Genomic DNA, 72,089 nt, shown 5'->3' on the forward strand with positions numbered 1-72,089 from the left:
TCTCAGGGGAGGGTCTAATAGCTTTCCTCCTCCCCTATGAGGGAATTTGTTTCTCTTCTGTATAACATATCCCAAGGAGCTAATAGATAATTCTCAGTGTGGCTTTACCCACAGCCTTACAAACATGTTCTTAACTTGATGATAAAAAAAAAAATACTAAAATTTCCTGATTTAGAAGTTACAAATGTGATCTGGTTTTACAACAAAGAAGCTTGAGTTCTTAATTGAATCTCTGGTAAGTGTATAAAGTCATCAGATGGTCTCTGCAGTTACTGGCCCTCGTCTGTATGAGCTAACACCAAACTGGACCACACTCTAATAAACAGTGAAGGGAAATACAATGAAAATAGCAGACATACTCATAAATTGATGTGGTCACAAGTAGGCAAGCCCAGCTGAATCTTATGGTTTTATGCTTCCAGTCTCTGAATATTACTAAGATCAATACTGGCTGCACGCACACACACACACACACACACACACACACAAATTAAATGAAAGCCATGTATTTGAGGGCAAGGGTTAGAAATCAGGGCAGGTCTGAGTCACCAAGGTTCTAAAACTGAAGAGGGTAACGAGGGCATTTACCCTCTAGTGTTGTAATACAGATGTTTTCAGGTGATTATCTTAGGAAGCATTGGCAACTAAAATCAATAAATAAAGTCACATGGTCCTTGTGAGGCCTAAGATGGATCATCACTCAACAAAGAGTAAACAAACCTCAAAGGAAACCAGGTCACTGTAGGTAAACAAGCAAACTCTAGCAAGAAGTCACTGAGAAGGAGACGGGAAGATTATATGTTGTAAACTGGGAGGCCCTGACAGAAACCTAAAATGCAGAGGTCACATTAGCTGTGGTTACCAAAACAGCCCATACAGTCTGAGGTCAAGAAAACATAACAAGGTGTTCTCTGACAGACCAGCTGTTTGAATGTGCTGTTGTTTGGGTCCTTGGTACACAGCCATTAAAAGGGAATTCACACCACGGGGTTTGCAAAGTTTAGGCCTCTCATCTCTAACTGAACATAAACTCTTAGTTGGCCAAAAATAAGACATTATCCATGTGTGTGGGTGGTGTAGGTGTGTGCATACACATGCACATTGTATGGATGCCAGAGGTAAATGTAGAATATCTCTCTCAGTCAATTCTCACTGAACATGGAACTCACCTGCTGGCTTGATTGACAGGTCCGAAAAACCCAGGGATCCTTCTGTCTCCACCTCACTGGCACTGGGGTCATGGTCTCTATGCCTGGCATTTCACATGGGGTCTCTGGATCAGACTCAGGCTCCCATGCTCCACAGATTCACTTTATCGATTGAGCCATCTCCCTGACTGTCTTTATAAAAGACTGACAGAAGTGGGAGAGGATTTCCTTTTTTTTTCCAATTATACATGAATCTATATAAAGTTTTCACTTGATAGAAGACAGAGCACACATATGATCCAATAGTTAGACTGCTCCCAAGAATATATGCAGAAGCCAGACAATGTGATGGACATACACATCATAGCAACATAAAGACTTGGATTTAGATTTGTTCTGGGAGTTGAACTTGCCCCAAACAGAAATCTGTCCATTGAATAAAATAGAAAATACCAGAAAGTGATTTTGAATTGATCTCCCTCAGAATTTGAAAACCATCACCTGTTTGGGTTTTTTGTTTGTTTGTTTTGTTTTTTTGTTTTTTTGTGTTTTTTTAATTTTTATTTTAAAGAATAGAGATGTTTTGGAGAGAATTAAAAAAAAAAAAAAAAAAAAAAACCTCAGACTTTTTCAACACATATATTAGGTACTCTTAACCCCTGATCAATTGTTCCAGCCTCAAATTTAGACAACTCTTAAATTATTCCTACTGCATTTTCTCACTTCTGCTCTTTTTTTTTTGATATAGGCTAGAGTTTTTGATAAGGAGTGAATGCTTAAGTGGGGGTCTATAATTTCTTTAGTGAATTTCTTCATTATGAAACATATTCATAATCACCACCTCTTGAGAGCTTTGTGGCATGAAGTCCATCATTCAATATCCCAGTGGCCTTCTCATCTTTATTGTTGTCCTAGTTTCATTTCTGTTGCTGGGATAAACAACCTGATGAAATACAATATAGGGGAGAAAAGAGTATTCATCTTACAATCCCAGGTTTCAATCTGTTATTGCAAAGAAGTCAAGACAGGAACTTAAAAGTACCACATCCACAGGCAAGAGAATAAGTTCATGGATCCTTGCTGCCTACTGGTCAGTTCTCACCTAGTCTTCTCTCCTCTCACATAGCTCCAGGTCCAACCTTGGGAATAATGCTACCCACAGTGATGTGGGTCACTTAGCAATCAGAACAATTCCCCCACGAACATGTCTACAGGTCAACCTGATGCAAATACTTTCTTAATTAAGATTATTTTTCTAAGTGATTGTAGATTGGGGTAAGTTACTTACAACTGACCAGTGTGTGTTCCGCAACTGCATCGGCATGCCATAAGACTACCAAGACTTCGGAAACGTACTCCCAGGTCTTAAAAGATTTAGAAATGACAGCACCAAAACATGGAGCTCTAAGAGAATCTGCAGGCCTGCTTTTAGTAAAATAGAATGCAGTGTGCCAGAAAGAGCTCTTTGCTTACAGCTATTCCAACTATGCAACCAGATCTTATCATACCAGGCAGCATCATTAAAAACTGATGTGTTCATGCAGAAATCCAAACTAACAACTTTATCAATTCATGTGAAGGGTTTTATTGAAGACCAAAATAATAATAATAATAATAACAATCAATAATTTGGGCTAGAAAATGCTCCAGATACCAAGTTCATCTACCTAAAGTTTACAGGATTCACCCTTATGAGAATAAGACTTTGGGACCGTATCAGATTTGCCTAATTCTCAAAAGTCCTAAAATATTGTTGGCAATAATTGTATGTTAACCTAAAGTCTTTTTAGTGTCTAGAAAATACAACTCAGCTGGACATGAGATATATCCATTCTGCACAGCCAGTGCCATCTCACACATTGCTCATTCATCCGATGTTTACAAGATATTGTTAAGCTCTTGTTCCATATCTGGCAAGCTGAACTGGAGAGGACTCTGGGGATGAAGTCAGCTAAGCCATTTTGTTTCATTCCTCTTTCCATTTAACCTTGAAGTGGCTGAGACCATCAGTCTCCTTCACATTGGGGAAGGAATACAGCAGCAGCAGCAGCAGCAGCAGCAGAATAGATAAATTTGCCAGCAAGAGGGAGAACAAACAGGCAAAAAGCAAAGTTTCCTTACATGTACTTCTATTTGGGCTGTCACCAGAAGGTGTCACCTAGCTTTAGTGTGGGTCTTTCTGCTTCAAATTGTCTGATCAAGAAAGTCCTTCACAGGATTCCACTACAACTATTCCACATACAACTGCAAATCTGTGATACATTTTAGAATAAGTGGCAAAATCCCTGAGAAAAGCCTTTTAAATATGACAATATAAATTAATAGCGCTTAAACACTGCTGTTATTTCAGTGGATGTTAAATTACATGATTCTATATTCATTCATTAGAATAAATATATTTTAGAGTAAAAAAAAAAAGAGGAAAGAAAATGCAAATATCTTAACCAACATGTTCTCAACCAAATAAGACAGAAACACTCTTGTCAGTTATAATTCCCATTTCTTCAACTGGTCATATGACCTTAGCTGATGTCCATAATTACATTCCTCTGCTACAAGCTGATATTCATAGCTACCTTTCTCTGCCTCCCATTTTGAATTTCCTCCACCCTCAGCAAGTACCTCAGCAAGTCTTAATTCTTTTCTTCGAGGAGTGACCCTGTCCTTTGTCACCCTGCCTGAATTGGATTGCTGTAGTTTTCCATTGATTTTAATTATAGGATACGCTGATACCAAGAGACACCCTGTACTCCAAAAGAAGATACCAAAAGAATCTCTTGTACTCCAGACATAATCTTCTTTACCTCCAATGTAGAGAAGCAATCCACTTTACCCACAGTATAGCTAAATCAGTCCCTCCTAATGCTGCTCTTCCTTTCTTAGCCTGTTGACTTAAGGGCATCAGAGGTCAGGAGGAAGTCTGAGCACTCAGTTCAGTAGGCTACTTGTTTTGTCTTCTTCAAGGGATCCTACCATCAGCCCAAACTTCTAAGCCAGCAAAGCATAAGGTTGTGGGAACAGGAAGCAAAGTTTCCCTAGCGGATCAATAGGGTGATGCTGAGTAGAATCCTTTCCACTCCACACCCTCATTCCTGGTCTTGTGGTAGCCGGAGGAGAAATGGCAACATATAATGGATGCTTACTTAAAGCACATACTACCTTCTGGAGACCCCTGCCACAGCCCCTCGGGCTATTGTCTCCTAACAGGTGTTGAAGTGTTGTAATTGTGTCTTCATAATGTCATTTCTCATTCTACAAGGATGACTGGGGGAAAAGGCTGACTGTCCACAGAGGGGTCACCCTCTCTACTTGATTATTCAACTACTCTGCTGAAGTCTCTTTCTGAGGAGCATTTACATGGGACCCAAGTATCTTCACATTCTTTGCCCATTTGGAGAGATCTACCCATATACTTCTTCCCCCAAATAACTTTCCCACCAGTCTCCTAATCATGCTCTTTCCAAGCCCCTGACCATCTAGCCCAGGAATCAGTATAAATTATACATCTGGCTGTTTCTTCTTCTGGTCAAAATGTGTGTCTGTGTTCATTGTCCAAAATTTGGTCCACTGTTGAAGATTTCCCTTCACTGGTATGTCAGACAGGGCCTGTCTCGTTTCCATACAGTGAGAAGATAAGTCATTACATTCCTAGATTAGCTACCTTCATGTTAGGATAGCCTAACCCCTCCCCAACCCCCATATATGCTGTATCAAATGGTTCTGTGGGTGTGCACCTGTACTTTCAATTGTTAATTGCTGTGCTGACAGAGCCAAGTGCTGGCGGGATATTTGGTATTGCATTTCTATGGCCCATTACCTGCTTCCTATAAGTAAATGTGTGCCTTTCCTCACCTGCCCAAAAGATGGTTCTCTGCATGCTAAAAAGCAAGCATCCTTGGTGAAGGTCATGTAGCCCTCAGTGCCAAAAGGCAACATAGGGAGATGGAGCACATGTTGTCCTGCTGCTGATTGGCTCAGACCAGATGAACAAGGAATGTAGCATTTGGTAGAATAAAGAGCTGTGGCTGAGGCTGTGGCAGAATGACTGACCAGGCAGACAGATTGATCCACCCAGCAGACAGAGAGGACACAGAGAGAAGCAGACTAGAACAGAGCAGAGGTTGGTGGGGGGGGATGTGAAGAGACACAATGGTGGAGAAGTCTGGTTAAGTTAGGCTACCTGACTGACTGCCACAACAAACAGGTCAACAGCTTTATTCTATATCGAGGTCTCCATGTGTTCATTATTAATTCTTAAGCGGGACCCCTCCCCCAAAGCCTCACAACACCTTTGTGTTGCTTATATATGTGCTTCTGAACGCTCATGTCCTATAGACTGTTCCCAGTCTCATTTCATGGCTTCCTTTGCGCTTTCCCTTTTGCTTTGTTTTTCCCATGCTTTGGCCTGACCCTTTGGTTTCCAAAAGTAAATACCACACCTCAACAAATGAACTCTTACATTCAGTTACATACTCTGAGTCCTAAGTGCTCGCTGTATGATCCAGTTTGGCTGTGCACCTATCTAGCCAAGTAGCATCAGAATCACCCATAGCACATGCCACCCTTCAGCTGTACTCTGTCCCTCAGTGAATTCCAAGATCCACATCCTGGAGCCAACAACTGGACCAGAGACACAGCAATAGTAGGGAAAATATAAACTATTTATGAAGAAAGAAAAGGAGAATCCTGAGAATGGAAGCTGTCCTGAGAACCAGGAAAGGTCTGAGTCTTAAAGGGCCAGTGTAATGAGAGTCATTGAACGTGAAGTCCTGGCGTTTGGAGGGAACCTGTTTGCTGTTTTATTCTGTTTTGCTTTTCTGTTCTTGCTGTGTTGTCCCATTCAGCCCACCATCAGAGGGCTTTCTGGTGTCATTGGTCATTCTCCTGTTTCAGTCTTCATGCTTCTGGCATCTGTTCCTTCCTGCCCTGTCTTCCTATCTCGAAATCTTCGTCAGGGCCTAGACTTAAAGCGAAGAGTCGTGATACCTCATCCTTCAACAAGAGACACATCAGAAAAATTTGCAAACATGTTTGAAACAACCTTTAAGCGAGGCTGAGTAGCGAGGTGAGATACCACCAAGTGCTGGCATTTGTTACTAGTTGTCCTATAAGCGAGGCTGAGTAGCGAGGTGAGGTACCACCAAGTGCTGGCATTTGTTACTAGTTGTCCTATAAGCGAGGCTGAGTAGCAAGGTGAGACACCACCAAGTGCTGGCATTTCTTACTAGTTGTCCTTTGCTTTGCCTAAATTACCATTTTCATGCAGTATTACTTCATTCTGGACGCCAGCAGCAAATATTCTAGCAGGCTTACCTTGCCACTCTGTCCTGAAGTGTAATTGCTTGTCTATTTTCTGTTTGAGGTCATCCAAAAACATCTTCTGAATTTATATAGACATACCAGGTGCCAAAAATTGAACTTTGAACATACTTAATTCCTTAGTATCCTTATAAATGGAGTACTGTCAATTCTTTCTTCAGTCTACATTGCCTGCTTCACACACACACACACACACACACACACACACACACACACACACACACAAACAGCAAGTGGACCGTGCCACCAGACAGAAGAACTGGTAAGGTTGAAGTAGGTTCAGAAATCTGGGGAATCATAATTGAGAATGGCAGGCATTGGAACCAGCTCCTGGGCAGGCTCTACCTGTCCAGGAACAAGTAAGCACAACACCCCATTGAGAGGGCCATGACAACCAGTCATACGGGGACAACACCTGATGCCCTTCCCGTGCAAATAAAGCATCCCTAACATCACAGACTGAACCAAGGGGAAGCATCTATCCCTGGATCCCACCTTACTCCCAAAATGTTTACAAGGTCCCTATCCACATGGAATAAAGCACATGCATTATTTCATCGAGAATCATCTTTGGGTGGCTGTTTTATTGAGCCGTAACTCTTGGAAAGAGTCTTCTCTCCTGAAGCATTCATCACTGGACCTTGGGTCCACCCAGCAAGCAGGGCTCACACTCTCTCTGCTGTTCACTGTCCTGTCCATTGTAGCCACATCCTGCCACTCATTTATTGTCTCTGGCTACAGCTCATGGCCACTGGCTCATGGGTAGCAAAGAGGTCTGCCTGCCTGCCCTACCCAGGCTTCCTTCTCCCAGAGTTATAACACTGGCTGTTTGGGCTAGGCCAGAGCCCCACTGAACCTTTTATTCTCGCTAGGCTAGAGACCCTCAGATTGCATCCTGCATACCTGAGCAGGACTGCCAGTAGTGCTCCAGTGTCCCAAAAGTGAGGCAGACATGCAGCCCCTCCTCCACACACATGTGTGCACATATGTGTGCAATTGATTTACAACTTGTAAATACTTGCCATCTTTGATACATTGTGATGGAATAAAGGTCACACAGACATAAATTTTAGTTTCTGTTACCTTTAAGAATCCATGTACCTTGAGAAAGTTATTTTAATTCTTTGAGCCTCAATCTTGAGTGTGTGCTAAATGAAGATGATGACAGCAAACTAAATAAATGGATATACATAAAGAAGTTAGGGGTTGGAGGGATATTTCATTTGGTGAAGTGCTTGGCTTCTAAGCATGAGGACCTGATTTTCAACCATCTATATGAAAAGCTGGGTGGTAGCCCATTCTTGTAATTCCAGTACTGGGGAGATGAAGCTAGACAAATCCCTAGGGAGTACTACCCAGCTTGTCTAGACAACTTGGCGAGCCCTAGACCAATGAGAAACCCTGCCTCAAAACCAAGGTGAATGGTGCCTGAGGAATGTTCCTGAAGTTGTTTACTGACCTCCGTATGTACATGTACATGCCCCCATACACATAAGCACCTATACACCAGACCATGAACACAAGAGATTAACACATACTAGACATCCATTAAATGGTAATCTTTATCATCCCTGTCCTTTTAAGAATATTTTTATTTTTTCTTTGAGAAGTCCATATGCACATACAATGTATCTTTACATCTACACTGAATTTCCACTCCCACTCAGCACCCCACTCAGCACCAAGACCCTTTAGCACACCCCTCTCCCACTTGCATCCTGTCTCCCTTTTTAAAATAACCCACTGAGCCCAACTGTTGCTGCTGACATTCTCGTGGATATGGGATTGTAGTTAGGACATGGGAACTTACCGTACCCCAAAGGAAAATGACTCACCCAGCAAGCATCAACAACAGTGGCGCTTTAGGTGTAGAGGTGCCTCATGAGCCCATCTTCCATCCACTACTGGAGTTTTGACTGCTTGGATCTTGTGAGGATAACCCAGAAGCTGCATTCATGTATGCTGCTGACATGGCATGTCCAGAGGACAGCACTTCCTAGCTGCCGCCGCCCCCCCAATAGTGTCCTCCTGATATTACAGTTTTCCCCCCACCCCCACAGTATTCCAAGAGGCTTCCTGGGGTTGGCATGAGCATTTAACACTAACCTTTTCTCACCATTTAGAACAGTTATAACTTCATCTCTAATCATTTTTATCAGAAAACATGACAACCTCCTTCTGTCCTCTGGCTCTTCATAAAACATACCCAACAAGTGATCTCATAGTACTGCATGTTTTTTTGTGGCCATTGTTTTGTTGTGTCTGACTTTGATCGTATTTGCAGTGAAATCTGATGGATTATTCCCATCCATTCATTCGTTGTCTCCATTTGTAAGCTTTCCAAGGCTTTGCCAGGTAACCAAGCCCAGAGGTGCCATGCATGGATTGTACACTGTTCCTGCATTGAACGATCTGGTGTTGGAGCCAAGCTTGACTGTCCAGACGATTTCTCTCTGCCACGAGGTCTGAGCTGCCTTCCTAAGGGAGGCTAATGTAGAGGAATGCTGCTTGTCTTGAATGCTTACACTGCTTGCAGGTGTATAATTAGTCACTAGTCAGTGTGTAAATACTCCATAAATCGCTTTATTTGTTCATGTAAAACACTCTGCGGAAAGAGTAGGTATTATAGCAGCCAAGGCTGAACATGAGAGATAAGGCATTGTGGAGAGAAGACGCAAGAGAGGCAGCATTGCCGTGTATCCCTCTGCTGGGAGGAGGAAGCTTACCGGGCTCTCACTCCTCATTTCCTAACAACATTGACTCCCCTGGGTGAAGAACCTAAAGGACAAATTACCCCTCTTCTGAGTACCAAAGCTGGCCACAAGCTGAAATTAAATCATATCAGAAAGGCGTACAAGAAACCAGAGGAAGGTTCAGATATATAAAACTGAAAGAATACAGAGCTAAGTATGAAATATTACTTAGAGCCATGTCCTTGTCTCTTGGTGCTGATGAAGTGAAAAACTGAGCAGTGTCCCTTGCAGACTTAAAGGACCACTATCAAATAGCCATCGCCAGTATGCTGGCAGTGTCTATTGCAGCAAGTTTCAATTCCAGTGGGCTATTGGAGGGAGGCAGAAGGGAAAGTGAGGGGTCGGTTTCATGTCCTTACTCTGTGACCTTTGGTCAGGTACCTCCCAACCTGGGCCTTCATGCCTGAATCCTCAGCTTAAAATGAGATGAAACCTCAATTTGTGCTTTCAATTTCCCCCAATCAGCTCAGATGACCATATGCTAATAAAAATATGTCGTTTAAAGTGTAGAAAAGAAGAGCTGGCTCAGCAGGTAAGAACATGTGTTGTTCTTGCAAAGGACCTGAATTCAGTTGTGGGCAGCTTGCAAACAACTCTTATCCAACTCCAGGGGATCTTATACCCTCTTTTGACCTCTGAAAGACCCCCCTCTCTCTCACACACACACAAATATAAACACCAGATAAATACAATTTTTAAAAAATTAATATAAAATTTAGTCTAGAGGCATAGCTCAGTTAGTGGAGTGCTTGCTTAAGATGACTGAAGCCCTGAGTTCCATCTCCAACACCACATAAACATACCATAAGCCCAGTACTTAAGAGGTAGGGACAAGAGGATCAGAAGTTCAAGGTCACCCTCAGCTACACAGCCAAGCTACAAGGCTAGCTTGAACAACATGAGATCTTGCCTCAAAATAAAACATAGAAAGCCCAATATATTTAAAAAATTAATTAGTATCCGATCACCTGGCCAGGAGACAATCCCTCAAGAAGGCTAGTTCCACCCAAAGACATGACAAGGAGATGGGAGGAGAAATTATCCCTTTAATGAGACATCGTTCTTGTACTTCCCCTAAGCCTGTCCCCCTGAAGTTGCTTACAGATCTCCCCTACTAAGCCTGCCTACTCTCCTGGGTTCTATCTCAAAAAGAATAAATTTACTAAGTCTACTTTCAAATTATTTAACCAAGAAAACCAAGGAACCACAAAAAGGAGCCCAAATTTCCCCCCCATAACAGTATTAGGTGTCGTTATGACATTTCAAACATCTGCCCTTCTGCCTCCTTTTCCTCCTCCTTTGCCCTCTTTTGTTGAGCATCCCATCTGCAATGCCCTACTCCATATGCCATCTGGATCTTCTTTTCCTCTCCTATGGTGTCCTTTCAGCTTCATAACCTATGTCAGCATCCACTTATGTACATATACTTGAACATTCACCCAAAGCTAGGATACACACATGGGAGAGAACATAGGATTTTAAAAATATAATATTCTTACTTAAAAAAAATCATTCATACATGTATTAGTTAGGGCTTCATTACTGTTAAGGGACAACATGACCAAAACAACTCGTATAAAGGAAAACATTTAACTGGGGCTGGCTTACTGTTTCAGAGGTTCCGTCCATTATCATCATGGTGGGAAACATGGCAGCATGCAGGAAGACTTGGTGCTGGAGGAGCCCAGAATTCTACATCTTGATCCAAAGACAGGCAGGAGGGTGCTGTCTTCTAAAGACAGCCAGGAGGAAGATCTGATTCCATACTCCACAGAAGCTGAGCTTAGGAGACCCCAACACCTACATAGACAATGACACACTTCCTCCAAAGCCACACCTTCTCCAACAAGGCCACACCTCCTAACAGTACCACTCCCTATGACCTATTCAAACCAACACAGTGTATATAATGTATTTTAATTATATTAGTCCCCACTTTCCTCCCAAATACGCTTAGATTTTTCGACTCAACAAACCCCTCCTCCCAGCTTTATGTCCTGGTTTTTTTTTTTTCTTTATAACTCAGTCCAATCTGTGCAGCCCATTCAGCGAAGCATAGCCAGCCTACCAGTGATCAGACTCTTAATGAAAACGGATGCTCCCTTGCCCTTGAAGCCATCAACTGTCAATAGCTGCTCAACTAGGGATGGGGGTTCATGAGACCCTCTGCCTCCGTGTCACCTAGCTTGATGTTGTTTCAGGTTTCATCTTCTGTGAATGCATGAGTGCAGAGGTCCTATCATGTTCAGAAGACACTGATTCACTGTGGTCCTACCTGGCTCTTATGATCTTTCTGTCTCCTCTTCTACAATGGTGCCTGAGCACTGGGCTAGGAGAATATGCTACAGATGTCTCATCTGCAGGTAAATACTCACAGACCATCTGCTCTCCTTGCGTAGTGGACTGTTTGTCCACTGCACAAAGAGACCTTTTAAGTGAAGTCTGGATTCTGCACTGGGTATAGAGATGCAAATTTAGAGGACAGTTTGACAAAAGCTTATAGTAGTAGTAGATTCACCCTGGGGCCTATGGTCTCCCCAATAACCGGTCCTTGGACAGATTTACAGTATCAAGCATTGCTCCTTCCTGTGGAGAAGGGCTTAAATCCAATCATAAAGAGATTGTGTAACCCCATAAAATTCATGCCACTGTTGAGCCCGTGGGCATAATTTGCCACATCAGTTTTTATTGTAGCTTGTAGGGTTCATATCTGGATAAAACGTCTGATGATTTTTCTCCACCAACAACTATGTAGCTAGCATCTTTCCATACTATATGAAAACAAAAAACAAAAAAACAAAAAAAACCCAAAAAACAAAAAACAAAACAACCTAGCCAATGGGAGGAAGCTCCTTGGTTAGTACCAACTTGATTTCTCCAAACCCTGTGATCAAAGTTGGTGGGGTTTATTTTGTTTTGTTTTGCTTGTTGCTTGTTTAGCTAGTTAGTTGGTTGATTGGTTTTTAGCAATATGGTCTTACCATCAAATTCTAATCAACAACCAAAAGTATGGCAATGCCCTGTATTGTCATGGAGAAAGTATGTCTGGAACATCCCTGAGCAATAATTTAAGGGGAGGTATCCCACACCTGACTGGAATTTTTATTTGACAATTTATGGCATTTGTTAGGAGCCTGTGTAGGGTAACCCAGATTCAACTTCATGAGTATATGCACTTATGAAACGTATAAAAAGCTTCTATATGGCTTTTCCAGATGTTGTTACTGCTAGTTATTCCTTCCCCACCACTTCCTCTGCACTGCCCTCCCATTCCTCTCCCAATTTAAACTCATCTCCCCATTATTCTCCTGTTCCCCTTCATATAACCTGTATTTTACTATCCCTATCTCTTAAGATATTTTTTTTCTCCTTACCACCAGTATCCCCCTTTCTAGTTGCCTACATTCTACATATACTCCAAGTTAAGGATACAGATCTAAAAATTTAGTGCTAGGATCCACTTATGAGAAAATTTCGTAGTTATATTTTTTTCTTTAGAGCTGAATAAAAGCAAGCTGTATTTAAGTACACTTTTATTGCCCATTCATCAGTTGATACCCATTTATCTGTTTCCATAAAAACTATGTCCCTTTAGCAAAATTGTAGTAGTAGATTCACCCATGGGTTCTTGGCTGGATTTATAGTACTTGGCATGTGTTTCCTCCTTGGGCGTGGGTCTTATGTCCTATCAGAAAGAGGTTAGTTACCACCATAACATCATGACAGTATTGGCACCTATGGGTATAACTTGCCACACAAGTTGCTATTGTGATTAGAACATCAATGAACATGAACGAGAACCGGTCTCTGTTGTAGGATTTAAAGTCCTTGGTGTATAGTCCTAGGAGTGGAATAGCAGAGTGGTCAGTCCACTTCTTGCTTTCTAAGGAATGCCACACTGATCTGCACAGTGGCCACACCAGTCTGTAGCCAACAGTGCCCGAAGAGTCCCCTTTCCAAGCATCCTCACTAATACTTACTGTCTTTTGTTCTCTTAATCCCTAGGGGAAGATGAAGTTTCAAGTACTACTAATCCTCATTTTCCTAGTGGCTGATGGTGGTGAACTCCTTAAAATGCATCTTAACCACGTGTATTCCTTCTTTTGAGAACTTTCTATTCACTGAATTTTTTAATTGAGTTGTTTGCTGTCTTGGTGCTTAATTTTTTTCAGTTCTTGGTATGGTCTAGAAACTAACATTCTGTCAGATGTGTAGCTGGCAGATGTTTTTAGAACATATTTTTTCTTTCTTAGTCTTGGTCACCTCTCTTATACTGAGCACCAGCCTTTACTGCCTCAAAAAGGTTTCTTTAATACTCATTTATAAGAAGCCAGGAGATACGAAGGGCAACTTTAGAGACAGAAAAACCTTAACATTTTGTGCTACAATGCTGCTTTCCCACACTGTTCTGAGAGAGGAGAGTGTTTGGTGAGGGCTAGTACCACTCTGAGTCCAGAAGAAGCCAAAGTAGGACTTTAAATACCTAATATTGACCTCTGTAGAGGAAACTCACCCTGCCTGGGCTGAAGTCAAATTCCAGATACTTCATCATATTGCCCAGATAGAGGGAGGAAGGATTGTGAAACTGTTCCTATTTAACCACTGCCAAGGAAGGACATTGGTAAACAGCCTGGCAACTGTTCTTCTGCCTACGTGGCAGGTGTCTCTAAAGCAAAGGAAAAGTCTACAGAGCAGATGTTGTTCTGTTGGGTGCTAAGATTTGGATCTCTGGAAGATCCAAGGCATGTCTTGGTTGGAGCATATGAAGTTTAGCTATGTCATCATGAAGTAAGTGTTGTTAGCACTGCCTGTCATGACCGAGCAGAGGAACAGAGAACTGAAGCCCTGAAGTTCAGTGAAGATGTTGAACTCCTAACCTACTTGATAAAGGCTATAGCAAAGTCCACTGACCAGGAAGCTCAGCCAACTGAAATGTCCCAGGTGTTTGGATTTATTAACTAATAAGATTTCAAAGGGGTAAATTTAGAGACAAATAAAGACACAAGAGATAGATAGACAGATAGGTAAAGAGATAGAACCATATACATAAATGACAAATGTTCTATCATTAGTTCACAAAAGAAAAGCACCTCTTATGCACTCACTGCAGTATCACTTCTTATCTCTGTGTGTCTGTATGGAGATCAGAGGGCAACTTCTTTCTTGGGCACCATCCAAGCTCTCTTTCTTTCATTCTTCCTTTACCTCTGTACCTCTTTTTTCAGATAGTCTGTCTCTTAAGCTACAGGAAAGTAGGCTAAGATGGATGGCCAGAGAGCCTCAGGGACCTACCCATCTCTGCTTCATAAGTTCTAGGATTACAAGTGTGCACCACCATGCCTAGTTTGCCCACCTGAAGTCTTGGGATGGAACTAATGTTCTCATGCTTGCAAGGTAGGCACTTTACTGGCCACAGCCTCGTGCTATCTCTTTACATGGATACTTTTCCTCTAACACTCTTAGAATGCAGGACAATCTCTGCTTTAGGTTAAATTGTTAGTCAACATACTGTTCTTAGCTTTTCTTAGTGGTGAGAATTCAGTGAAAACTTCATGCTGGAATGGAAATACCCTTTGACCTGCTTCTGGACACCCCTCCTTTTGTTGAGATGCTTTTAGGACTAAAGGACTTTTTCAGTGACTATTCCAATCTGAAAGCTCCTTGAGGTCTGCTGCAAATCCCATCAAAACTACCTTGAAGTTTTTCTTGGTTGTCTTTGACCATGATCTGCTTCCTTCTCTGAAATATAGCCCCTGCAGTATTGGCATATCATCTAAGATTTAGTTTTGTCAAAAGGGTTTTTAGACTTTAGGGTGTTCAAGAGGTTACTGTTTCATTTGGAGTGTTTACGTGCTTGCTTTTGAGCTTGTGTATTCTAGGCTGGCCTTGAACTTATTATACAGCCAAGGAGTAGTATAGACTTCTGAGCCTCTTGTCTTCACTTCCCTGGTGCTGAGATGATTGGCCTGTACTACCACACCCTGCAAATGCAGAGCCTGGCTTGAACCCATAGCTTCTGGCATGCTGTCTCCAGCCTGGGCTGTTTCATTTTTTTTTTTAAGCTAAAACCTAAGTTTTGTTACTAAAGGAAGCACCACATTAGACATGTCTACAGCAAGTCCTAGTTTAGGCAAGCAAAGCATAAAGTTGAGAAACAAACTGAGATTGGATGAAGTCTTGAATTCGACAGCCTAGAACCCCTCCTGTTTTCATCGGATGACTAACACTTTGAAAACAACTGAGAGTTACTTCCCGAAAGGGACATTAGCCTTTGCACTTTAATATTATCCCTTGTGTTCCCCAAGCTAAGTAAACACCACCCCACTCCCCTTGCTCAGACGGCCTCTAGATCTGATTTGGATTGAAGAGCAGAATCTGAGATGATAGAAATTTTCCTTAGACACAGGCAATGCTTTTGTGGGCCATTAGCTCTGTAGTTTTGGAAATAATCCGAAGAATCCACGGAAAGAATCACGCATACCGCAGTAAAAAGTTTCTGTACAGCAAAGCAAACAGAAGGGTAAAGAGAGAAGAGACAGCAGTAAAGAATAAGTGAAAAATCATTGCTGGCTACTCATCTGGCAGGAGATTAATATCCAGAATTTATAAGGAACCCCAAAATATCAAATGTCAAATGGATAAATATGCCAACCAGGAAGTGGGCAGGTAAACTGGACAGATACTTCTCAGGAGAACAAACAGAGTGAGGTAACTCAGTCACAAAAGATCACACATGGTATGTACTCACTGATAAGTGGATATTAGGCAGAGCGTGGAATACCCACAGTACAACTCACAGACTACATAGATGCTCAGGAGGAAGGAAGACCAAGGATGCTTCAGTCCTACTTAGAAGGGGAAACAAAACAATCAAGGGAAGTAGAGGATAGGAGGTACTTGGGAGGAAGAGAAGAAGGGGAGTGGAAAAAGAGGGGCAAAATCAGTTATGGGAGGAGATGGAGGAGATGTACAGAGGGTCAGGAAATTGAACAGAGATGTGTAGCAGTGGGGGATGGAAAACCGGGAATAGCAATCAGAAAGTACCAGATGCCAGGGAAGCAAGAGCCTCCCAGGACCCCGCGGGGATGACATTAGCTGAAATACCCCACAGAGGGTAGGGGGAACCTGTTGAGACCATATCCAGAGGTTAGGCATGGTCCCCAAGTTGAGGGATGGGGCTACCCACCCATCTCCAAAATTTTAACCCAGAATCACTCCTGTCTAAAGGAAATACGGGGGCAAAGAGTGGAGCAGAAACTGAAGGAAAGGCCATCCAGAGACTGCCCCACATGCAGACACCAAACCAAGACACTATTGCGGATGACTGATATAGCTGTCTCCTTAGAGACTCTGCCAGATACTGACCAATACAGATGTGGAGGCTCACAGCCAACCATGTGGGAGTCAGCTCTCTCCTTTCACCATGTGGGTTCCAGGGTTCACACTCAAGACCATCAGGCCTGCCACTAAGCCCCTTTCCCTGCTGAGCCACCTCACAGGCCCCAGATCTTGCTTTCTTCACAGGGTGGTTTCCTTTGGGATCACCTAATCTTATCTGGGTCAGAGCCCTTATCCCCTCCACTGTAATGACCAGATGTCTATACTCTTGGAAACATTTACAAACATGGGGGGGGGGGGCGCGGTGAAGGAATAGGGAGTTTCCAAAGGGGAGACCTGGAAAGGGGAAAACATTTGAAATGTAAATAAAGAAAATCACACACACACACACACACACACACACACACACACACACAAAACCCACAATAGGTCCTTTCTTCTCTTCTACATGGATGATCTTTCTTTATTAAGTAAAACCAACGTCTTGACTTTAAAACTTGGTACACATTTGAAGTATACTTTTTAACATTAGCAGATGCCAATGTCCAAGTATCTCAGACACACCCCTGGAAAGAAAAACTGCCATCTCTTATGACCTCTTACAAACCTCTAAAGTCGTCCTGCTTAGGAGTTTGCCCATTTGTGAAACAAATATTCTTTATAATACAAACTGAGGCACTAGAAGGTGGGGATCACACGAGTGTGTGCACAAGTGTGTGTGTGTGTGTGTGTGTGTGTGTGTGTTTGTGTGTTCATGTACTGCTGTATGCAGGTTTACATGGATATATACCTGTGTAGAAATAAGAAACTGAGTTCTTCTGTTACTCTCCATTTTTTGTTTGTTTGAGACAGGGTCTCAGTATCTCACCCTGACTGGCCTGGAATATACTCATGAGGATCTGCCTGCTTCTGCCTCTAGAATGCTGGGATGCCCTTAAGACAGGATTCTAGCTGGCCTAGAACTCACCATTAAGCCCAGCTTGCTGGCCCAAGAGCCCCAGAAATCCACCTGTTTCCATCAACCAGTACTGGGATTGCAGGCACATGTAACCACACCTGGAGTTTTTATAATTTGTATGTATTCTTTTGAAAATGATATACATTTATACAATTTATCTGGATCTCTCTCCTCCAACTCCCCTCAACTTCCCATTATATCTCTCTCCCAAGTTTATTTACCCCCTTTAAAACATTTATTTCAAACTTTGTTACTAAATTAAAAAAAAAATTAGCCCACTGAGTCCAGTGAGTGCCATCCCACAGGCATGGGCATGGCATCAACCCCTCGGACATGAGCAAGCTCTTCAGCTGCAGCAGCAGGTGTCACATCAGGACCCCTTCTGTCTTCCATGCTGGAACTGTTAATTGGCTTGATCTTGCACAGGTCTTGTGCAAGTAACCATGGTAACCACAGCTGCTGTGTGTCCATAAGCAGAACAGCCAGGCCTATACAGGGCACAGCACTTCACAGCATTCTCCCTCATTATCCAGCTCATACATTCTTTTTATCCCCTCTTCCAAGATGTTCCCTGAGCCTTGGAAGGGGGCTTGACCCAGATGCCCTATCTATGGCTAAGCATTCACTGTTCCTTATTGTCGGCATTTTAAGCAGTAATGCATCTCTGCAGTACCCACAATGCACTGCAATAAGAAGGTTGGGAGCAGCACAAATACATCTACAGTTATAAACCTAAATATTTATAAGGTGATTTGACAACGTAACTACTTAGAAAAACAATGTCATAAGGTTCTTCCCTGGGGGGCCATGACTTCCCTAGCCATGTTTGTAGCTGTGTTTACAATACCAGCCATGAATTTTATCCTGCGGAGCAGGTCTCACATGCAAGGGGGCGTTCGTAAGCAGTTGTGCCACGATTGCAGCCGCAGGCACATCTTGCCTGGCAGGTCGCTATCGTTGGATATAAGACTCAGCCCCGGGTAAGCCCACTGCAGTCTCTTCTCCCCAGCAGCAGCTTGCATAGGGTTGTCTAGCACTGTGAATGGCATCCAGCAGGGAGAGTTTACTGATCAGTTTAGGATCGATTTCTCTGTGACCTGCAACAAAATCATGTGCTACCTTCAGCGATAGGGTCCTGTCATCCTGTGACAGTGGGCATCGAGAGCAATGGCAATAGCCTGTCTGGGGTTTGATGCCGCTGGGGCCCCTTTGACCAATAAATCATGGGGAAGCAATCCATGCCCAACACTGAGATTTTCATTTACTAACAATTATCTCCTGGGAGCAGGACTGTCACTAATATGGAGTACTCGAGTTCAAACTCCCTCTAAAAGTTACATTTGAAATTAGATTACAAGGCAGGGGGCTTCATAAAGCTTTGTCATATATCCTAGGTTTTGGTTAAATGGTCTCTTACCCATCCTGTCCCCAAATCTACTTAAAGCTTTATTCACAGTATTTCCCACCTGTTCGTTCATATTGAGTATGTTGTACAGTTCCTTCATTAAATTGTTTTTATTCAGATAGCAAAATCATGTAGGTTCTTCATGCACTGTTCATATGGTTAAGCCTTCCTCTGAGCCTGCATTCTCCAACCCCCCATCCCTCCACTGCCTGCTCCAACTACCTGTCCCCTGTCTTCCTGTTCTCTACTTTTATTTCACCTATATTCCACTAACACCAGCAGCAGCCCCACAGCCTGCACCAGGCCTGCCCACAGCTCCCAGGAATTTGGGGCCAGAAGCCTAGCTCCCACCTAGCTCCTGTACCAAGTTAGGAGCTCAGCTTCTCCTGCCTAGGCCTGCCTATGTCACCTAATTAAACCTGGGCTCCTTCTGCTTAGGCCTGTCCTCCCTGGAACTTCCCTTCAGGTCCCAGTTCTTCCCAAAGCTTTTGGGAATTGTGGGCCGCAGTCCAGCCCACATGGCCTCCTGCCCCTGGCTTTTTATTCGAGTCCTGGGAATCCAAGCTCAGGTCTTCACACTCGCACAGCAAGACAAGCACATTACTGACTGAGGTATCTCCATTGCTCTGGGACCACGTCCTTTTAATCTTCCGTATGTCACCATCTACAGACTTGTCTCTGGCTCTGCCCACGCAGATGCTCAGGAAATGCTTGCTAACTGAACGTTTTTACGATCATGGGTAGAAAGATGGGGATTTTTTCCCTCGCTTGAGTCAGCCAGGAGCGTCGTTCTCATTCAGAGATGACCACGGTTAAGAAAGAGAGTCTCATAAAACATACAATTTAATGAAGCCATCTGGGAAGACAGTCATCGTATAAATGCAAGATATTGATATTATCTGGCTACTTGGGGAAGGACCAGGTAAATTAAGGTGCAGCCCAGCTCCATAATTCAAATCCACTATTGATGTCCAAGGTCTTTGGATGATAGACTTTTCAGATTGATATTTCTCACAAGTCCAAGGCTACATCTCTTGGCAACTTTGCTAGCTATTTTTATAGAGAGACTTTTTCCCCCTTTTGGGGAAATAGATTAGTCATATTTTTAACAGGAGTTTATCAGTATCCTCTGAGAGTCTTGGAACAGTTTTTTTTTAATGTGTGTCTTTATTGTTTTTTTTTTTTTGATATCTTCTCTTCTTTACAAGGAAGAAATACTACAAATTAGTTAATCACATCGTTCCTGGTTGAGTAATTATGCACAGTGTCGTGCGGGTATTGAGCAGTCTAATCGATTCAGCTGCTTTCTTTTCCTCTGTATTCTTCTCCCACAAAAGTGTCTTCTACTTCTGAGGTTGTCCTAAAGGCTTCTCTGGAAGGAGCAACCCAGCACTATATGCTCCATGTTAACAAATTATTCTCTGGGAGATGTTGCCAACACTACTCTGTAGTGAGGTTCTCCAGAGGAAGAAAACAGAATAAATATATACTACAAAGGAGAGTTCATAGTTTGGCTTGCACCAGACAGGCCTGAGTAGTCCAGCATTGGCTGTCAGCATGCTGGAGAGACTGTGAACTGAGAGGATGTTCAGCCCATGAGATGGATACCCCAGCAGCCGCAGTCTGGAGCTGGAGGTCTAGAAGATGTTGGTAGTGTTGCTGGTCTTCCATCTACATTGGAAACCAATGAAGCTGAAGTCTGATGTCAGCAAAGATTAGCAGCAGCAACAGCAGCAGAATCGATATATTTATCTGCAAGAAAGCAGGCAGGCAAAAACAACCCTGAGTCTTCCATAGTATGCTCATGCACATGTGTGTGTGTGTGTGTGCATGTGTGTGTCTGTATATGATCTACATGCATGTAGTGTCCTCAGATGCCAAAAAAGGGGGCATTGGATACCCTGGAGCTGGTTACAGGTTGTGCAATGCCAGGAATCAGTGCTGGGAACCAACACCAGGTCATCTGCTCTTCCCTGCTAACTCATATTCTAGCCCACTTAGAACCATTTATACTGGGCCACCATTAGAAGGCGTTGTATACTCTGTCGGAGGTCTTCATCCATCAGTCAGTCCTTCCTGAACATGTTCCCCAGACACACCTCAAGTAACTTGAGACCCAAGTTGGCAGTCAAGACCAAGTCACACCAATGATAGCACCATGACATCTTACAGGCTCTGACACTCCTGATCCTTACTCTAGCCTGGGACAGAAATGCAATGTGCTCCCTGTACTTGACACAAGGCCTTGGGATCTCTACTGAAGAATTTTTCATCAGTCCTGAGGCTACAACTAGCAGTGTAATGTGAACTAAACTTTCTGTTGCACTGCCTACCCTCCCCCGACCCCTAGCTGAAGAAGAAAGGGGATCCACTATTTGAGTAAACAACAAGTCTGCGTGGCTCAGGCTCACACACACTCTCACCACACACTCTCCAGATTACACACACTGCATCTAGTCACATCACTCTCCCAGAGATGGGTCGACATTCACAGACATGCTCTGGGTTTCATGGAGTAGGTTTTCAGTTCCCAGGGACCACACATAGGGATTACTTGAAGGTTTTATAGCCCAGGACCACTTCCTAGAAACCCAGTAAAGATGCAGTGTGGCCAGCTCCTCCTGCTGCCCCTGCTGCCCCTCCAGCCCCTGCTGCCCCTGCTGCCCCTCCAGCCCCTGCTGCCCCTGCTGCCCCTCCTGCTCCTCCTGCCCCTGCTGCCCCTCCTGCTGCCCCTCCTGCCCCTCCAGCCCCTGCTGCCCCTCCTGCCCCTCCTGCTCCCCCTGCTGCCCCTCCAGCCCCTGCTGCCCCTACTGCCCCTCCTGCTCCCCCTGCTGCCCCTCCTGCCCTTCCAACCCTTGCTGCCCCTACTGCCCCTCCTGCTCCCCCTGCTGCCCCTCCTGCTGCCCCTCCAGCCCCTGCTGCCCCTCCTCCCCCCCAGCCCCTGCTGCCCATACTGCCCCTCCTGCTGCCCCTGCTGCCCCTCCCACCCCTGCTGCCCCTCCTGCCCCTCCCACCCCTGCCACTCCTTCTGCCCCTCCCACCCCTGCCACCCCTCCTGCCCCTGCTGCCCCTCCTGCCCCTGCTGCCCCTCCTGCCCCTCCTGCCCCTCCTGCCCCTCCCACCCCTGCTGCCCCTCCAGCCCGTGCTGCCCCTGCTGCACCTCCTGCCCCTCCAGCCCCTGCTGCCCCTCCTGTCCCTGCTGCCCCTCCTGCCCCTGCTGCCCCTCCTGTCCCTCCTGCCCCTCCTGTCCCTCCAGCCCCTGCTGCCCCTCCAGCCCCTGCTGCCCCTGCTGCACCTCCTGCCCCTCCTGCCCCTCCAGCCCCTGTTGTCCCTCCTGCCCCTCCAGCCCCTGTTGCCCCTCCTGTCCCTCCTGCCCCTGCTGCTCCTCCTGCCCCTCCTGCCCCTCCTGTCCCTCCAGCCCCTGCTGCCCCTCCTGTCCCTCCCGACCTTGCTGCCCCTCCTGCCCCTGCTGCCCCTCCTGCCCCTCCAGCCCCTGCTGCCCCTGCAACCCCTTCTGCCCTCCCACCCCTGCCACCCCTCCTGCCCCTGCTGCCCCTCCTGCCCCTCCTGCCCCTCCTGCCCCTGTTGCCCCTCCTGTCCCTCCTGCCATTGCTGCCCCTCCTGCCCCTGCTGCTCCTCCTGCCCCTCCTGCCCCTCCTGTCCCTCCAGCCCCTGCTGCCCCTCCTGTCCCTCCCAACCTTGCTGCCCCTCCTGCCCCCGTTGCCCCTCCTGTCCCTCCTGCCATTGCTGCCCCTCCTGCCCCTGCTGCTCCTCCTGCCCTTCCTGCCTCTCCTGTCCCTCCAGCCCCTGCTGCCCCTCCTGTCCCTCCCAATCTTGCTGCCCCTCCTGCCCCTGCTGCCCCTCCTGCCCCTCCAACCCCTGCTGGCCCTGCCACCCATTCTGCCCCTCCCACCCCTGCCACCCCTCCTGCCCCTGCTGCCCCTGCTGCCCCTCCTGCCCTTGCTGCCCCTCCAGCCCCTGCTGCCCCTCCTGTCCCTCCTGTCCTTGCTGCCCCTCCTGCCCCTCCTGCCCCTCCTGTACTTCCCGCCCTTGCTGCCCCTCCTGCCCCTGCTGTCCCTCCTGCCCCTCTTGCCTTTGCTGCCCCTCCTGCCCCTGCTGCCCCTCCTGCCTCTGCTGCCCCTGCTGCCCCTCCTGCCCCTCCTGCCCCTCTTGCCCCTTCTGCCCTTGCTGCCCCTCCAGCTTCTCCTCCTGCCCCTGCTGCCCCTGCCACCCCTTCTGCTGCCCCTGCTCCTCGGAGTTGCTTCTGGTTGGATGTGGCTGCAGAGGCGAGCAGAATGACCAGCACGAGTCTCAGCCTTCAATTGTTCGCGTTAGATCGTGCTGATGAAAATATCCCGTCTATGGCTTGTCTTCTCACATCTGAAGAACAGTTAACGTTTACTGATTTTATTGTAAAGGAATGCAGAGGTTCCATACTGTGTGTGACGTCCAACAACATCATGCCAGAGTCAGTGCTCTCTCACTTATCATCTAGGTCCCAAGGATCAAGCTCGGGCCACCGGCCCGGCGGCCAGCACCTCTACTGGATGAGCCATCTCCTCAGCCCTTCAGCTTCTGGCATTGGAGCCACACCCTAGAGGCAAGCAAACCCAGAGCTCGGGGGAGCCCTTGCATTTCTTTTATCTCAGATGTGAATTTACAGACTTAGAAATCAGATGCGAGGAAGCTACCAACACTCATCGTCTTTGAACTTTGCCAGGCACTGCCATGGTTAGGCCTCCATGACACAGGAGTGTTGGGAGTTCTGCAGAACCAGCTGAGGTGAGCTTTCTTTATCTCGGAAACCATATAAGCAAGCTGGTCTAGTAAGTGCAACAGGGCAAGGCATGTCGCCATAGCAGGAAAGGGCTCTGCAGTCTTTCTTTTTTTTTTTTTTTTTTTTGTCACTGTAATAAAATTCCATGATCAGAGTGACTTTATAGGAGTAAAAAAGTGCATATTTTGGCTTACAGTTCCATTGGGAGAGTCCATAATGGAGGTAGAGGCAGTAAATAGCCAGAGAATGAAGCTGAGGGAGTGTGTATCCATCCACATACAAGACCCAGGCAGAGAAAACCACCAGGAAGGCTTGGCTTATAAACTTCCACCTTAAGACTCAGATTCACACACATGCACACACACACACACACACACACACACATACACACACACACACACACACACACTCACACACACACACACACACACACACACACACACACACACAGAGTCACACGCACACACTATTGACTTGTGTACAAAGCTGTCTGTACTCTTAATGAGGAAGTGTCTCTTCACCCCTGGCAGGGAAATAACAGACCACAGACACAATTCCGTATCAGCCCAGCCTGATGAGCCAATGAGTTCACTCCTGGTGAATCCGTGAGTCAGAGGCTGCTGACAGGAGCAGGAGGGATGACACATGGCAATAGCATCTCTGGAGTTCCTCTCCCCATCTCCCTTTTACTTCCTATATACTCTATTGCTTCTCCCAGACCAGGTGACAGGTGAGGGTGGTGGGTAGGATCTTGGATGAAAGTCTAGGAAGCCTCTCCTCCTCCACCTATGAACCATGAGTGAATGTTGCTAGGATCAACCCATGACTATGCCCTAGCTATCTGCGTGTTTATTGTCTTTCTTATTCCCCTGTCTAGACTGGAAGCAGAACAAGGTCCCCTGTAGTTCCTATAGCAATCTTGTCTCTATGATGACTATAACCATGTCATGCTCAAAAGAAATAATTACATCATAATAATCTTCAAAGCTTTCTTTTTCATACTATAAAACATAAAGCTGTAGTATGAATCTTATGCCAAATGTAGTGTAAATACCCCTTGGGAATAGAACACAAAGTCCAAAAACAACAAGTAGGGAAAAGATCCCATCTAAATAGCCAGCAGGAACATGCCTAGGGCTGCTGTGTTGAGAACACCAGCAGATTTGCCTCAGATTAAAAGCACAATTGCACTGTGGCCAGGGAAGAGATCAGTGCCCTGCTCAGCCATCACCAGAGAAGCTTTCTTCTGCAGCAGATAGGAATAAACATAACATTGTCAATATAACAAATATAACGAATATAACAAATGGGAACATTGTCACAGCCAGACAATGTGCAGAGAGGAAGAGACCTTTGAATGCTCAGCCCTAAATGGGATGTCTCCATCAAATTTCTCCCCTCAGTATTCAGGGAGCCCCTTAGAAGAGGTGGTAGAAAGTCTGTAACAGCCACAGGGGATGGAGAATAAGAGGAACCAAAGTAAAAGCCGGGCGTGGTGGGGCACACCTTTAATCCCAGCACTCGGGAGGCAGAGGCAGGCAGATTTCTGAGTTTGAGGCCAGCCTGGTCTACAAAGTGAGTTCCAGGACAGCCAGGGCTATGCAGAGAAACCCTGTCTCAAAAAACCGAAGAAGAAGAAGAAGAAGAAGAAGAAGAAGAAGAAGAAGAAGAAGAAGAAGAAGAAGAAGAAGAAGAAGAAGAAGAAGAAGAAGAACCAAAGTCCTCTAAGTCACCCCATATCTGGCTATGAACTCACGTGCATAGGGCCTGCACCAGTCTACACCAGATGAGGCCATAGATCTAATAGAAGTAAACACATGTCCCCACATCTAACCTAGAAGCTATCTCCTCCAACTGATAACCACTTGCAAGTGAAAATTTAGTTTCCCCAGGGGAATCTCCCTCAGAAAACAAACTACTTTTAAGGTAGGCTACATGCCCAGAAGTAAATGGCTAACAGAAAATAAATTTTGTGGCATCTTTGGAGGTTCCTTATGTCATAATCTCATGTCAAGCCTTTTTTATTTTAATCTTAATTTTTTTAATTTTCCCTTGATACCCTGAACTTTCTTTAATAATATCATGGCTTCCAGTTTAGTCTTTTCATGGGATTTCTGAATGTGTGAATGAGTGAGTCTCTGCCTTTACATAAATCTTTTTGTGCCATTTCTTGGGCTCTCTCCCTTTTGCTTGTTTGTTTTGCCATATTCTCTGTGCTAGTTTTTGTTTTATCTTATTCTACTTTATCTTATTATTATCCCTTGGAAGCCTGCTGGTTTCTAATGAGAGTCAGAAAAGGTGGTAGATCCAGATGGGAGGGGAGGTCAGTAGGAACTAGGGTGAGAGGGGAGGGGAGCCTATAATTAGAATATATTATGTGAGAAAAAATTATTTTCAATAAAAGGAAAAACACATATAAGAGAAAGAAACCTTTGCATAAAACATTATGTAATTGTGGGAAGCAAACATTTACTTTAAGGGTGTGTGACTGTGGGTGTGGGTGTGGGTGTGTGCGTGCGTGCCAACAGAGGCCAGAAGAAGGGCTCAGAACCCCTGGAGCTGGAGTTTTAGGTGGTTAAGAGCTCCTGATCTGGGTGCTGGAACTGCGCTCCAGTCCCCAACAATAGCAGCAAGCATTCTTAACCAGTAGTCCATGTCTTTAGTTCTGAAAGCATTTATTTTTAAATGGCATATAGAGAGAAATTGGCCTCCCAACTGCCTGCCTTCTTAGCTGACATTGGTTTTTTGTTTTTGTTTGTTTGTTTTTTTTTTTTTGAGCTAGTTATCACAGTAGGGGAAGGTGGAGAAGTCCTGCCAGTCTTCCTCCTGAGCCACACCGTTGCTAGGAAGGTGAGGTTTTGTGTGTAGAAGATTTAAAGGAATATTTATTCTTATTTAAAATCATTTGCATTCAGAAAACTAAAATGAAAACTTGTTCAGATTTTCCTGGTCTACAAAGGGAAGTTCAACAGCCTGGCCAACTTTATGATTTCAAAATTAAAGGGAAACAAAGAAAGAAAGAAAAAAAGGAAGGAAGGAAGGAAGGAAGGAAGGAAGGAAGGAAGGAAGGAAGGAAGGAAGGAAGGAAGGGAGAAAGAGGGGGGAGGGAGGGAGGAAGGGAGGGAGAGAGGGAAGGAAGGAGGAAGGAAGAATGTGGCAGGGAAGAGGGATCAGAGCACTGGGGATGGAACTCTACTAAGCTGATTCTCTACTAAGCATGCACAAGGCTATGTGTGTAATATTCAATACAGCCAAAATAATCTAGTATAAACAGCCCTTTGTCAGTGTCTGAAGTTTTATGGAAGAAAATTGTTTATATTTATAACCAGGAGTCTTTTTTTTTTTTAATTGGTTAGATAGCAGCCTACAGAGTGGGAAAAGGTTTTCACTTCATATCTAACAGAGGGCTAATATCCAAGATGTATAAAGAACTCAAGAGGGGCTAGAGAGATGACTCAGTAGTTAAGAGCACTGACTGCTCTTCCAAAGGTCCTGAGTTCAAATCCCAGCAACCACATGGTGGCTCACAACCATCTGTAATGAGATCTGATGCCCTCTTCTGGAGTGTCTGAAGACAGCCATAAATCTTTAAAAAAAAAAAAAGAACTCAAGAAACTAGACAATGACAAACTAAATAATCCAATGAAAAAGTGGAGTACAGATCTAAACAGAGAATCCTCAACAGAGGAACTCAAACTGGTTGAGAAACAAAGAAACATTCAGCATCTTTAGCCATCAGGGAAATTCAAATCAAGACTCCACCTTACACCTGTCAGGATGGCTAAGATCAGTAACACAAGTGACAGCTCATGCTGGCAAGGACTGGAGCAAAGAGAAAGCACCTCCATGGCTCGTTGGAGTGCAAACTTGGGCAGCCACTCTGGAAATCAATGAGGAGGTTTCTCAGAAAATTAGGAATCAATCTACCTCAAGAACCAGCCATACCACTCCTGGGCACATACCCAAAGGATGCTCCATCCTATCACAGGGACACTTGCTCAACTATGTTTGTAGTAGCTTTATTCATAATAACCCAAAACTGGAAACAACCAAGATGTCTCTCAACCAAAGAATAGATAAAGAAAAAAAAAGTGGTACATTTATACAATAGAGTATTATTCAGCTGTTTGAAAAAAATATGACATCAGGAAATTTCAGACAAAATGGATGGAACTAGGGGAAAAACTCATCCTGAGTGAGGTGCTCCAGACCCAGAAATAAAACATGGGATAAACTGATTTATACGTAGATATTAGCCATAGAGTAAAGGATAATCACACTACAATCCACAGACCCAGAGAAGCGAAATGACAACAGCTTGGGGGTGGGGCATGGACGCAGGGATCTTACTGGGAAGAAGAAATAGATTTTGCAGGTGAACTAAGGGCAGGTGTGGACGATGAGAGCAGAAGGGGTCATGTGGGAGCGGGATGGAGGGAGAGAATACTGGCAAAGATAAATGGATGTTGAGCATTTCTGAACTGACATAGAAACCCAGTGCACCAGAAACTCCATGGAATCTATGAGGGTGACACTAGCAAAGCCTCCTGGTAATGGGGGACATGAAGCCTGAACTGGCCATCCTCTGTAACCAGGCAAGGCCTCAAGTGCAAGAAGTGGGACACCAAGATAGCCACAAGACCTCCAACCTATAGTTTGTTATGCCTGCAGAATATGCTGGCACTGGAGCCAAGCATAATGGTCATCAGAGAGACCAGAGACTTCATCCAGCAACTGATGTGAGCAAATGCTGAGCCCCACAGCCAGACATTAGACAGAGCTCGCAGAGTCCTTTGGGGGAGGGGAGGAAGGATTGGAGGAGCCAGAGGGATCAGGATTACCACAAGAACATGGACCCCAGAATCAACTGACCACAACTGTCAAGGGGGTTCATAGAGATCAGGGAGCCTGTGTGGGTTTGACCTAGGTCCTCTGCATATGTGTTATGGTCGCGTAGCTGGAGTTCTTGTGTGATTCCCAACAGTGGTAGCAGGGCTGTCTCTGACTATTTTACATGCCTTTGGAACCCTTTTCCTCCTACTGGGTTCCCTTGTCCAGCCTTGATGTGAGAATATGTGTCTGGTCTTATTGTAGCTTGTTATATACCATATTTGGTTGATATCCCTAGAAGGCTTGTTTTTTTCTAAGGGGATGTGAAAAGGAGGCTGGATCTGGGGAATAGAAGAGGTGTGGGGAAGAGGTTGGAGGGAGGGGAGGGAGGAGAAACTGCAGTTGGATGTAATCTATGAGAAAAAAATAAATAAAAGGGAAAGATGGAATAAAGACTCGGTCAGAGGCTTTTTTAGTTACTTTTCTGCTGTTGTGGTTAAATACTCTGACAAAGCAACTGAAGAAGAGAAGGGTTTATTTGTGCTAACAGTTACAGAGGGACACGGTCTGTCACTACAGGGAAGGCACAACAGCCTACAGGGAAGACAGGATGGCCAGAGCAGGATCTGGCTGGTCACATTACATCTGCACTCAGGAAGCAGAGGATAAACAGGAAGTGGGGCCAGGCTATAAAGTTTCAAGGCCCTCCTTCAATGACTCATCCTCTAGGAAGACTCCATCTCCTAAAGGTTCCACGTGGACCCTCCAACAGCACCATCAACTGTGATTTAAGTGTTCAAGCACATGAAACGTGGGAGACATTTCACCTTCCAATACAGCAGTTGTGTTTTTAGATTCACTTCTAAAGGGATTCCCGAACTAAAAGCTTCTGGAATTGCCAGGCAGAATTAATTCTCTCTCTTCCTTCTTTCAGTCTACTTAGTCACAAGTATTGGTTACAGTATCTCCCATCTTGCACCTACAGTATTCTTGATAGCTTTGCTGGTACTTATTATATGTAGGTAACTTAGTGAATTCACAAAGCCAGCTAGTGATGACAGTGCATCAAACTTATTATGTCGTGGAAGCATACGAAATATAAAAGAAAAACAAAGCCAGGAAGACAACTCGGTTGACAAAGTGCTCACCGCCTGAGTGTGAGGATCTAAATTTAATACCTACTTACTGTGTAAAAGCCAGACGTGGAGTTATCGTCCCAGCACTGAAGAAATGGAGACACAGAGATCCCTGAGGCTCCCTGGCCACTCTAGCCAAATTAGCTTGTAATAATACCCTTAAAGACCCTATCTTAGACAGGGCTTCTATGCTGTGATAAAACACCAGGAACAAAAGCAATCTGGGGAAGAAAGGGTTTATTTGGCTTATGTGCTACAGGCTATCATCAAGAGGAAGCCAAGGAAGAAACTCTGGGCAGGAACCTGGAGGCAGGAGCTGAAGCAGGGGCCACGGGAGAGGTCTGCTTACTGGCTTGCTCCCATGATTTTTTTGTACAACCCAGGACTACCTGCGGAGGGAGAGCACCATCTACAGTAGATTGGTCCCTCCCACATCAATCATTAGTCCATAAAATGCCCCCAACATTTTGCCTACAAGCCAGCTTGGTGAAGGCACTTACCTCAGTTGCTATTTCTTCTTCCAAGATGACTACACCTTGTGTCATGCAGAAACAGACAAGCAAGCAAAAGAAAATGAAAACCTAGCCAATACAAACCTGTCTCAAAATAACATGGCAAGGTTAGAAAGATGACTTAGCGGCTGAGGGCGTGCACTGCTCTCGCAGAAGATCCAAGTTTGGTTCTCAGAACCCATAATGGGTGCTCATAATTACCTGTAATTGATGCCCTCTTCTGGCCTCTGAGGGTGCTCTCACACACTGCCGTATACACACCCACAGACAGAAGCATACAATTAAAAATAAGATAAAGATTTTACAATAATAAGGAAAGCAATTGAGGAAAACACCCCCACACTGACCTGCATGTACACCAGTGTGAGGGTTTGTATATGCTCGGCTCAGGGAGTGGCACTGTGAGTATGGGTTTTAAGACCCTCATCCTGGCTGCCTGGAAGCCTGTATCCTGCTAGCAGCCTTCAGATGAAGATATAGAACTCTCAGCATCTCCTGCACCATGCCTGCCTGGATGCTGTCATGTTTCCTGCCTTGATGATAATGGACTGAACCTCTGAACCTGTAAGCCAGCCTCCAATTAAATGTTGTCCTTATAAGAGTGGCCTTGGTCATGATGTCTGTTCATAGCAGTAAAACCCTAACTAGGACAGCCAGCATGCACATGTGTATACACAGTAATGCATGTGCACATACACAAAGAAGAAGAGGAAAGTTCCAGGAGACACTAGCAGAATCTCTTAGACACACGATTCCATTTAATTAGAATGTCATGTCTGACTTGTCTGTGTCAGATTTCACTGACTTTCCCAGGGAATCCTCTAGATAATTCAAAGGAATTCGCCGTGGCTTTGCTCCTCTGCACGCCGAGGGAGTCTGGCCTGCACTGGGACGCTTATGTTCCTGTTCATCATGCATTGGTTTTCCCGCTCAGCTCAGTCCTGCCTGCCAAGAGCAGTCCAGGATGGCAATCATCCCCGTGCTTTCCGTCAAACAGGGGCTCCAGGAGGCTACGGCCCAAGGCAGAAAAGCCAGAAGTGTAACATTAACGCTAAAGCGTAACTAAGATAACAAGGCAAAAGAAGAAAACATGCTTAGATACCCTGCGCTGTGATCTTTAGTTTTTATGGTGCTTTGCTGTTTGTTTGGGGTTGGTTTGTTTTGTTTGTTTTCTCTCATAGCTCAGCATTTTCCATGACCCCCTTCTCTTACTGGAAACATTAAGGAAGAGGTGGAGTGCATAGGCATCAGCTACAATGAATGAAAAGGGCTCAGTCTACACCTTGCTTCTGCCCTCACAAGCTCTTTGCTTGTTTGTTTTGAAATAGCATCTAAGTAGACAAGGCTGGCCTCAAATTCCCTATGTAGCCCAGGCTAGCCTTGAACTCCTGATCCTCTTGCTTTTTCCTCTTGGGTGCTAGAGTTACATGCAAGAGTCAGTATTTCAAGCTTGAGTCTTTTGAGGTTTGTAAAGAAAGTATGGTGCATGTGTGTGTGTGTGTGTTTCCTATTAACTTGAAACTACAACTAGTAACTGTTAGCAATATCTCCTTTAACATTTATTTCCATAAGTCATTTCCAAAAGAAATTCCATGAAATGTTTATAAATGCTTCATGGGGAAAAAAAAGCTTCTATGGTCAGACATTGAATGAATTTCTGTTACACAAGCTAAAACAGATTTCTTTGTAACAATCCTTCCTGTGCCCTTTAACTTGCCAAAGTCTCTTGTCAATTTCTAAAGGAAAGTATAGTTTGTACCACAGGCCCCTGTCCATGAGAGCCATGTAGACGGATTCTGACATTTACTTAAACCTACCCTTCTGATGTAAGGACTTGGTTAAACCACAACTCATCGAAGACAGACATCAACTACCTTGATCACAGGCTGGCTCATTGAGTTAAGTGCTTGTTGTGCACACTTGCAGACCTGCATTGGTCCTCAGAAACCACATGAAAAATCCAGGAGTGGCAGCCAACACTTCTTGTCCCAGCCTTGGGCAGCCAATTTAGACTCTTAGATCCTCGGGCACATCTAGAGCAGAAGAGATTATCACAAACCTAGCTTAGTAATTAATTCATTTCTCTTTTATTACCCATTTTTAAAGATTTGTTTTTGACTATGTATGTTTGTGTCTGTGTATGGACATGTGCCTGTTGGTGCAAGTGCTTGAAGAGGCCAGAAGAGGGCATTGAATGACTGGGAGCTAGAGCTATAGGTCTTTGTCACTAGGTGCTGGGAATGGAGTGCCAGTTCTCTGCAAGAGCAGTCCATGATTTTAGCCACCGAGCCACCTCCAGATCCTTATTTATAGTAGTCGTGTTGTTGTTGTTGGTGGTGGTGGTGGTATCATTATTAATTATTTTAGTTTTTGCAGCAAGGTTTCTCTGTGTAACCCTTGCTGTCTTGGAGCTTGCTTTGTAGACTAGGATGACCTCAAACTCAAATATCCACTTGCCTCCTGACTTCTGAGATTACCCCAATTTTTTAATAAGATGTTCCAAGTGATATAAAAAAATATTTCCAGGTTGTGATGACATGTGTCTTTAGTCCCAGCACTACTAAGGAAGAGGAAGGCAGATCTCTGACTTCAAGGCTAGCCTGGTCTACAAAAACAAGTTCTAGGATGGCTATGGATACACAGAAAAACCCTGTCTTGGGGAGAGAGAGAAAGAGAAGAGGGAGAGGGAAAAAGGAGAGAGGGGGAGGAAGGGAGAGAGAGAGGAGAAGAAAAAAAAGAGAAGAAAAGAAGATGCTGTGTCTTTTCTGTCTGTTCCAGTCTAGTGCTTTGAACTGGGAAGTTGGCAAAGGCTGTTTATACCAGGTATCTTTAAATCATCTCTGAAAGTGAAATGAATCCCAGACAAATAGTTATGTCTTACACTATGCACCAATAGCCCCATAGCAGTGTCAAACACACACACACACACACCACACTTGAATGGCCCTGACTATGCTATCATTGTGGTGGATCTAGAATCAACTAAAAGAAGACAAACCGTGGGACACTCCGGTGAGGGATTTTCTTGATCCAATTCCATGAAATGGGAATACCCACCCTAAAAGTGGGTGGCAACCCGAGTCAGAGGATGTGGAAGAAGGAAAGCCTTGCTTTTGCCTGTTTGCCCCTTACTGTCCTTGAACTCCACCTACTGTATTGCTGCCTCTATTGATGTTTTTCTTGCTATTAAAACCAGCCACTTTGGGCTTCAGAGGGGAGATTGAAGATCAGCTCTCCAAGAATCCTCCAGGTTTTCAGGACCAGGCTCAGTGAGTGACCTATCTCAAAGAATAAGGGAGTGAGAATGGAGGAAGACTCCTCATGTCAACACACATGTGTATGCTGACATGTACATACATAACACAGAATGCTGAAAGAAGATTCCTTCTGTGCCGGGAAATGTGGTGTACATGCGTAGCTTGACTCTCATAGTTCTCAGGGGTTGCTTGTATATCCCGGGCCAAACTATTAGACTGTATAAATCTACCTGCCATTTGCTCTATCCATAAACAGAATGGTCTTAAAATGGCTGAGAGACAGCCCAACAATTAAAAGCCCATTCACTGACTGCTCTCCCAGAGAACCCGAGTTTGTTTCTCAGAACCCAGATTGACAGCTGCCTGTAACTTCAGCTTCAGGAGCTCCAACATCTTCTTCTGACCTCTAAAGGCATTTCACTCATGGGCACAAACTCCCATAACATACCCCCACCCAACTACATACATATAATTTAAAATAAAATGTATATAAAAAATAGTGATCACAAATGAGGACCTTCCCACCACTCTCCTGCAATTGGCTTCTAGTCCTACCATCTCTTATGGGCTCTTCTTCTTTGTTTCTGATTAATGTGGCACTTGCCTTGGGGTTAGGTGGGATGTGATCTTCCTTTGGCCTGGCCGTGGTTGGTGGCCCAAGCAGAAAGATTCTGATCGTCTCCCCCCCCCCCCCCGCCCCCTGAATTGTGAAACTGCAGACATAGCTATACCCGACTCTATAGAAAGCAGCCTTTTGGAATGCTCAAGCATTTTCTGTTCTGCAGTTTGCACGGTGCCTGCTGACTGTGAGATGATAGGGCTTATTCATAGAAATTACGCTCTGGTGGTTTGATAAATACATAACATGTTGAAGGGGAGTTTCGTGGGAAAGTAAACGTTATTCATCAGGGCCCTTAGTTCTTCTTCTATCTGCTTTAGGCCGAGCAATATTGTAAGTTGTTTGTTTGTTTGTTTGTTTATTATTTTTATTCTCCATGTATCGGGCCTTCTTTCTAGATCTGCTCCAAATCCAAATCCAAACAAGGACAGCAACACTAAGCCTGGCAGGGAGATCTGTATGTCTTTTTCTTTACATTATCTTTTGTTCACATATTGAGAGCCGTGGAAGGCAAGACTCAGCAAGGTTCTGTTTTATAGTGTGTTTCACGCTTATCGGTAATTTTTTCCCTCTGACCTTCTGCCTCAGACAATTAATTTTCTTGAGCTGCTCACACACCAGAAGAACACTTGGGGGGTGGAGGGAGAGAGTAAGGATAATGTTGGTACTGGTGCAAATAATCCAGGAAGCAGTGCCGTGCAATTATTCACAGGCCTAATCTTATCTCTTGTTTCATTTTTATATCACAAGTGTACATTTAAAAGTATTAGATGGACCGGGATGCTGTCCCACTCCTTCCAGCCCCAGTAAATAGATGCTGCTAAGTGCCACCAGGAGTGAAGGGCTTGTAATGAGCAGTGTGGAGAGATATGGGCTTCATTCATCATTCTGTTCCGGCCAATACTGAGGCTCTTGTTATCAGCAGGATTCGTGGCGATGTCATCGCGCCTGGCATAAATCTTCTGTCAGTGTGGCTCGGGCCGATGTCCCATTAAAAGTCTGCCTTCACCTAATCACATGATGACCTTTCGATGTCTTTAATTAACCTCTGACCTGAACCATGCCAGTGTCTTGTAGGTAGGTAAATCTATGGCATGACATTTGCTTAGGGTACTCCATTTGTCCTGCTTCCATTGTTGGGCCTTCCAGACTATGGGTTCAGTGAAATACAATTGGGACCCCTCTTAACAGTTGGATTAATTTTTAAAAGGTTAGAACATAATATTTTCCTCTGAGCTCCCAGTGGTGCCTTTGTAGACATTTTCCCCTAGGGAGTCGGGGTCTCCCACTAAAGTAGATTTAGAGAAAGCCCTCAATTTCACTAATAATGTCCTCTTTCCCATCCAAAGTAATTCCATTTGAGTGGTTTGGGAGCCAGAGACACTCTGGCTGGACCAAAGGACAGAAAGTTTAAAACACAGTCTCTCCTATATGTCTAAGACAATAGGATGGAGCAGCGATGTGGAAATAAAAGACAGAGATGAGGGGGGCTGGAGAGATGGCTCAGCGGTTAAGAGCACTGACTGCTCTTCCAGAGGTCCTGAGTTCAATGCCCAGTAGCCACATGGTGGCTCACAACCATCTGTAATAGGATCCAATGCCCTCTTCTGGTGCATCTGAAGACAGCTACAGTGTACTCATATACATAAAGTAAATAAATCTTAAAAACACATACACACACACAAAGGAAGGGATGAAAGAATAAGAGTTTCATCTTTATTTGGGATTGAGGCGTGTATGTGTGTGTGTGTGTGTGTGTGTGTGTGTGTGCACGTGCATGCAAACATGTGCCTGCAAGCATAACATGCATGTGGAGGCCAGAGGACAGCCTCCAGCGTCATTCTCCTCCAGTGTCATTCCTCAGGTGCCTTCTGCTTTTTTGTTTGAAACAGGGTCTCTCATTGGCCTGGAACTTCACCACGCAGGTCCACCCAGCTGGCTGGGAGCTTTCAGGGAGTTTCCTGATCCATTCCTCATCTTTCCAACTCTGGGATTACAAGACCAGGATGTCATTATAAGCTTTTGATGACGATGCTGGAGATGGAAATCATGTACTCAGGCTTGTGAGGCAAGAGCTTCACTAACTGAGTTAATCTTATATACCAGCCACCTCCAAAGTATTAAATGATGAATCAAACCCTGTCTTCAAGGTGGCATCTACTGTAACATGTGACCTAAAGGAACACTTATAAGCCTACTGTGTAATGGATATTTTATATAAAGTATCTGATTTGTACCCTGATCCAACTCTACAAAATAGAAGTTATAATCCCCACTTTATGGGTAGGATTTGAACCTAGGCCCATTAACCATAAAAACTCTGTCACTCAATGCTACTTTTCAAAGAAGAGCCCCCTTTCAGAAGTAACTCCCAAGGAGCCCAGAAACTGCCATTGAGACCCAGGCAGTTTCCTAGAGTGTGGCAGAATCTGGTCGAAAACTTAGGTTTGGTGTCAGTGCAAAGATTCCAGGTGGTCACCAGTCACTAGAACTCCAAATTTCAAAGGCAATGGCGGGTTCATATCTCATGGATCCAGTCACTGTAACCTGCTGAAAATGGCTGAGTTTGAAAACAAAGGCGACCTAATGAGCATCGTAGAAAGAGCTCCCAGGAGCAGTGCAAAGTTTCAGGACTCCAGTCAGCTGTCATCAGACCTTCCTCCCAACAGGAGGGGGTCCCAAGAAGCACAGCTTCTGTCCAGCTCTTACTTAGGGCTTTATAAAGAATGGGTGTAGGGGTTGCATGGACAGGTAGCCTCAAGCTGCCAATCAGCAAGCTGTGCATTTTCTGGCTGCTTGGATTTTCTAGGAAAAATCATGCTCTCAGCTTTGACTTAAAAAGTGATTGTCATCAAGAAAATCCCTCAGTATAGAGGCCTGCCTATCTATCTAGTTATTATCTATCTAATAATTCCTGCATAATTATCCTGACTGACAGATGGGGTCCAATGTCTGACCTTACAACCAGCAAATCTTTCTGTACCAACAGTCTCTGAGCCGTCTGAGCCTTTTTCTAAAACTGCATCATGGTTTCTCAACCTCCGCACCACTTTTAGGCGGTGCTCTTGGGCCTGAATGATCCCCTTGGTGAAGGAGTTTCTCAAGAACCATAAAGTGTTTAGCAACATACGCAATTGTGATGGCCAGAAATACCTTCGGCTATTTGCCCATGTCAGAGAACAGGGCAAACCACCTCTGGTAGGAAACAGAAGTAGAGAACAAGAGGCCAAAAGAGATCTGAGGACATTCATGGACTGTTTGCCTGGTATGCATAAAGCCCTGGCTCCATCCCCAGCACCACACAGACCAGCTAGGGTAAGAATCTCAGAACTCATGGTCTGGAGGCCTGAGGATCAGGAATTCAAGACTATCCTCTGCTGCACAATGAGGTCAAGGCTAGCCGTGGTTACATGAGATTCTGTCTCTCCCTTCCTCTCTCTCTTCCTCTATGTCTCGCTTACATACACACACACACACACACACCACATTTTGAAGAGAATTTCTCCAAACCACAAGCTCTCCTGCAAGAATCCTGTGTGTTCAAGATCCAGCTTCTGGATGTCCTTTTACCAGTCACAGGAATTTCTGGATTCGTTGTATCTGATTTCTGAGTTGTCTCTGCTGGAAATAAATAGGAGGGAAGAAAAAAGCAAGATCTATGTATTGGGATAGAAAGGAGAGCAAGGAGGAATGGAACTTTTTGCAATGAAACATGTGTGTCATGGTACATCTTGACTACCAACTTTACTGATCTGGAATAAACTCAGAGACACACCTCTGGGCGTATCTGCAAGTGTGTTTCCAGGAAGGATTAACTGAGGAGACATTTCTCACCTCTGCTGTGTGGACGGGCAGGCACCTCCCAGCAATGACCTAGCCATAAAGATATCAGAGGGAAAGATGGTGCCTTTGCTTGCTTTTGCTTCTTGCTGGTGAGTGAGTGTATCCCAGTGTGGCTGCTGTAGCCATCCTTCCCTGCCATCAGAACCCATTCAGCTCCAAAGAGATTGAAGGTCCTGACCTCTCCAGGAATCCTCCAGGCCTTCAGCGCTGGACTGGGGCTGCTGAGGCATCAGCCTTGTGGAGTGAACAAATGGCTGCTAGGTTTTCAGCTTCTCCAACATGCCAATGCCCAGTGTTGGGTTACCCAGCAGCTCACCTGCAAGACACCAATCTAGCAAATACCATTTTATAGTATACATCCATCTAACCCTTCTTTCCCTCTAAAGAGCCCTGACTAACACAATGGGAAACTCAGAAAAGAAAGTGGAGCATAAAAAAAATGAGGAAAAGGAGAAGAAGAAGAAGAAAGAGGAGGAGGAGCCGGAGAAAGGAGGAGATGGGGAGGAAGGAGAGGAGGAGGAGAAGGTGACACATTGCCTAATAACAACAGGAAGCAAAAAGGAGAGCTAGGTCTAAACAGAGCTGTTGTACAATCCTAGTTACTGGGCAGATAGTACAAATGCATCAAATTAGCCACAAAAGAAGCCCAAGTATTTTCCCATTGGATGATCCAAATTACTCTGAATTCTAGGGCTGGCAGGAGACTGGGGCCTTGGCTGTGGTGTTAGTAGTGGTTCTGGCAGTAGAGGAAGACCCAGAAAGGAGGGGTTGCCTTTGTACCTAGAGTTAATTGTAGCTCTCCATCTCCTTTTGGACGGGATGTCTCCAAAGTTGCTGCTAAGCAATGGGTGTTGAGATAAAATCTGTCACATGGCTTTCTCTTACCTCATTTAAGTGGGTAAAATGTCACAAAAATATTATTTAGTTACTTTGGGGTGTCTTTACTGGATTTTTTTCATAATGTGTGTGGTATGTGCATGTGTTCATGGGTGTCTGTGATGAGCCACAAGCCCCAGGGACCCTCCATTTTTACCCACCTACCCCCAGTTTTGGGGGTTATTGATTCATGTTGCCACATTCAGTTTTCCAGGTGCTCTAGGGATCTGAACCCAGGTCCTTCTGCTTGTGCAACAGACCTTTTAGTGAGCAGGGCATCTCCCTAGTCCCTCTTTGTATTGTTTTACCTTCAGAAATATAAAAAAAATAGAAAGTGGTGAGCTGTGACCCTTAACCCTAACATTCATGCTGTTGGAAGTGGCTGTCTTTCTTGGTCATCTTAAGAAAGGGGTGAGGTCCAAAGGCAGTGTGTGTGGAGATGAGGATGGTAATGACATTGAGAAGACATAGGCCTAAAGGGTAGTAACTAGCCACTCCAGCTGTGTGTGTGTGTGTGTCCCCGCACACATGCTCTCATGTCTATCCATGCTGGGACAACCTTGGGTACTGTTTCCCAGAAATGCTATCTGTCACATTTATTGAGACAATGTGTCTCGCCGGCCTGGAGTTCCCCTAATAGGCTAGGCTGGCTGGCCAGGGAGCCTCAGGGATCCACTCATCTCTACTTTCTAACACTGGGATTAGAACCAAACCTCACCACGTCCAGTTTTCCTTTTACATGGGATCTAGGCATGGAACCCAGGTCCTCAAGTTTGCACACCAAACACTTTACTGACAGAGCTGTCTCCCCAACCATCATCCGAGTCCTTTCAATGCCACTGGACAAACACATTTTAATAGAAAGAAATGGATTTAATGCCTTTTGATTCAGAACTTTTCTGATACCCCTGCCTTGCTGAGAACTGTCCCCTGTGACCACAGGGCTTGTAGCCAATGACCTGTGTTTGGTATTTGAAGAGGTTCCTCTGAGAACAGAATTACTTCTGAGCTATTTACTCAACCATATACATCTGCCCTCCCTACACAGTCATCTTTCCTTGGTATAATTTGAGTATGACTCAGGAACCACAAAGAGAGAGGCTGGCTCTTACATTCAGAAGAGATCTGGAGTTTAGACTTTCAATGTTTTCCCTCCTCCAAATGAAGTTATAGAAACACTAGAGTTTGACTGTCAATATAGGGATTATTAAATGTAAATATTTTAAATCCACCAATAATATGCATCCCTGTTGTGGTATTTTTTCTATTTTAATGTCTTTGAACCATTAAAAACACTAGTCTGAATTCTCAATGTCTCTGGCAGGCCCTGTCCAGAGTGACCTACAGCAGCATTTCTCCCCCAATTATTAAAATGTCTCAAATGAAAGTGCCTGCTGAGATGAGAAGCAGAAGCAGAAAGTAAAAGTGGTTGCAAGTGCAGTATATACATGCAGAGCCACCGGGAAAGACTGCAGTATGTTACATACTGGAAATGGGACTCAGTTGGCAGTGCGATTGATTACTCATCTTGGGCAAAGCCCTGAGTTCCAGCTCCAACCAGGACTGCATAAATGGGGCATAGTGGCTCATGTTTGTAACCCAGTACTTAGGATAAACAGACAGAGGAGCAAGAGTTCAAGATCACCCACAGCTACATAATTAGTTCAATGCCACTTTTCAAAACAAGAAAGTTGAGGGAGGGGCCAGGTTGAATAGGTGGCTCATTCAGTCAAGTCCTTGCCTTACAGGTGTGAAGACCCAAGTTTGTTCCCTAGAACCTAGGTGAGAGGCCAGGCGTGGTGGCACCTGAACATAAACTTAGAACTGTGGAAATACAGAGAGGAGAATCTCTGGGGCTTGCTCTGAACAATCTAGCTGAATTGGTGAGTTCCTGGTTCAGTGATGCAACCTGAGCCGCCTGAGAAAGTGTGCCCCTCAAGAGCCAGGGATCAGTCTTCAGCCTTGTAGCTCAGATTTATTACAGACTTGGAACACTGAGGGAACCCAACACAATTGCGTAGAACATATGGATAAATAAATTCATAAATAAGCCTGGACAGATTATCCCCTCCACCCCCCACCCCCGTGTGTGTGTGTGTGTGTGTGTGTGTGTGTGTGTGTGTGTGTGTCTGTGTCTGTGTCTGTGTGTGTGTTTAATTTAGAAGCTCAGTTCCAGGGAATAATAGATAGAGTTCATGTCCATCACAGCAGGGAGCATGGCAGCAGGTAGGCAGGCATGGAAGGTCATCTGTTGAGACAACAGCCATGAGGCAGAGAGAACCAACTGGAATGGTGGAGGCTTTTGAAACCTCAAAGCCTGTCTCCAGTGACACGCCTCCTCCAGAAGGCCACACCTCTTAATCCTTCTCAAATAGTTCCACCAACTAGGGGTGGAGCATTCAAACATTTGAGCCAGTATGGGCCATTCTCAATTGAACCACCACACTGACCCTGGAGCTAGGCTGGCTGGCCACCTGATAACCTGCTGTCTATGTCTCTCACAGAGTTGGGATTACATGTGCTGTCATGTCTGGCTTTTTATATAGGTCCTAGGGATTTGAACCCAGGCCCTCATGCCTCTGCAGCAAGTGCTCTTAGCTAGGAAGATGTTTCACCAGCCTCTGGAAGATGACTCTTACTACAATATATGATACTGTCAAATTCAAGTGCCTGCCGGGGAATCATTTGTCAATGGGGTAGGCAAATTCAAATCATTGCTCAGACCAGGTGCCCAACTAAAGGACCTTAAATGATCTATAGTAACCAGCCGAGGAATACATATGTCAGAGAGGGCTCTACAGCTGGAAAAACCAGAGCATATTCCAAAACCAAGGAGTAATTCCTTTGGGGTTGTTGGTTCTTTGGGATTACCTGGGGCTGTGTCACAGATCATTGGCGTGGATAATCAAGAATTGACTGTACATGTGGATATTAAGCCTGCTGGGTCTCGGATATTCCCCAGAGGTGTGATCACAGCCTCCATTACTCCTGTTACCCAGAGCCCAGGGAGAAGTAGAGCTCTAAACCCCCAGCAATCTAGAGAGGGAACAGAAACCCTGTACTAATTCTCCAGAGATCAGAGCTGCTCCTAGAATTAGAGGAGTGTGCTGTGGTTTGTCACTAACTGCAGCCCAAGTGAAGGGGCATGGAAGGATCTGGAATTCTCTGTGCCAGCTGTACCTTCTTAGTTACTGTTATAACTTATGCAACAGGACAGGCATATAGAAAGGAAGCTGAGATGGATTGCCCTTTGCAAGAGCATTACTAGAGGGACAGCCATGCAGGACTGTAAGGACCCCTGCAGTGGAATCACATTAGGGGTGGTAGCTGCCTTGAGAGCATGAAAGGACTCTGCAGGAGAGAGCCTCAGGTCCCAGAATAGAAAGAGTCAGTCATAGTATCCTATGATGGAGAACCTGACATGGTCCTAAAGGGGAAAGCCAGACTCTACAGTCCCAGAGAACAAAAAGGATTTCTGACTCTCACGGGCTTTCAGGGGTATGGTGCACACCATGTGACACAGCCTCTGTGCTAGGAGTCACAAGATGCTACATACTGTTGAATGTTGTCATAGGTCTGAGCATCAGGGAAAGCTGGACTTGGGTACAGCTACAAAAGGGAGGGAGACTACTCAACTCTGAGAGTTGTGAGGTCACAGCAGCTCTCTTTGGAGTTGGCCTTGAGAGACAGACTGTAGGGGGGTGTGACCTAATTTGTGGGGATAGAGAGCAGAAGTTAGAAGATTTGTGATCTAACAGTTGTTACAGCCTCAGAGTCATCTGCCCTAAAACTGTTCCATGAGTTTAAAGCAGGAACAACTACAAATAAAAGTTTAAAAGAGGGAAGTTTTGCTTCGCGGAGACTTCTACTTCACAGCCTCAGCCCTGCCTCCAGTCCCTGGCCAATAAACAGGTCTATTTGCTCTAGACCTTCCTCTCACAGTGTCCTGGGAGGATGATCCCTGCTCACTGTCTCTCCTCCCACCTCATTACCAGTTTCCTGTTTTTTGTGTAGCTACTTCCTGGAAACTGAAACCTCCCTTCCTGGAGAGAGGACTATTAGACATGAAGCAAACAAAAACTTAAAGGGCTCCTGATCTAAAACCAATGCGCATGTACACTACATGTCTGAGGGAGCTCCTGAAACCAGATTCACAATCTCCAGATTCAGTGATGCTGAGCCATCTATAAGTTACCCATGCTTCTATAACCCCAAGAAACCCACTGGTTCACTCAGACCCTTGGGGAAATATTTTTAATCTGTTGTTGGGGAAATTTTTCTTTTGTTTGAGTCTCTCCAGAAAAAGTTACACAGCCTTGTTCTGCATCCCTCAGCCTTTGAAGGTCAATTCAAGAACTATATCAAAGTGGGCTTTCAGATGGCTGGACAAATATGTTCTCTACCTGACAGGAACTTCCAAGACAGTTGCCTCAATTGTGAGCCCAGCAGGAAAACTTCAGGGACTGGCTTGGGTAGACTACAAGTCTGTGAAAAGAGGCTTACAAGACTCTGGGCTTCTGGTGGCTAGATCTGCCTCTGAGAGACATCTGAGAAGCCAGAGTGTCTATGGTGAGGGGCAAGAATGTTACTCCATTTCTTTCACCCCCCAGTGGGCTCCTGATGCATTTTAAGGACTTACTATTCCATTTCCTGGGAATATTTTATTTTGTTTGTTGTTTTGATATTGTTGTTGTTGTTTGTTTTTGTTTTGTTGGTGTTTTTGTTTGTTTGTTTGAGACAGGATCTCACTATATAGCTCTGGAAGTCCTGGGGGTCCTTCAACTCACAGAGATCCTCTTGCCTCTGCTTTCCAAGTGCTGGGATTAAAGATTTCTACCCTTGTGCCTGGCTTTTCTGGGAGTATTTAACAAATACAAAGGGGTGGATTTAAAGGATTACAGATAGCATTGAACTGAACTCAGAGTCTATGGTCACTGTGGACCAGTGTTTTGTGGTCTGTGTTGGTGAAGGATGGCACTAGACTCTCATGAATTGAGAATCTTCCCCCAGGGTGGCACTTTCTAAAGGCATCCTTAGCCTCACAGAAAGAGTCTGATAATTTATAGGTTAACATTTTCTTTTAATGTGGATAGCGTTTTCCTCATTTATAGTTAATTAGGTTAAGCATGCAAGGGGAGCGAGGGAGAAAGGCTTTTAGCAATGCTCTAAGTGATTAGTAATTTGAATAAAGTAAAGATGCTGGAAAAGATGGAGCACCGGCTCCCTGCTCAGAGAGCTCCATGGTCAATGACACGGTGGTTATTAAAGCACCAAGGAGAAGATAACGGAATGTGCCAGCATCAGGCAGGTTGGAAGCTGTGTGTGTATGCAGCATCAGTGGCAGCAAGTGGCTGGTAGAGGAGATGGCTCAGTGTGTAAGAATGCCTGCTGCACGCTGGTCAAGCATGCAGAACTGGGTTTGAATCCTCAGCACCGGAGTAAAAAACTGGGTGTGGTCAGATGTGCCTCTCTGCCTAGCACTGCAAAGGGAGGAGACTAAAATACTGCTGGCTGCCAGCCTACCTCCAAGTTCAGTGAGAGAGCCTATCTCAAGGGAACACAGCACAGAGTGATTGAGGGGGTGACCAACGTCTTCCTCCGATCCCCCCTCACACACACACACTCATTCACACACACATACAAAAGGCTGAAGGCTGAGCATACTTGATTTATAATATTCTGAGAACTAGTGTTGCACTTCAGGCATTAAGTCACACCAAGTCGTGGAGGCAAAGGGATAAACTGGTGGTTAAGTGGCAGATATTTTCTACATTAAGGCTCAGTCTGCTTGTGTGCCAAGTGAGAATAGTAAAAGCCTCTACACCTGGGTCTTGTCTGTGCTAAGAGATAAGGGTGTGTCTTAGTCGCTTTTCTATTACTGCTATGAGACCCCACATCCAAGGCAACCTCTAGAAGAAAGAGCTTACTCAGGACTTACAGTTTCGCAGGGTTAGTTCCTGGCAACAGGCAGGCAGGCAGGCATGGCACTGGAACAGTAGCTGAGAGCTCACATTTATCCATGAATAGGATGCAGAGGAAAAGAAAGGGGGGGAGGGAGGGAGAGAGGGGCAGAGAGGAGGGGAGAGGGGGAGGGGGAGGGAGGGGAAGGGGGAGGGGGGAAGGAGGAGAAGGGGGAGGGAGCTAGGAATGGCAAGAACCCTCAAAGCTTGCCCCCAGCAATACACCTCCTCCAAGGGCCATTCTTATTCAAAACACTAATGGATACTGATAGCAGCTACTTAAAAAAAAAGTAAGATTTGTTTATTCACTCCTGTGTGTGTGTGTGTGTGTGTGTGTGTGTGTGTGTGCTTGTGTGGGTGCAAGGTTTTTTTGTATGTTCATGCACGTAGAGGACAACTTAGGTGTTAGATTTTGGTTACCATCCAACTTGTCTTTTTGAGACAGGGGCTCTCACTGGCAAGGAGGCCAGTTGTGGAAAAAGGACCAAGGATGGGGGGGGGGACAAGAGGTGACGAAGTCACAGGACAAATCCTGGGAAATCAGATGCCAGAGACCAGCATCAGGATGCAGATCTGAGTTTATTGCTTATATACAGTGTTTGAGCCAATCTCTAGCCCTTAATCCTTGGCCAATCGTATCTTGTCACCATGCTCCAATGAAAGTCCTGCCTGATGAGGTAACTCAGAAGTGGGAAGGGGCATGTAGTCACCTGTTAGGACTTCCAGGAAGATGGGGGAAGCAGCTGCCACCCTGGCCTGCATTGCTTTTCGCTGTCTAACTGGTGTTCCGGTAGCCATCTTAGATGTAATGCAGATCAGGACTCTCCAAGGAGTTGCAGGAGCCTGGGGTGCCTTGCTCTCCATTCCCAATTTTTTCTTTACAAGTTTGACTCCCACATTTCCCACATGCAATAAGTTGGCTAGAGTAGCTAGCCAGTCAGGTCCAGGGATCTGCCTGCCTTCACCTTTCTACCACTGGCGTTCCAGACTAGCAAGGGACACTACAGCTGGCTGCTTTGTCTTGTGTTCCTTACCTGGGCTCTGATAATAGAACTCAGGTCCTGATGCTGACATGACAAACATCTACCTACTAAGCCAGCTCACCAGCCCTAGAGGTAAGCCCTTCCCTGTATGATTTCCCAGAAACTAATCTAGTTGGAATGGTTTCAGTTATTGCTTCCTCTCCAATCATCTTTACAGTACTGAGAATTGAACATGGGGGCTTGAATGTGCTCAACCACTGAGCTATAACCCCAGCCCCTCCAATCAGTTTAACAATAACAACAACAAAAACCTTGAAAGCAACAGTTTATAGGAGATACTGTGTGTTTCTCTCCCGGTTTACCAGTGTTAGGCTGGAATATAGACAAACCCCCCCTCCTCCACACACAGGCAGGCAGCTGTGGTGTCAGAGGGAACCAGGGATGATTAGATAAGTTCTACCTTTATTCTTCCTATCTGTGTGGCCTTCGGCGTGTTCTCAGACTCTATAGATCTGTTTCCGTCTCCATACAATGGCGATTGTCTTCATGAGGGAAATAACTTAAATGATAAAAACCTATGTGTCTCAAGGCTGGTGAATGGTTCAGTGAGTAAACTGTAAATGCATGTTTGGAAAAAAAAAGAGCCAGATAGTAGAGGATGCTTACCATCTTACCACTGCAAAAGTGGAAAGAAGCAGATCCCTGGGATACAAGAGCCTGCCGGCTCAGCTCACTCTGCAAGTTCCAGGCCAGGGAGAGACCTTGCCTCAACCAAAACAAAACCAACCAAACAAAACTAAGGTGAATAGCCCCCAAGTAGTGACAGACAAGATTGTCCTCTGCCTCCAATACATCGTCACACATGTGTAAGCATACATACACATACAGAGAGAGAGGGGGAGAGAGAGAGAGAGAGAGAGAGAGAGAACAAGAGAGAACAAGAGAGAACAAGAGAGAACAAGAGAGAACAAGAGAGAACAAGAGAGAACAAGAGAGAACAAGAGAGAACGAGAGACAGAGACAGATGGAGCTATAGTTCCAATCAGGGGACAGGAATTAGCTTTCAAGACAAAAATTGCACTCGTGTAAAGGATTCTCAAGCAGTTGATAGTCAACTGCTCATATAGAGACTTAAAGTCAACCAGTGCGTCCATCCATAGGTGAATGGACAGGGAAGGTGTGGTATACATGCATGATGGGATAGCTTTCAGGCAGGGAAAGAATGAAATCCTGTCTTTTACAGTAGGTTAGAATGGAAGACACCATGTTAAGTAGAATAAAGCGGTTACAGAGGGACAGGCTCACTTGTGGAAAAGTTGATACTGGGGAGGAGTGGGGAAGGAGTTTGACGAGCCTTGGAAGTGGTGGATGATAGAAAATGGGTTCTAGATCAGTTCTAGTACTCTAGGGTACAATAAGGTGTCTATCCCCTCCTGTAATTTTTCCTCCTTCCATCTCTTCCCCTCCCCCTTTTTTTTCATTTTCAAGACCTTGTGTATCTCAGGCTAGCAACGTACTCAAGGATGAACTTGAACTCATGATTCTTCTTCCTCTTCCTCCACAGGCTAGACTTGCAGGCCAGACATGTGCCACCATACTGCTTTTATATAGCACTGGGAATGGAATTTGAGTTTCCAGCTCCTTCACTAATTTCTGAGTATTTATAAATGACTAGAAGACTCGGAAGGCTTCAAATACATGGAAATATTGCTTTAGGAAACAGAAATCCCATTTACCCTGGTTTGCTCACTATATGCTATATACCTGTAGAAAAAAATACTACTGTACCCCATAAATGTATGTAAGTGTTACATGTGATTCTATCTATGTAAACTCTCTTTCTGTGAGTTTGTTTAAGCATGTATGTGTTGTTGTGTGAGCCATGACCGTCAAAGACAATGTTTGGAAGTTGGTTGTTTTCTTCTATTGTGTGAGTCCTAGGGTTTGAACTTGGGTCATCAGGCTTGTAGAAGTACAGTTTCCCCACTGAGTCATAACGTTAGAGGACATTTTTAGAGAACCCGTTCGTTATTCCACACACTTCTCTGGCTGAATTCTTAGCTCTGCCCTGTGCCAGCTTCCTGGTGAAAAAAAAAAAGAGTCTCAATTTGGTGAAGAGAATTGACCCTGGATGCTGAACCCAGGCACACTGAATGGGAATCCCACACTTTGCTAGCCAGGAGAGCCAAAGCAAGGTGCTTAGCCTTTGGGACCTCAGCCTGTTCCCCTATATAGTAGCTAACACAGCCCACGTCCAAAGCTGGCAAGAAGGTACAAGGAAGATCATCCTGGCACAGAGGTGGTATGGAACAGTTTTCTGACAGAACACTAAAGGAGTTTCAAGCCCCCACCCCCCTTCAGTCCATGAATTCTCCAATGGACTCCTGGGTGTATTCCACAGAAATTCACCTTCCTCTCCTTCCACATACCCCTCCCTCACCACCTCAACTGCCCTTAGTTTTAGCTAGATGCTCTCCCTTTCCCTTGGGACTAAGTCTGCAAGACACAGAGACCCTCAGAGGGGAGGTGCCCAGACCCTGATGGGTGGGGTCATTACCTGCTTGATCCTTAGTCCTACCCTGCAGCTCCAGGTAGTTGGCCTGAGAAGGAAAGAACAGTTTTCTTGTTTTTTTTTTTTGTTGTTGTTGTTGTTCTTTTCTTTTTGCCTATTGTTTTAATTCAATTCTAATTGAACTAAGTCACATGGGAAATGCCTTTGATACTTGTTTGTTTGTTTGTTTCCCTAGTTCAATTTCCTCGTGGAGGAAAGACTTCCTTCCTCTCTGGGTGATAACTTACTCTGGCCAGCAGAATCGGGGTATGTTTATCACATCTCAGACCACCCCCCTCCCCGCCCCCTGCAACCTTCTGCAAGCACACATGCTCCTGCATTTGCTGCTGGCTGAGAGAATTACTCAACTGTGAACGCCTCGCTATCTGTCACTTTGCTCATTAGGCAAGTGAGAAAATGTATCTACTGCCTGTCTCTCGGCCCTCATTAGCTCAAAGGCACATTTTCACTTTCCTTATTTGTTTTAAAGATGAATGCATATGAGACGGTGTTCAGTCAGAATTCCTCCGTATCATTTGAAGAAGCAAAAGCCTGGATAATCTTATTATCTTCCCAATAATTGTGTTGTTCAGAAGGTCGAGAAAGGGTAATTGCCCCGACTATATTTCCAGTCTGGGTAGGTGTTGGGGGCTGAAACTGGGTACGGGATAGCAAGGACTCATGGCATCAGCGTAGAAAGCAGACCATGGTACTTTCAGGAAGACTGTAAACAGGGCCAGCAAAATGGATGATCAAGTTACCATGAAACCTGATTACCTGAGCTCAATGCCCAGGACCCACATAAAGGGGAAGGAGGGAACGGACTTCCTGAGGTTGTTCTCCCTGTTCACGCCACTGCCACAACCTCCACCACCACCAAAACAATAGCAACAAATGAATTAAAAATAATAAAAGGAAAGTATAATAAACATACTCCAAGAATGACAACTATGTAAACTAATGAACTGTACCCTGAGAACCCTGTTTTGATTGCCAAAACACAATATTATTCTATCATTACCTTTGTATTAAGTGCAATTCTGGTTCCACCTGGGGATGTAGCGAAAGGTTAGACTGTTGGTTTGGTTTTGGTGGGGGGAAGGGGTGAGATACTGGATGGATTCGTTGGTTCGTGGGAGTGTATTAAGATATGCTTTCTGTGGAGTGGTCTTTATAGGTATTCTATATTTATTTATCAAGATGCTAAAACAGAGCTGAAATGACCCAGTACCTTTCAAGAATCTGACACGCCCGTTTGCCTTCCTGATGGAAATGTGTCAGCCCATTTCCTGTTGGCTGCACTTGACTTGGGGTGTTTAGGATCCATTTTTGTTCCGTCACAATAAATACAGTTCCGGCTTTATTAGCGTCTGTGTGGAGTCCCAGCCGTGGATACCCTGTGGCTGATGATTTGAGTGAAGAGCCGCCTGTCCCAGGAGACTAAGAGAAGGCAAATACTGTGCGCTCTACATAAGTATCAAGCTTCTAACATGAGCTGGAGAAATATCTCGCTCGCCATTTCTCCACAAGCCGCTGCTCTTCCTGAGGACCCCGAGTTCGTTCAGTCCCACACTAGTGGCCCTCAACCCCTGTAAACATCAGCTCTAGGGAGATCAGACTCCCTCTTCTGGTCGCTGTGGGCACTGCAGTCAGGTTCACACACCCATATTTAGAGACAGACGCATACACATAAATACAAATACAAATAAATCTTTTTTTAAAAAAAATCCTCACACATGCAGCCTCTTAGGTTCTGCATTAACCCCCTGCATGCGTTCAGACGTAGCTTCCCACACCAGAACAAATAGATGAACTAGGCAGGGGGATATGCCCAGTGAGTCTGGACACGTAAGACGTCTAAAGAAAGAGCCTTCTTTTTTTTTTTTTTTATTTTTAAAAGCTTGATTCTTTGGGTAACAATGCCAGCTGAAATGCTTAGGTTTTCATCTCCCTTAACCATTTTCTTCATTCAGAGAAATGAGAATGCGCATAGCCCATTCAAGGGAGCTATAATGCATTATTATAATGGGGCTCGACCCTAGTAGCTAATCACTTTTTATTAACACTTTTTGGCCCAGGGAGTTGGGATTTCTCCAAGCTGACTGTCAGGGTAGGAATCCTGGGAGTCTCTATAAGTAATTAGCATTACAAGATCTTGACTCCTGGGGTGATTCAAATTAATACAAAATAAAAGTGCAAATTTCCAAATAGACTTGGAAGCCAGATCTATTATTAAATTTATGTTATTAAAATACTTTACATCTAGTATGAAGGGAGTCCAAAGTGGAGGTTTTCCTTAAGTATCTTCACAACTCATCTTGGATTCTTTAAAATTAAATGTCGGGGCCTACAGTGAAGGATCAAAAGAATTTTCTGTACAATTGAGTTACGCCTTGGCAGAGAAGTTTTCCTCAAACCAAATCCCTACAAAGCAATATTAGTTTCATGGTCACAGTCGCCTTTGGATTTTTCCTGATACACTTGGCAGCTCTCTTCAGAGCACCAAAGAACCGCTGGCAACATCAATCACTCATTTCATAAGCAGGAGCTAAGAGGCGACAGGAGGGCTCTTGGCACAATACCACCCCCCACGCAGGCACCCCTCCCACACAGCCCCCCCAGCAGGCACCCCTCTGCCATGGAACCCCTCCGACGCAGGAAAAAAATAAGAGACACATACTCGAATACAGCATAGAGACGTTACAGAGTATCCGTCTTTGGATAAGGTCCCACTAATGTGTAAATAGCCTGTTTTCTCTAACCATGTCTTTAGCAGGCTAAGTGGCTAATTGTTATTGATCAGCTCTGCCCACTGTTCCAATATCAGTCATTATTGAAAATAATCTCAACACCCTTCATTAAGCATGCATCTGTTTCCATGGGAATGCATTTGAAACACAGAGAGCGACTTGAGCGTTATTGGTTTCACTGTAGCGCCGGCACCGTGGGCTGTGGTTGCCTAATCTGTCATATTTAATCAACTTTCATCTCTTAACACTGACTGCAGTTATCAATGAGGTAAGGATTAATATTCTGGGCGAAGCAGATGATAAATCATTTGTATATAATTAGTGTACAGCAAGGTTACAGCTGACATGAATTTTTATCTTAATTATGAGAGAAATTTGTTCCATTAATTTAATTTAGCTTGCATGAGTGGCTAGACACCTAACAAAGTTAATCTTACACCTGTCAGTACAACATTAAGGAGAAAGCCCCGAATGCAGGCACTCTCCTCTCTCATCCTTCTGCGGATGAGGGTAATGTTGTTCGTCCTGGTGTGGAAACAGATGATCATAGGCGGGGAGACGTAGAGTGGGCTCTTCTTAAAGACGTCTCAGGAGATTTATGGAGGAATATTAAAGCAACTCCAGTCATGTTACTCTGCTTGCTTTAGATGCTATCGTACTTTGGCAAAACTGCCTTGTTCCTACCTTGTAAATCAGGTGTGTGTGTGTGTGTGTGTGTGTGTGTGTGTGTGTGTGTGTGTGGTGTGTTGTAGATGTATCTGAAATGTATATATTCCTTTTACAGAGTTTGGAGGCAAATGCAGCTTTGTCTCATGATGAAGCTATCGCATTTATATAAAATGCAGTGAAATAAGAAATATGTGTTTAGGGCCTGCGAGATGACTCAGTGGGTAAACAGCTTCTCATCTGAGTTCGATCCCCATGATCCACATGGCGAGACAAGAGACCCGACTCCTTTATTCTCTGATTTCCACTTGTGTACTGTCTCTCTCTCACACACACAATTAATTAACTAATTAAATAAACTGTAATTTTAAAAAGGAAATGGATATTTGTCTGGGTTGTCTAAATGCTTCTTTTTAGAGTATAATTAGGTAGAATTCCTGTGACTAGAGCTACTGCACAAATGACCCTTTTGCTGGCATCCCAGAGGCACAGATCTAAGCTACATCTAAACCCTGTACTAATTATTAGAGTAATGGCTACACTGATCAATTATAGTTGATTGACAAATTAGGTGAGGTTCTTTGTGAAGGGAAATGTGATGTTGATATTATTTTTCTGATGAGAAGATACCCAGTGAATTTTGAAATGTGTTTAAAGAGGTTTAATGGAACTAAATCCTTTTATAAATATACCTTTGGGATAATATTTAGTCCTGATGTCAAACCTGGGGTAGAAGAACATGTTTTAAAAAAGAACAGCAAAGATGGCAGAAAGTAGCAAAGACACAATATAAAAATCCCAAATAAGCTGGATGGTAGATGAATAATTTCACAGAAGTCAAAACAATTAAAATGAGCCTCACCAAGGCTATTTTTACCCATTTATATGTTTATAATTCACTGTCCAGCTTGAAAAGGCCCAGGCTTCTGCTTTTAGAAAACCCAAATAAGCTCTCAACTGCACTGTTAATTGCATAGTAAGTCAGATTAATGCCTTGTGATACTAGTCCACAATTATCACCTGGAGCTAGGGTCAAGAAGTGTAGAGTTGGTTATTCACAAGAAATGACTGATTTAAAAACAAAGGGCGCTAATGGAATCCAATAGCGCTTTTCATTCATTCCGCTTGGCATCTCTATTACCTGAGATGATTCACAGTCCATTATGGGAGCTTCCATGCTAATAGAACGTCTATCTTCTGTAATACAGACACATCACAGCGCTAACTGGGAATGTGTCACAATGAATTTCATCTAGATTTCACTTCATCTCTTCATGGACTGTAAAATTTGCTCTTGCACAATGCCTAAATTTACTGTGGGTAATTGAGAGAGATCTATAGAAGCAGCCGCCCTCGGTTTAAAAAAAAAAAAGAAAGAAAGAAAAAGAGAAAGGAAGAAAAAAAAGAACAGTTTCCCAAAGATCCATTGTAAACTGTGTAGCTTTGCCTCAGCTGAGGAAAGATTACAAGGAGTCCGATCTTGCCTTTACTAATGAGATGTTTTGCTGAGTTCAAAAGAGAGATGGGGTTGGGGGACATAGTTAAGGAGACCCTGTCACGTGGGAAAGGAAAAACCAGGAAGGGGCCTATCTTTCATTTCAGGGGAAAGCTTTTGCAAAAAGGAACAAAAATAAGTTTGGACACAGGCTTCATTGGGGTATAAATCAGGGCCACGATAGCCATAATATTTTCCAAACCTGCCTGCATCTACTTGGCAGGAAACAAATACCTCATGCATGACCCAGCCTTCCAGCAGTGAGCATTCCTCCTCACATAGCTGAGGTAGACCCAGCTCACATTTGCCAGGCCTTCTGTTTCACAGATTGTTAATCTTAACTAAAATGTTTGGTATTAAGCTATCTGCATGAATTGTTGATAAAGAATTAAGATAACATGTGAGCTATTAAATATAATATGTGCTCATATCTTTTCTGTGGATACTCATGTTACTGCTCGTAAACTACACCCACTAGTCTTTTCTTTCTCTTATCCTCCATTCAAACTGTTGCCCTTTCTTTTTTATCTTATTATTATTGTTGTTGTTATTTTGGTTATTCCCATCAACAGCAAGACAGAATGACTGGGTGCCATTAACAACCATAAGGCTTAATACTTGTTAGCCAATTAGAATGGTGATCTATTCCATAGCTTTTTCTTCCTAAGCCAAAGACTGAATAATAGCATTATGCTTCACTGGCGGTGAAGTGAGCTGAGCCTTTACATTAGGGGAAAATCAGAATAGGATGACTGTGGCTCATTACTGAAATAGGTAGCTGATGAACTGAGAAAGACAAAGGGCATTGTTCAATGAAATGTCATTATTAGAGGTGCTCGTGTTTAACAAATGTACTGTAAGTTAATTCAGTAGTGTTTTCTATAAAGTTCTCCACTGAACACTCGTGGCTTGTCGTTCACCATCTCCACATACCTAACACCTCCTAAAAAAATGGCTTTGTGGAAACAATGTCACCCCCACCCCCCAGTCGCTGGTGTGTGTATTGGGAATTGGAGGATAATTATACCAAGCTCAACAGCACTTTCTGTGCTTAGCACTATTATTCTTGTATATTGAGTGATGTGCGGGTGTGGACATATGTGCCATCCCTGTGAAGGTCAGAGGGCAACGTTAGAAGGTAGTTTTCTCCTTGTACCTTTACATAGGATCCAGGGATGAAACTCAGGCCATTAGGCTCACACAGCAAGCGCCTTCCTTCACTGACTCATTTGCCTGACTCCATAGTATGTTGTTGTTGTTGTCGTCGTCGTCATCGTCACCGCCACCGCCACCACCACCACCATCATCATCATTATTATTTGTTTTCTTTTGGAGATAGGGTTTCTCTGTATAACAGCCCTGGCTGTCCTGGAACTTGCTCTGTAGACCAGGCTGGCCTTGTACTCAGAAAGATCCACCTGCCTCTACCTCCTCAATGCTAGGATTAAAGGTGTGCACCACTGTGCCCAGCTTCAATATGAATTTTTTAAAGATTTATTCTATTCGTTTTGTGTGCATGTGTGTCTGTATATACAAATGTATGCATGTGTGTGAGGTTGCTTGCTTGTGTGTGTGTGTGTGCATGCACATGCGTGTGCCTGTGCATCATCAGGCCTCCCCCTCCCCCACAGGGAAAATGAGCTGTCTCCCCAGCCCCAACCCCAATATCTATGCCACTCTCTGTGAAAACCTTGGCTGGATGCAATTGTGTTTATTTTCCTAGATTTACATGCACTTGGCTGGGACATTGGTAATGTAGGGGAGAGGAGGAGAGGAAAGCATAAACAATAATTTTGCAGAACACTTGTGAAAAACATTTCAAGATTAAAGAGTGCTCGTGGTATGGGGAGGGGGTGAAACCTCTTTGGCATCTGTGCAAGACTGTTTGCTTGACTCTAGAGGTGATAAAAATAATTTATGAAGCTCTGCATTTTTAGCAAGAGGAAATGACCTCAGCTTTTGGCAACGCGATGCAGTTAGCGAAGCCACTCTCCACGACTTTTATGGATTTCCTTGAGCTACATATTCTGTGACCTGGATTTCAGATTTATTGGCAGATACATAAGCCACATTAAGCAATATAAAATGCAGTGGGTGCATCAAATACCTCAGCAGGGACCCACTGACAGTGGGCGAGAGGCTGCCTCTTGGAAGAAGTCACTGAATTGTATAGCTGTTTATGCACTGGTCTAAACAGGCGCTGCATTTTGTTTTAAATAAAGACATTTGTTCAAAACAAAAGAGGCACCCGCTGTACTCATAATCTATTGGGTGGCAGGAAGGGAGGGTATGGCCAACTTTAAAAATCTAATCAACCCTCAAGATTTGAGTGTGAACGCAGTTTTTTTGCTTCCCGTACTGGGGAGGCAGGCTTCTCAGTAGGAGAAAGGGGAACATATCGTGCTTGCTTCTGAAGCAAGACAATAGAGTAAGGCTTGGTGAGGATGGTATGCTCTGTCTGGTTTGGGTGAATCTTAACTGCTTTGTACTAGGAAGGGGGTTAGTGTCCTTTACTAAGCACCAGACACAGATGGAAGAAGTCTTGGAAACCCCATGCCCCATGTCACAAAATATAAGTCTAGCAGGAGCATGGGGTGGAGTGGGATGATAGTTTAGTGATTAAAGTGCTTGCCTTGCAAACAAAAGGCCTGAGTTTGATCCCCCCAGAATCCATGTAAAACAAATGCTTGGCGTGGTGATTATAACATGCTTCTAATCTTAATGCTGGGGGGACAGACGTGCATAACCTGAGCAAGTTTAACTTTAAGTCTCGTTCCAGGCCAATGAGAGGCCTTGTCTCCCAAAACAAGGTGGATGGTGCCTAAGAAATGATACTAGAGACTGACCCCTGGATTCCATGCATGTGTAGACATGCTCATACATGAAACACACATACATACCTTGCATGTACATAAAAAGGTAAGAGCCTACTGTGGAAAACCGGAGGACACTCTGGTGACCATCCAGCGACCAGCTGGGTCACCTGGAGTAGCTCATACTCATTCTCAAACTCACAATGGGAGTCACGGCATCTTTTCCAGTAGGGAAGTCCCCTGGGTTCTGGAAACTGTAGATCCAAATGCTTCTATTAGAGAAACGGCATCACAGGATACAAGAGACACCTTGAATAACAATGAACAACTTGGGAAGAACAACCAGGGAAAACCCCAAACAGAAAAGAGGTTGACTCCTGGTTTCAACAGGAGCTGCGTGCGACTCACCCTTTCATGGCTGTGTGTTTTACTGTCAATGATTCCTTTATAAAGACTGCCTCTGGAGACTCTGATCACCATAAAATCTCCCTAAGAAACGCTCTGGGTAAGTTCCATCTCACCTTTGTGCCTCTATTCTCTGAAAACTGACTGCTCTTTGTCTAAGCCAATGGCATGGCCCCTAGGAACAAGTAGTGAGGGTGAGGCTCAGATTCTAGCACCAGATGTTACTGTTTTAAGTCCTGATTGTGCCACTGTTTGCTGTGTGACCTTGGACAAGGCTCTGACTTCCCTGAGCTTCAGCTTCCTGTAAATCAAGGATGACAGGATTATACTCATTTACCAGGCACTTACTATAATAAAATGAAAGTCAACTGGCTGAGCATTCTATGCAAACTGCTTCACAGAGTAAAGCCAAAATTCACTGAAGGCAGAGTCACAGGAGGAAATGCCATATGTGGTCCCTGCAGTGTTTGACTCACACAGCTTTTTTTTTCTTTTTCTTTTTCTTTTTTTTTTCAAAACAAGTATTAAGCTGGGGAGAAAAGTCAGCCTGTAAAATGCTTGTTTCACAAACATGAGAGCCTGGGTTAAATCCCCAGACCCTACATTTTAAGAAGCTGCTCTGAAGGAATTGGGGTGATGTTTGGGTAGGCAAAGCTCCTCCCATACAAGCCTGGGGACCTGAGTTCAGGTCCTTATAATCCATGGATGAAAAAAGCCAGGTATGACAGCATTCCTGCTATCCCAGGTCTGGGAGGTGGAGATGGGGATTCTAGGAGCTTCCTGACCAGTCAGCCTAGCCCAGTGAATTCTGGGTTCAGTAAAAATTTACCAGAAGAGAAGGTGGAGAGTGACAAAATTAGACACCAGATGTTTACCTCTTCTCTCCACATGTATACATACCTGCACACACATGTGCACATGTACACACACACACACACCTGGCTGAAATCCCAAAGCCATAAAGAAATAAGAGAGGATAAAGATAGGTGGGCTACTGGAACCTGAAAGTCAGCCAGCAGGCCTAGTGTGCCGGAAGAACTCCAGGATGGTGAGAGGTGCAGTCTCAAACTAAGGCGGGTGGTGTTCTGAAGGTACTTAAGTTGTCCTGTAGTCTCCGTATGCACACATGTGTACCTGCGAGTGACACACTTATGCACACACAAATCGAGTACTGAAATGTAAAGTCTTGCTAGGGCAGAGAAATGAGAATAAGGAACAAAGTAATAGACTAGAATACCCACATTCTTATTGCATACAGACAGTTCTATACTTGACTGTCAGCTCTTATTATATCAAAATATAAACATTCAGGCTGGAGAGATGTATCTGTGATTAAGAACACTGGCTGCTCCTCCAGAGAGTTTGGGTTCAAATGCCAGTATGCACATGTGGCTAACAGGAACTGCAACTCCAGTTTCAGGGTGCCCAATGCCCGATGCCCGATGCCCTCTTCTAGTCTCTGAGGACACTGTATGAATGTGATGCATAGACATATATTCAGGCAAAACATCACATACATAAAATAAAAATAAATATTTAAAACTATATATAAATACTAAATCTAATAAGTAATATATAAAAAATATCTTAGTAATACTTAGCTCTTATGAGGTACCCTGTGTAAGTTATTTCCTCTCCCAGACGTATCAATCTAGTACCTAACCCCCCCCCCAAAAATTGAAGTTCAGTAAAGGTAAGAACTATGATAGTTAAGGGTGAGTCAAATTCATGCCAATAAGATGCCAAGATTGATTTCTAGCTAGAGCCCTACCACTATTGAACACCACACCATTCAGTCCTAAGGAATGCAGCCTCTGCATACATCACAGCCTCTCCTTCCAGGAGAGTCTAAAAAGCTAGGATGAGAAGAATCCAGTGAAAGCTCAGTGAATAAGCATTTGCTGCAAAGCCCAAGGTTTGATTCCTGGGACCCATGTGGTGGAAGGAGAGCACCAACTTCTACAAGTTGTCCTTGGACCATCCCACACAGGCAAACAAACCTCACCTATCCTCGCACTATATACAATTTAAATCTTAAATAGAAGAAGGAGAAGGAAAAAGACGAAGGATATAGGTTGTCAGTGATGAATGGCCCGAAAACTCTCAATGCTGAGTCACACTGAGCAAGGTCTGTGTTAGGGAGTGGCAAGAGCAGAAGGAGAGACTCTCACGCCAATGCACAGCAGGAGCAACATGGAAGCCCCAGTGTGATGATTGATTCCACTAAAGTGCTTGCCTTACAAGCAGCAGGACCTAAGTTAGAACCCCAGAACCCATGCAAAACAAAACAGACAAAATAAAACAGTACAAAGAAACAAAGGACGCAAAACAAACAAACAAACAAAATACAAGCATGGAAGGTTGTGTGCACTTGTGATCCCAGCCCTGGGGAGGCAAAGACCAGCAGATCCCTGCCTACTTGGAGAACTCCAGAGCAGCTCCAGAGCAGAACCCCTGCCTCAGAATAACAAGGGGAATATCATCTAAAGAACAACAAAGGAGGCGCTCATATGTTTTCAACATGCACATATATGCGCGCGCGCGCGCGCACGCACACACACACACACACACGTATGCGCAAAGCAAAACAGCACAGTTCACACTCATCAGGACTCCTGCTGTAGCTAGTCCCATCCAGGATGAGGACAAGAAATGCAAATAATGGAGATGACGGATGTGGGTAGTGACTTACAAGTGAAGCCTTGTTACTTGGGAGTGATAGCTGTGTTTTAGACTCCTCTGTCTCAGCAGAAAGCCAGATGAAGGCGTCCATACGGGCAAGGGTGGGACACGGCCTGGGAAGAAAAATGGGATTGCAAGAAGCAGCCAAGACCAGCCCTAAAATCCCCAGTTGGAAGTGTCTCTGTAGTCTGTGGCTTGGCCTAGGACCAGGGTAGAAACATGTGGTCTGAGCATAACAGGCTGGAGACCAGAGGGTCAGGAAGGACATGGGTTTATGAATGTCTTCGTCAGATTAAAAGGATCTCGTCTCTCCAAGCAACCCTTTCTAGATCTGCATGGTCTTGCAGAGTCTGTTCATCCCGGATTGCAGTTATTCACATTGTTTCCCAAAATGCCGGCTTAGGAAGGCTTGGGAATGATAAAGCAGGAGGCTCAGGAAGCTCATTCGCCTGGGGTAGAGGAGTCCAGATCTCTGCCAGCTAATTTAACAAGAGACCTGAGGCGAGAACCACCTCTAATAATTCAAAACTAAAATTAGACATTCATTTGAAAAAAAAATCAGGTAACCGAAACAAAAACGAGGGGAACTTTGTTTATTTAAATTATGAGGCTAATTGCCTCAACTCTCCAATTCCCCTCAGTGGGGTAGACTTGGCTTGAGTCTATCAGTATCCATGGCGACTCATCTAATAAGTAAACTGCATTAGCTCTGCCACTAGCAGAGAGAAGGGAGGGGTCTTGAAATGTATCTGCGTGGCTTCCTTCCAGGGCAAGGCATTTCATTATGTCCTGAGGATATGAGGCACTTCAAAGAGGATTGAAATCTGGAATGAGGGGGAGGAGCTTGGGATTATATACTTGCTTTTTAGTTTTATTTTTATATATGAGAATCAGACGCTAGAGATGGGGGACTCTGGAGAGAGGATCTCTCTCTCTCTCTCTCTCTCTCTCTCTCTGTCTCTCTTCTGGGCTAGGGTTTTGTTTTGATTTGCTCAATGGTTGATATCTTTCCAAAAAGTTCCCCCATGAAAGCAGGCTTTTTTGTTTCCTCTTATATACATAATTTCAAGTATATGTGACAGGCTATCTGTTAAGACAATACTCACACATGATTCCATCTCGAGAAGGAAATGATGCAACGAATCGTTGCTGGTACCCAGGTACCCAAACAATGTCAAGTGGCAATAAAAATCACCTCAAACAGGCACTGTGGGGTTCCTGTAACTACAGAAAGCTAACTTGCTCTGTATCCATTTACTTTTAAAAATCATTTCACGATTAGAAGCATGTCAACTGGTCTAATTATTGCAGCAAATAATGAGTCATTTCCTTTACAATCACTTATTAATTAGCCATCATAACACTGTTGTGAATTAGGTGGAAAGACAAGGATTCAATATTCGGTTATTAACACCTAATTAAAATATTCATTGTTTCCCATATGTTGTTCCTAGCGTGGCTTCTTCCACACACTTGACAGGATTTCACTAACATGGAACAGTGTCTTCCATTTGTTTAGCTCCGTCGCCATCTGTTGTTCAGAAGTAGAATATGTCTTTCTGTCTCCCTCTCCCCTCCCTTACCTCTTGCTTCTGGGAGAGCTTTAATTGTGATCAACAGTGTTCTCATGAAAATGTTTTTCTTGATTTTTTTCTTGTGTTGAACAAGAAAAGACATTCTGAACAAATAAGACATTCTGGTCATTTCTTAATTTTTTAAATATTTATTTATTTTTGTATGTATTCATTTGCATGAATGTGGGTGTACGTGTGTGTTCCACAATATATTTCTCATGGAAGTCAGATAACAACTTGAAGAAGAAGCTTGTCCCCTTTCACTACGAGCCCCACCCAAGGATCAAATTTCAGTTGTCAAGCTTGGCACCAAGTGCCTTTATCCCCTGTGCCAGCCTGTTTCCTGCTAGTTTCAATGATAAGTTCTGAATAGTAAATTGAATGAACCCAGCAACAAAATGAGACTGAAATACAAGTAGTCCATCCTTCTGCAATGGGAGTTTGGTCCTAGGTCACTGTCCCTCTTTCCTTCACCTGAGATACTCCAATCATTTGTGTAAAATCATGTATAGTGTTTGAGTATAGCCTGTATATATCCTCCTGTATTTTTTTAATCATCTTGTGAACTGGAGATGTGCCTCCGTTTGTAGAGTGCTTACCTAGCATGCACAAAGCCCTCAGCACCACATAAGCCAAGCATGATGATCTGTGATCCTAGCACTTGAGAGGCAGAGGAATAAGGATCAGGAGTTCTAGCACGTTCCAGCTAGCTGTGTTCTAAGCCAACCAGAGTTATAGGAGACACTGCCTCAAAAACAAACAACAACAACAACAAACCAAATAAATAAAAAGCAACCAGGGGCTGGAAAGATTAAGAGTGTTTGCTGCAAACCTAATCCTCATGCCTAAAATCCACATTTTTTTAAAGCCAGCCAATGAGACATATGCTTATAATCCCGGTTCTGGGGAAACAGAGGCAGATGGATTCTTGGTTTGCCAGCATAAGCTACTTGGCAAGTACCAGGTCAATGAGTGACTAAGTTTTAGAACTCAAGATGGGTAGCACCACTCAAAGTTGCTCTCTAACTTCTGCACACACACACACACATACACACACACACACACACACACACACACAGGACTATCAGTACACATGCACATACACACACTCAGAAGCAGGAAAAGTACAGGTGAACTAGTTCATACATGAAGTTATGACAGAAGGGATTTAAGATTGAACGGTCCAAGTCTTTTGTAGACTGACTCTGTGCTTACTCACACAACCTAGAAAAGTGATGTCAGTGGGCCGAGCACAGCGTATCATGCCAATACCTAATGACAGAGAAGCTATCATGATGCTCCTCTAACAAACTGGGATACAGGACAGCAGTAGAGTAAGTGACTGGTGTCAGGTGGGTTCCACGATGCAAAATAAAAATATAGGACCTTTGTTCCAAAAGCAGGCCTAGGGTTCATGCTCCAACAAACAAGCAAACATAAATCGGACCGACAAGGCAGGATAGATGGTGGAGTGGTAACAGCTTGCTTCACAAGCATAAGGACTTCAGACACTCAGAACTCACATAAAGCCAGGCATGGTCACATAGCCATGTGTAATCCCTGCGATAGAGACAGTAGATTCCTCGTAAGCTTGTGGGCCAGATGAATACAGTAAGGAAATGATAAACACTCTGCAGGAGACCAGGCACCTTCTTCCTCCAGAACAGTAAGACATGACATTGCTAACGGCTCACCTAAGTCATCACCGGGTAGATAGGAACTGAGAATAAGATAAATGTGGAAGGAAACAGACAGAGATGCACAGGAGAGCATGCCCTGAGTGAGAAGTTTGGGGAATCTGGTAGTGTCTTCAGTTCCAATAAATGAGATAATAATGTCCCCTTGTTTTGATTATTTTTTCTCCTTTGAGTGTGTGCTTGTGCTTATGCAAGTACACACGGGGAGGGGGCACAAGTGCATGCATGCTTGTGGAGAACACTGGACAGCCTTGCTTTGCTCCTTAGAAATCATCTACTCTGTTCTTCTTTGAGGCAGGATGCCTCACTAGTCTGGAATTTACCAAGTAGGCTAGGCTAATTGGACAGTGAGCAAACTTGCTTTCCCCTCTCAACCAACAAGACCACAAGCACGAGGCATAGCACCCAATTATCTCACATGGGTTCTAGGGATGGAGCTCAGGTCCTTATGCTTGCAAGGCAAAAACCATACTGACTGAGCCATCTTCCCAGCCCATTTTATTCCTTAAACTAAAATTAAGTTTCTGGTCCTTGAGACAAAGAGCCCATGTTGACACAAAACAGAGAAGCTGATTTGGGAAGCATCCCATTAACATGGCCACTGAATGTGCAAAGAGGTCTGAAGACTAAATTCCATCAAATTTCACTAAAAGAAGAAGCCGTTTCAGGGTTTGTGTGGGGAGTGGGAGCTATCATGGGAAATAGTTTCTACAAAGATACTTGACAAGAGTCCATTGACAGAAAAAAAAAAAAATAGAAGTCTGGTATAGCCTAAAGCCAGAACTCTTTTGAATGTGTGAAACCAAACTATGATTAGTGGGTTACAGAATGAATGTATGTACCCATACACACACACACACACACACACACACATACACAAGTACACACACACACACAAACACCTGCATGTGACAAGGGATTCCTGGAGCAAGATGGCTAATTTAAACTAGCCAAATCAGTCACCCAAGCCAATCTCTACTCCTCAAGTAGAGATCTTGCCTCAATATATAAGTTGGAGAAACACTAAAACTCTATCTCTGGCCTCTATACACAGGTGTACATATGTGCACCCATATGCACACATGTACCCTCACACCTGTACACACAGCATGCACACAAATATCTTAACATGCATGGACAATGAGACCAAGGCAAAGGAGCCTGTTGGGTACACATAGAGCATCATCAGATGGAAAAGCTCTACGTGTGTGGTGGAGGGCACATGCGTGGAGGATGGGTATGCAGCTTTACAAAGGCGAAGGGAAGGGCACTGAAGGGCCCCGTGGAGTCTTAGTGAAAGGGACTTGCCTCTTGTAATCTTTACAGCCTCAGGCAGAAACACCGCACCACAGCTGGAGAACAAAGTTCAAGGCAGAAGACAGAGAGTCAGTTTGAAAGGTTCTGCTGAAGTGACTGGGCCCACCCTATATCTCCTATCCTCAGGGCAGGTCATTGGCCTTCTGTACTGGTAAGGATCCTAGGCATCTTGTTCAGAGGCAGTGGAAGGACAGGACCAGGCAGGCACCTTATGAGAAGCTAGCTGTCATGCTCACAGCTACATTGCTCTAAGTGGAAGGACTAGTGGGGTGGGCTGTGCACTACCCCAAGGACCAGGAATCAGCTCTACATGGCCCAAGTAAGACTTGGAACGAGCTTTGCTGCAGAAGGAATGTCCCTGTGGCAACTCATGTGGCAAGCTTCAGTGGATGTGGACTACCATGCAATCTCTTTCCCTGTGTGCATCTGGCCCAGGTAATAAGAGGAAGCTACATGATGTTTAAGAAGCAGGAAAACAGACCTCATTATGCTCTGTTTGGGTTTAGAAGCCAGGCCTCACCCAAGTGCTCTGCCCACTAATGCTAATCATCTCTCTCTCTCTCTCTCTCTCTATATATATATATATATATATATATATATATATATATATATATATATGGAGCCATCCACATCAGCATGTATGGAGCTCTCAACACCAGGGCATACACAACTGTCTACACCAGACATGAACACAATTCTACATCATAGGCCTTGTGGGCTTTCCCCTCATCCACTTTGGCATGTTCATTAGCATCGTCCTTGTTCAGATAACTGGACAGTCATGATGGTGAGACTTTGAGTGTATCTTCTAACATTACCGAGAGACACAATTTCACAACAAACTCCTTGCTGGCTTTTACAATCTTCTCACTCCCTCCTACATAATGTTCCCGGAGCCTCAGGTGGGGGAGTGTTTTGTAGATGTATCTTTTGGGCCTGGGCATCACAACTCTGCCTTTTGATTGACTTTGGTATTTTCTATAGTGGCCTCTGTTGCAAAAAGGAAGTTTTCCTTGATAATGAATGAAGAATGTAACTGTGGGTATAATGACAAGTGTTTATAAATTGTTGTTAGGGATTATGCTGGCTTAGTAAATTAGTGGTTGCAGATCCTCCTCCAATAACCATGACTTCACTAGTATTGAGTAATAAAATTAAGTTTCCATACTAAGCATGACTTCCCTCTTTTTTAAAGAATCTTGAGTCCAATTAGAGAGCCATTGGTTACCACCAAGGACTGTGTGCCACTACTCCACTCTTAGGATTATCATGATGCTGGCTATTGATGTGGTTCATAGATGTGTATATTTATATGTAGAATTATGTGTATTGTGGATTTTTAAAGATAAATAGTTGATGGTATGATTGCTTGTAGCTATTTTCCCAGCTATTCTTATTGTAATTTTATATTCTTTCTTCTTCATGTATCTTCCCTCAGGAGGCCCTTTTCCCCCCAAACCCCATGAGATCACCTGCACCCTGCACCCTTTTCCCTCCACCTACTGTCTTCTGTATTTCTCTTTCCCGTCCCCTAAAGAAACCCTCCTTTCCCATTGCCCCAACTAGATCACTTGGACTCTGCTATTGCCCTTTCTGTTGCTTCCCAAACCTCCTATCTTGGCAAGGGTCCTGTTTTACTTTCCTGGCCTCTGTAATTACATCAGAAGATTTGAAGCTAGGAGCCTCTGGTGAGAGAGAATGTAAGACATTTGCCTTTCTGCCCAGCCCTCTTTTTCACAGAGATACTGTTCTAGCTAAGTCTCTTGGGGCTAACTTTGAGCTTTTCCTGTATCCTGGAAAGGCCTTGAACTCACAGTTGTCTCCTGCATAGCTGTCATAACAACCATTTGTAGCCAGGCCTGGCTAGGAACCATGACTCAGATACACCCAGCAAGAGTTCTCCTCATGCTCAAGGGTGTAACTGTCATAAAAGAATATAGCCATCAACAACAGACTGGCCAGAGCTGATCCAATGAAGACACCAACTCCATGTAAAAGTGGAGGCTTGCCATCTTCCTCAATTCTCAACCAGAAATTCAGAGTTATTGTATAAATCACATTTGAAAATTTTTGTTATTATGTTTTGAGGTTTGAGTCTACTCATGCTTGTAGGTTCACTGGAAGAGACCTCAGGACCTAGTACACATTTGTAATGACAGTGACACTCAACCATAACAAAGCTACCTGAGGAGTTGTGGAGATGTGTTAGGGTTAAATAAAGTGTGCAAAGATAGTAGTAACAGTAACTTGGTTTAGAAAGAAAGAAAGAAACAAAGAAACAAAGAAAGAAACAAAGAAAGAAACAAAGAAAGAAACAAAGAAAGAGAGAAAAAAGAAAGAGAGAGAAAGAAAAAGAAAGAAAGAGAGAAAAGAAAGAAAGAAAGAGAAAGAAAGAAAGAAAGAAAGAAAGAAAGAAAGAAAGAAAGAAAGAAAGGAAGGAAGAAAGAAAGAAAGAAAGAGAAAATTTATAAATTGAATTAATATGGAGGTTACTACTTGACACAGCTCCAGAAATCACTCACAGCAAACACCTGCTGGCTGTCAAGTGTGTGGTTTTGAGAAACACCTTGACTTGCTAAGACAGTTCACCTTACAAAATGACTTCTGCACCCAAGTAATCGTGGAGGTGCTGCAGATTATTTCTCACCCTGGGGGGTCACCCTGCTTGCCAGGCCTTTTGCATGCTCACTTCCCTGAGATGCCTTGCAACAGAAAACTGTGTGACTCTTGACCCCTCTCTCTTGAAATGGCTTCCAGGGTCTCTTTCTTGAAGTGGTTTGAACATAAAAAGAAAAAAAAAAAAACCTTTAAAACTGCTTGTATGTTTTCTTAATCCCTTGTAAACTACCCTTCACCTCAGATCTCTACCTTTGGCTGGAGAGATAAAATAACTTAGTCAGAAAAGTGCTTGTCTTGCAAGCACAGGTGCTGAGTAGAAGCCCTAAAACCCATAGAAAAGGAAAATGCTGACTGTGAGCCTCCACTTCTGTGTTTGCTAGGCCCCAGCATAGCCTCACAAGAGACAGCTATATCAGGATCCTTTCAGCAAAATCTTTAAAGTGTATGCAATGGTGTCAGCGTTTGGAAGCTGAGGAGTTAAAGGGGTCTGCAACCCTATAGGTGGAACAACAATATGAACATACCAGTACCCCCCAGAGCTCGTGAATCTAGCTGCATATGTATCAGAAGATGGCCTAGTCAGCCATCATTGGAAAGAGAGGCCCCTTGGTCTTGCAAACTTAATATGCCTCAGTACAGGGGAATGACAGGGCCAAGAAGTGGGAGTGGGTGGGTAGGGAAGTAGGGGGGAGGGTATGGGGGACTTTTGGAATAGCATTGGAAATGTAAATGAAGAAAATACCTAATAATAATAATAATAAGCCACAAAGCTGAAAAAAAAAAAGAAAAGGAAAATGCTGAAGGGTGGTGGCCCACACTGGTCATCCTAGCCCTGGGAAGGCAGAGGCATGTGGGTCTCCAGAGTTCACTGGGCAGCTTCCAGCAGCACCTATATGGTGAGTTCTAGGCCAATGAAAGGTCCTATCTCAAAGACAAAAGAAACAAATAAAAACCAAAAAGACATGGCTGGTGCCTTAAGAGCAGCACCCGAGGCTATCCTCTGGCCTGGGCATGGGTGTACACATGTGTGACCATGTATCCCTACAGAGAAATCACTATCAGATAAGTACTTTCAAGTTTTCTGTATGTGAAGTCTGAAATCCTGTTATTTAATGTTATTTGTTGTAGGCACTTTGAAAAAGCAGTGATGTCCCTTAGGACTGTGAACTCTTCTGGAACTGGAGAATTTTTGGTATTCAGCCCAAGCTTTGCATTTTCTTTGCAAATTTCAACATGCATAGCCTTGCATCCTCTTTCAAAGGCTCTGGTATTACCCAGAAGCAATTACGAAGGGGAAAAAAACCGAAATTACCTTTCGTCATCCTATCTATTCAGGGTCTTGGAAAATCGGGCTGACAACGAACTGACAATTATTTGCAATCCACTTTCAGTTAATTTCAGCATAAATTGAGCTCAAGGACTGCTGACAAATAAAATATATTATTCATCTGAAAACCCTCTCTTTAAGGCTTCAGATCTTCCATCTATTTCATTAGTGATTGCCATCAAACTAAGTTGGGAATTGATTTATGCAATAGTTTTCTCTCTATAACAATTAATTAGGAAAATAATGCTTTGATGAGGCTTTGAAAAGGAGCAGTTTCTATGGCTCTTTGATAAAATGGAAAACTTTAAAAATAATTATGAGCCTGTTTTCCTATGGGAATAGCCATTCCTTTGCCTTTTCCTTAACTGTGGCTAGGGATAGCCCCTTGAATCTCAATTCTGTTCATCTAACAGCATTTCCTTGTTTTGCTATATGTGCATGCACATATGTGTGCGTGCTTGTGCGTGTATGTGTGTGAGCACTGTGTGGAATATGTATGTAGTATGTGTGCACAGATGTGAATGCCAGAAGAAGACATCAGGTGTCCTGCCCATCACTCTTTGGCTTGAGGTAGGCTCTCTCTTTCTGTGCCTAGAACCAGACTCAGTTCTAGGCAGACTCCTGCAAGCCCCATAGTCCTCCTGTTTCTGGTTCCCTTAACACGGAGGTAACAGGAGCACATGCCAAGCTCAATTTTTTTAAAATTGTTCTCCTGTCTCAGAACTGAATCAAGAATGAATTTTTGGTTGTGAGCCTATGTGGTGGTTTGAATATGCCTGGCCCATAGAGAGTGGTACTGTAAGGAGGTGTGGCCTTGTTGGAGGAAGTATGTCACTGTGGGGGTGGGCTTTGGAGGTCTCCTCTTATGCTCAAGCTCCAGCCATTACAGATTGCTTCCTCGTAGCTGTCTGAGGATGCCAGTCTTCTGTTTGTCTTCAGAATAAGATGGAGAACTCTCAGTTCCTTCTCCAGAGCCATGCTTGTCTGGACCCTGCCATGCTTCCTGCCTTGATGACAATGGGCTGAACCTCTGAATCTGTAAGCCAGCTCCAATTAAATGTTGTCTTTTATAAGAGTTACCTTGGTCACTGTGTCTCTTCACAGCAATGAAAACCCTAACTAAGACAGCTTATGCCTTAATAGCTGAGCCATCTCTCCAGCCCAAGAATGATTTTAATATAATACTTTAATTAACCCTTTGAGAATTTTAGTCATTAAAATTTGACCACATTCACCTCCCACTTTCTTCTCCCCTACCAGTCTCTCTAGGATCTACCCCCTCAATTTCAAATTTATTATTATTACTATTATTATTATTAACATTATTATCCACTAAATCCACTTTGTGTTGCTCATATACACATAGGTGTGAGGCCATCCACTGGAGCATGTCCGACTCTCCCTTAGCTGGTAGATATCAGCTATCAGTAGCTTCTCGGCTGGGTGCGGAAGTTCACTTGCCTCTTCTTCCTCCATCCATGCCTGGCTTTCTATGCGGGTGCTGAGGAATTCAGACTGTACTCCTCATGCTTGTGTAGCAAGTGCTCTTACCCACTGAGCCAGCTCCAGCTCCTTTTCTGACTATGTTCAACTGGTGCTACATGCTCACTCTATGCATGCCATGCCCATGTGGGTTACAGACATGGAGCGTTCTCGGGAAGTATACCTGGGCAGGAAGCTGGATGTGGTATTAACTGTCTTAAAACGAGCTACAACGGATATAACTGAGACATGCTTTGTAGTCATAGTGGCTTTGGGGATTCATTGTGCTCGGATTACTCAGAAATGCTTCATGGGTAAAGGTGGTACAAGAAACTGGACCAAGAATAATGGCTTCAGTATCAGTTGGCTGAGATGAAGGTCTATAGGCTGGATAGAATGTAGGTGTTCTAGGCAGAGGGAAGAATATACATTTGTTCAAAGAGCTTGGAACAGTCTAAGTGAATTAGAGAAGCTGAAAGAAATCTGTAGTGGCTGGATGGGGGACAGACATGGGGATCTCTAATGGTGGAGGAGTTATTACTAGGTAGTGGCTATTGAGAGAGGGAGAGAAGAGCCATTTTCTCAGTGGTGTATCCTCTGGTAAAAATGTCCATGATCTGTCAAATAACCTCACACCCACACACATTAAAGACTAATCAAACTCTTTGTATTATATTTTTAAAAATGAAAGTAAAAGAAGGATGCATTGGGGGAAAGGGTTCTACAAGAAGTGGGAAGAGAGTAAGACATGGGAATGGGGTAGGAATCTTTTCAAAATATATGCTTGTGCAAAGTTGTCAAAGGTAATGATACAATTTTATGAAAATATCTCTTACATTCGAAGGAGTCTGAACCTTTGCTGGCTTTCACAACTGAATTAATATTATACCTCAGGTTCACTTGAAACTTAACCTGCTGTCCTGCTGTCCTGCTGTGTAATTAAGTCTGTTTAAGTTTAACTTGTCTTTAAGAGAAAATGTAGTAGCCAACCTTACTTGGCTTGGATTTCCTATGTAATTATATTTTACAAGATAAGCTAATGCACAACTTAATGTTAAGAGATACATTCGCTTATGCACCTCACTCTGAACAATGCTGTGTTGTGGTGGTCATTTGCTGAAAACAGCCAACAGGTTGGAAGCAACTTTATACAACAAATATCTGCCACATATGTTGGAAACAACATACAGATACAGTTTGTTTTCAGTATTGTGTGTTTCAAGGTCAGTTGGAGTCAGCTGGAGTCCGTTGGAGTCAGTAATTTATTCTCCTGTGAAACTCTGTTAACATTTTCTATAAAGTGTCTTCCATGACATATTCTGTGCTGTTCAATAAATACAGAGCAAAGCTCTTTGTTAAAGGACAGAGGACCAGATGGCATCACCACAAAACAGACACATAGAATAAACTGCAGGTCAGCAGCAACCACAAACTACAGACATATGGAAGACACAGGAGAGAAGTGGAGGTTTCAAACTTGAGCTCACTCTTGGTCAAATTAATCCATGAAGAAGTCTGTGATTTAATTCCTCACTGTGACCACTGACACATTTTGGTGTCTCTGAAGTCATCTTTAATACATTTAACTGATGCAGTTGAAGAATACAATTAAACATTTTAAATCTATAGTGAGCTTCAGAGGCTAGGAGAGAAAAGCATGCTCACCCTAGATTGTGAATGGAAAACTTGAAGCCCAAAGATAATTTTTAATAAATGAGCTGTTGTAGTCATAACTGGGGGTATCCACTCTATACTTCTGGCCTGGGGTGGCATGCTTCCTCAACACCCTCTCCAATGCTCTGGAGTTCCTGAATGAAAGACACATAAGCAAAGCCTTACTTTTAATATGTCTTAACAGCACAATGACTGGACCACTCCCTAACTCCATGTGGCTAACACATACTCCCCTCCAATATTCCTGAGTTAATGCTTACTAAATCTGTATTTCATCTTTGCTGCCCTGGGCTCTGCTGGGCAGCCCTCCTGGGAGCGCTTTCCCAGGCTCTTCCATGATCGCTATTCTTGTCTTCTGCAGCTCTTCTGCCAGATCTTCTTGCTTCCCCAGCATATAGATACTACTGCCTTTCTCTCTCCTGTATTTCTTGCCTGATAATCCTGAAAGTCCCACCTCTATCTCCCTGCCCGGCTAGTGGCTGCAGGCAACTTTATTTCCTAATCAGAGCTAACTGGGGGCAGGGACTCTCAGCACAGACATGTGGTTCCCATATGATTTTCAGAGCAGAATTACTACAAATAGCATTAGAACCAATCCACAACGTCTCACCCTTTTCTTCCATTAAAAGGCCTTTTCTCTCAGATATACATTGAACATAGTTATAACAGTTTTGTAAACTATAAAGTACGATATACATTAATAACATCCAGCCCATCAATTTTGTTAATTTAGGTATCTTACTCTAACATCTATCCTAATTTAAAGAGTTTACAATTCTATACCTGAATTCTCTTTTGATTTTAACTTTCATTACTATCTGAAAACCATCCTTTCAAATCCAGATCATTGTCCTAGTGCTAAACAACTTAAGTTTGATTATGAGACTATAATTAGTCTTCAACCCTGTCAGAGATCTGAAAACAAACTAAGTAGAACCTGAATATATAGGAAGCACAAAAACATACCTCCCAAAACTTAGCCAATTTGCAGACACACCTATCTACCTGGACAGTTCCCCATTCCTCAAAACATACAGTCCAGGAGCTGTGTTGGTCCGATGGCAAATCTCAAGCAGAGTATTGTGAGGAAGGGAAATTAAGAAGTAGCATTGTAAACATCCTGGTGAGAAGAGATTTTAAAAAATCGTGGGAGAAGAAAACAGGGATGGAAGAAGGAACAGAACCCGAAAACTCTGCATAAGCCCTCAAGAGATGTCAGTGTGTGCTAACATCAGAAGCTCTCAGGATGTCGTGGGTGTGAAAGTCATGAAACTGTGAACAAGAACCGTGAAGCAAACACACAATGGATCAAGTTCAAATGTT

The 72,089-nt window shown here is 44.1% G+C and overlaps 1 protein-coding gene and 1 long non-coding RNA gene across 2 annotated transcripts; both read right to left on the bottom strand.

Annotated features, from left to right (window-relative positions):
* Nucleotides 1-21,383: 21,383 nt before the first annotated feature.
* Nucleotides 21,384-30,209, bottom strand: LOC147006116 (uncharacterized). Its single transcript, XM_085834611.1, has 4 exons — nucleotides 30,165-30,209; nucleotides 22,463-22,632; nucleotides 22,217-22,421; nucleotides 21,384-21,620 (listed from the first exon to the last, which is right to left on the bottom strand). Exons 1-4 carry the CDS (start codon nucleotides 30,207-30,209, stop codon nucleotides 21,384-21,386), a joined length of 657 nt encoding a protein of 218 aa, XP_085690737.1.
* A 17,426-nt stretch (nucleotides 30,210-47,635) lies between these two features.
* On the bottom strand, nucleotides 47,636-49,559 carry LOC110291108 (uncharacterized). The gene is made up of 3 exons (XR_002377532.2): nucleotides 49,497-49,559; nucleotides 48,272-48,314; nucleotides 47,636-47,795 (listed from the first exon to the last, which is right to left on the bottom strand). It is a non-coding gene; the product is annotated as an uncharacterized LOC110291108 (long non-coding RNA).
* Nucleotides 49,560-72,089: the final 22,530 nt, after the last annotated feature.

The sequence above is a fragment of the Mus caroli genome, unplaced genomic scaffold, assembly GCF_978045245.1.
Source record: "Mus caroli unplaced genomic scaffold, Mus_caroli_1 scaffold_1, whole genome shotgun sequence".
In the NCBI taxonomy this organism is placed as follows: domain Eukaryota; kingdom Metazoa; phylum Chordata; class Mammalia; order Rodentia; family Muridae; genus Mus; species Mus caroli.

Bases quoted from the DNA above. Each gene is read 5' to 3' on its own strand.
- LOC147006116 (XM_085834611.1), bottom strand. From the start codon at position 30,209: ATGACACAAGGTGTAGTCATCTTGGAAGAAGAAATAGCAACTGAG. The intron at 22,422-22,462 runs GGAGGGGTGGCA...GGGGTTGCAGGG, and splicing joins CAGGAGGGGCAGCAGGGGCA to GCAGCAGGGGCTGGAGGGGC. The intron at 21,621-22,216 runs GTGCAGCAGGGG...GGGCAGGAGGAG, and splicing joins AGGGGCAGGAGGGGCAGGAG to CAGGAGGGGCAGCAGGGGCA.